Genomic DNA, 72,089 nt, shown 5'->3' on the forward strand with positions numbered 1-72,089 from the left:
CAAATGAAGAGAAGGTCATACTAAGGAGGGACTAACAAGCCTACTAAGGAATCTGAAGGCAACACAAACCAATGAAAATTATGGGCAAAGAGTGGGCGGGGTTTCTCTTCTATACACCACTACAGCTGTATCGCAGAGCAAGCTGTGCATGCGTGCTGCCACTAGGCTGGACCTAAAAAAGAGTGGTATATACTATATAAATATCCAATTATAGAAAGAAACTACGAAAATCTTAAAGGCTCACATAAAAAAAAATATGGACGTTACAATTAAGGAAATAAATTCACTGGAAAAAACACAAAGGTTACCGGGACGTTAAAGTTAGGAATTAGCTTTTAAAAAACCTTAGCAATTCACAGAAAAAAAACAAAGGTTAAAATTAGGCTGACATTTCACTCACACCAAACCACAGAAATTCGGCAGTTATAGTTAGCTGAGCTAACTGTAACCCGTGCCCCCGCAGCGCACTGCTTATGACCTAACATAATACATCACTCATGACATGGTCAGTGACATCAATCATGACATCTCATACTCACTCACCCACACCACTCCCATACCCATTCACAGACCCATACAAGTACTCACTGCCACTCAACCTCCATAGAGCTACTCGCACACCCACTTCCTCAGTCAATCACAAAACCAATCACTGACTCATACAGCTACACATACAACCAGTCACTTACCCATACAGCCACGTCTAAAGCCACACACTCACCCATACAGCTACTCACACACCCACTTATTCACCCATCCAAGCACTCACAAAATCACTCAACACATCCATTCACTCACTCATACAAGCACTCACAAAACCACTTCATACCCAATCACACATCCATACAGGCACTCTCACATCCGCTCACTATCCCATACAGCCATTCACACTCATTCTCCAAAACAGCCACTCACATAGCTACTAACACACCCACTCACCAATACAGCCTCTCACACCCACTTTTTCACCCATGGAACCACTCAGACACCAACTCACTCACAGACAGTCACACAGCGACTCACATATGTTAGAAGTAGGATCACTCTTTGGTAGTGAACCTAACATACAAATCTAACTTTTGTAGTTGGTTAATATATCTCTGGATGATTTCATGTGAGATGACATTAGTGTTGTCACTGACCAGGTCATGAATAATGCAGTATGAAGGGTTATAGGCAGTGCACTGTGGTGGCGTTAAATTATAGTTAGCTCAGCTAACTATAACAGCTGAATTTCACTGGTTTTGCACAAGTGAAATCTGAGCCTAACTATAATGTCCCTGTAACCTTTGGATATATATGTTCCTTTACCATGAAAATATAAAGTATTTTACAGGTAAATATATATTTATATTTACACACAAAAGATGCTGGAACTCTGCTTGGGCACACAGGCATTTTATTAGCATAAAAGGGAGCGGCGGCACCAAAGGCGTTTCAGCTACATTGAGCCTTGTTCATAGGTGTACAAACCATCTCAATTGACCCCAGCAAGATCCACGTTGTACAGTGGATTGAGGTCCATCAATGTCCAGAATGCACCATCTTCCAAATATGAAATATCTGAAATGGACTGCATTGCGTGCTGTTACAGTTCATCCTTTCCTTTCAGCACTGCAGCCACTAATGTATGTATGTATAATATATATATTCACTGAAAAAACCATAGTTTTCAGGGGCGTTATAGTTAGCTGGACTTTTCACTCGTACAAAACGATTGAAATTCCCCTGTTATAGTTAGTTCAGCTAACTCGAACTCGCACGCCCACAATGCACTGCTGATGATGTCACATATTACATCACTCATGACATCTCAAATGACATTGCATGGCAGTGCATTGCGGGCGCTCGAGTTATAGTTAGCTGTACTAACTATAACGGGGGAATTTCAATGGTTTTGTACGAGTGAAAAGTCCAGCTAACTATAACGCCCCTGAAACCTACGGTTTTTTCAGTGAATTTTTAAGGTTTTTTAGCTGCTAATTCCTAACTAGAACGTGCCTGAAACCTATGGTTTTTTCAGTGAATTTCAAAGGTTTTTTAAATGCTAATTTCTAACTATGCCAACAGAGATAGGACATGTGAAGAAAGAAGAAAAAACGCACAGAAAGAAAAAAAAGAAATAATGAAAGAAGCAACAGAAGTCCACAAAGACTAAGAAAAGTGCAGGAAGAAGGATAACGTGCAGAAAGAACAAACAGAAGAGCAGAAAGAAGCCTTGTTGCAAAATCATCCTGTACCCTCAACTTTTTCAGATGGATACTGCTGGTAACTGAGTCTGACTAACCAGTCCTACAGCCAGTGCTATGTTAAAAGAAGCTCAGAATACAGTGAAAACACACATACACTAAGGAACACTATGCGTTGGGGTTCCCCTGTGATTAGCATGACCTCCTCTGTAAGCTCCTATTATATAATAGGGCAGGGGATTAAAACTACCTCTTAAAACGCGCCACAGGGCGTTTGCACACGTCACCTCAGGCCCCGTCCCCTCCCTTCCCCACTGTGTAAACACGCTTTGTGTCCGTTTTAAGTTGGGAGATTAAGTCCCCTTGAATCCTGATGGTCCCTAGGGTCCAACTAGACCACTAGGTACCTCCACTAAGCGCCACAGAGCTGCATTGCAGAGAGGTGTAAAAAGGGGCACGGCCTGGACCACCTCTCTGCAACGCAGCTCAGTGGCGCTAACTGGAAGCACCTGGTGGGCTAGTTAGCCCCCAGGGGCCCTCAGGATTGAAGGGGAATTATTTCCCCAACTTAAAACGCGCCATATGGCGTGTTTGCACACGTCACCTCAGGCCCCGTCCCCTCCCTTCCTCACTGTGTAAACACGCCCTGTGGCCGTTTTAAGTTGGGAGATTAAGTCCCCTTGAATCATGAGGGTCCCTAGGGGCAAAATAGCCCACTAGGTACGTCCAGTAAGCACCATTGCAGAGGTGTAAAAAGGAGCACAGCCTGCACCACCTCTCTGCAAGGCAGAGCAGTGGCGCTTACTGGAAGCACCTGGTGGGCTAGTTGGTCCCCAGGGTCCCTCAGGATTGAAAGGGAATTATTTCCCCAACTTAAAACGCGCCACAGGGCGTGTTTGCACACTTCACCTCAGGCCCCGTCCCCTCCCTTCACCACTGTGTAAACGCGCCCTGTGGCCGTTCTAAGTTGAGAGATTAAGTCCCCTTGAATCCTAAGGGTCCCTAGGGTCAAACTAGCCCACTAGCTACCTCCAGTAAGCACCACAGATCTGCGTTGCATAGAGGTGTAAAAAGGGGCGTGGCCTCAGAACACCTGTTTGCAACGCAGCTCCCTGGCGCATACTGGAGATACCGGTTGGGCTAGTTGTTCCTCAGGGACCCTCAGTATTGAAGGGGAATTAATTCCCCAACTTACAACTGGCCAGGGGGCACGTTTGCAGAGTGCTGCAAGGAGGGGACGTGGCCTCCGGCACGATGCCGGTCTTTTATTTATTTTATTAAGAAGGAGTGCTGTGTGGCCCCACCTTCTTTTTCTAATTTATTGCTCTTACTGCCTGCCCCGCGCGGTCTGTTGTGAGGCCCCTTCCCCTGAACTCTCTTTTCTGTGCCCAGGTCCTGACCCTCCCTTCTATCCTCCATGGTCCTTTGTGCATGCCCCTGCACCCTCCTTCTTGCCCATCATAGCCATTGTGCTGCCACTAACTCTCCTGCTTGCCATGCATGGTCTTCTGTGGTGCCATGGCCCCTCCCACCTTCCCTGTGTGGTCAGCTAGCTGCCCCTGACCCACTCCCACCTTCCCTCCATGGACTGTGTGTATGCCATCATAGTATCACTGTTGCTCTCCATGGTGTCTTGTTTCTAGTGCCCATCCTGCTTGACCTCCATGGTCATCTTGCTGTTCCTGCCTTGCCCCCAGCCCTCTGTTTCCATGTGCAGACCCCTATTCCCTCCTTCCTGGCTTGTCTGTTCCATTGTAATGCCCCTGATCCGTCCCTCCTGCCCTTTATGGTCTGTTATGCTGCAGCTTTCTCTCCCGTCTGTCCAGTATGGTCAGCTAGCTACCTTTGCCTCTTTCCCCTCTGTTCTCTATTGTCCATGTGCATGGTCCTGTCCCCTCCCTATTGCTTTCTATGGATTGTTGTGCTGCACTCCAGTCCCGCTTGCCCTGTGTGGTGTATTGTGCTGCTGCAAACCCTGATGCCTGCCCTGTAGGGTCAGTTTGGTGCACCTCTCTATGTCCCTCCTGTCCTCCGTTATCAGAGTCCATGTCCCTACCCAAACTCCTCCTGCCTACCATGATCCAATGTACCATACTTGCGAACATTTTGAACTTGGTAAGAGGGAGATTTTGAAAAAAAAACTGGGGTATTGATTTTCCCCTTTGAGTTACATTGAAAAAGAGGAGATTGTAGACAGGAGACAGATCAAATAAAGCCCATTTGAGCTTAAAAACATTGGACGTTTCCTGGCTGAAACGGGTCTGTTGGCATGTATGGTTGTACTACCACTGCCTCTTCCTTCTGCCCACAATGGTCTATAATATTGCCACAGCCTCTCTTGCCAGTCCTGTATTGTTGGTTTGTTGCCCCTGCCCCCCTTTCCACTGCCCTCCATAGTCTCTTGTGCTGCCACTGCCCTTCCTGCCTACCCAGTGTGGTCAAAATTGTTGCCTCTGCACTCTCCTACCTGCCTTCAATTTTCAGAGTCCATGCCCCTTGCCTCTGAACAGTATCCCAATGAACAACTAGATTGCTAACATTCTAAATTTATTACAAAAGTGTGGAACGCCTGACGTCATCTTGATGTAATCAAAACTGTAATACCTAGAGCATTTCCTTTAGAAATTACATATATGAGAAGGTCTTATTTGCATCAAAATTATGGTTAGTGCTCTAAAAAACTAAAATGAGGACATATTTTCTGAGTTTTCAAATAGCGACAAAGAACTTTTAAATTATTTGTAATCTTTTTGTTTTTTTTATCCAGTTGGCCACTCAATTAAATGTTGCACTTAGGGGGGAGGATGTGGTGTTACTTCCAGAGCTGCAGACTTTGCAACTGGGGAACCAGGTTGGAGTTCCTGCTCCAGCTCAACATTCTGTGATTCTGGTCAAATCACTTAATCTCCCCATGTCTAGAACCAACATGAATTTGATCTTGTGTGATGTAACAAATGCTCATGTAAAGCACTCCAATACCTGATAATTCTGCACTATATAAAACTGCAAATACACAAAAAATACGTTTTTTGCACACTTCTGTCATTGGGCTACATCTGGGTGATATCTGTGCTGCATTTGGGCTCTTTTGTCTCTGGTGGCCATCTTGGGAGATTTATTTGTTATGAAGTTTCCTAATTTCCTCATTTACTGCAGTCTCCTCAGTAGGAAATACTTTCAGTTTTTTACTTTGGTTCCATCAAGAAGGCATTCAGATGTCACACATTTGCCATAAATTCTGAATGTTAGCAGTCTAGTTGCCCATTAGATCACTGTAGTACAGCTACTGCTCACCAGGGAAGTCTGCTGCCGGTTTTCAAAGTGCATGTTTCAGTCTGCATGTCAGAGTTGTTTTATGAAATATTAGAGTATTTGAGAAGTCAAAATGTGCCCTAATTTTTCTTTCTGCAGCACTAATCATAATTTCTATGGCAAAATGAACCTCCTCATTTTGTTCCTTTGTAAATTAAATGTTTTAAGTGTTACCATTTTATTCCAATCAAGATGGCTTCAGGTGTGCCATGCTTTTATCATAAGTAAGACTGTTAGCGCTCTAGTTGTTCGTTAGAACACTCTGGGACATTCTGTTATTGGGCTATACTTGGGCTACACCTGGGTGATATTTGTGCTACATTTGGGCTCTTTTGTCTCTGGTGGCCATTTTGGGAGACTTATTTGTTTTGAAGTTTCCTAATTTCCTCATTTACTACAGTCTCCTCAGCAGGAAATACTTTGTTTTTTACTTTGATTCCGTCAAGAAGGCATTCAGATGTGTCACACATTTGCTATAAATTCAGAATGTTAGCACTCTAGTTGCTTATTAGATCACTGTAGTAAAGCTACTACTCACCAGGGAAGTCTGCTGCTGGTATTGAAAGTGTATGTTTCAGTCTGCATGTCAGAATTTTTTTATGAAATAGAAGAGGATTTGAGAAGTCACTCAAAATGTGCCCTCATTTTTCTTTCTGCAGCACTAATCATACTTTCTATGGCAAAATGAACCCCCTCATTTTGTTCCTTTTTAAATTAAATGTTTTAAGAGTTACCACTTTATTCCAATCAAGATGGCTTCAGGTGTGCAATACGTTTGTCATAAGCAGGACTGTTAGCGCTCTAGTTGTTCTTTAGAACACTCTGGGAAGCTGCAGTAGAACACAAAGGAATCAACTGACAGTCTCTGCCCTTGTTGGATGTACGTGTTTTACTGAGAATGTCAGTCTTCATTCTCACATGACTGAGAAAGATAATGTGAATTTACAGAAAATATGCTCTCAGTTTAGCTTATAGATCACCTTCCAAACCTCTGTGGGAAAAGCATGAGAAAATAGTTCTCTCTCAAACATGATTCATGATATCACAGCAGAAGGCTTTTTCACATGGTAAAATCACCTTAGAACACACCACAATTCCTAAATTGAGTATGGTACCATCAACAAATGATTATTAAGTCTTAAAACCTTCTATTAACTGAAATGCTTTTTAATGAGGTGCTATCATGTATATTGGTCCCAAGATGGCTGCCAACACTTCTTGGATGAAGTACTGACAGCCAATCAGATCTCACGATGGGATGTGTGGTTAGGCTCCGCCCAGATATATCTACCTTTTTAACTCTACTTTTCTCAGGAACTACTGAACGTATTTACACCATTTAAGCAAAAGGCACGAGTCTGAACTGAGGAGTACACCTCTTTGCCAAATGTGGTGTAATTCCATTCAGCAGTTCGGGCTGAAGCTGCGTCAACAGGTCCTATGGGAAAATGCATGGAGAAAACGCGTTTTGGGACCCCCCTTTTTTCTCGGCCCCCGCTTGACGAATCACCGTGAAATTTTCAGGATAGGAGCTGACAGGAGCTGGCCAAAAGTTTGGAACATTTTGCGAAGATTCGTCAATCGGCGCCAACGTTATTCCAAATAGAATGTTGCGGATTTCCTATGGAAAATAGGTCCCAACTAGGATAGATAGATGGATGGATAGATAGATAGAGAGATAGAGGGATTTGTACTAACCTGTAAAATACTTAACTGTTTTTGGTAAAGGAATGCATGGTTAAGGCATATGCTTGGTAAAATGGATAGTCCAGTTGAAGGCAAAGGCCAAAACACGTTGGCCACTCTTTGTACTGGTCAACGGTAAATAAACACATAGGTGAAATTTACGTGACAGCTGCACAGTTTCATTTGGAATATATAATAAATTATACACACACACACAATACACTTACCTGTGAAACACTTACATTTTTGTTGTAAAGGCATATTAGTGGTATAAAAATGTGTGGGTTATGGGTTCATAGTAAAGGTAATGCGTGGTTCCAGATGGGTTTTAAAGACTGTTTCCCACACAAAAGTGATCATAAGAATAGTGGTTAATCCAATATCAGAGGAAAATGAGCTTGCAATGGAATGGTGAAGTACCGTGGGCTTTGTAGTTGTGGGTAACAAGATAAATTTGATGTTTGATTGAGTCACACGGTCTCTCTGTTTAAAACTAACAAAAACTGATATTATGCCAGATTTAAAAAACAAAGGGCCATATGTAGGTAGCCTCACATTTACCGATTCATAAATACCGAATTTTACCGATTCGGTAAAGTTTACCGAATCGGAAAAGTTCGGAAATTATGAATCGGTATTTACCGATTCGGTAATGAGGCATACCTTCCCATTGATTCCTATGGGCCTGGAGGCCCATAGGAATCAATGGGAAGGTATGCCTCATTACCGATTCGGTAATGGGGGGGGGGGGGGGGGGGTGAGCATATACAAGGGTGGCAGGGTGTCACATTGACACCCTGTTGCACCTCTGAATCTTGCATGTGTGCACATGTGGCGCACATACATGCCCTAAGGGCATGTATGTCTGCCACATGGCACTCTTAAATCAGCAAAATATTGCTTTTTGCAAGGTATTCGTTATTTATCACCAACCTGTATTTGGTGGTAAATAACGAATTCTTAATACTGATTTTCACTCTTTAGAGTGCTCCCTACATTGCATTTCTGGATTCGGTATTTACCGAACCGGTATTTTACCGATTTCTTAATTTCCGATTCGGTAAATACCGAATCCAGAAATCAGCCCCCTACATAGCAAATGCCTAAATATCGGTCGGTAACGGGATATTTACCGAATTTCGGCCGTTACCGACCGGTATTTGGCTTCCTACATGAGGCCCAAAGTGCTTGTATTTTTGAGAGGTACAGCTTTAATTCTAATAACAGTTGATTTTATAGCAACATACTTATTGCAATTGTGAAATTAGAAGGTTGATTTTTAAATAGAGTGTCTGTCTATTTTTCGGACATTCCATGACAAGCAATGAAATGTACACTGAGAAATATGGTTGTTTTAGTAATAATTTAAAAGATTCATACGGCTGCAATTGCTGTAACTAAGTTACGATAAGAACAAAACGGTTTGATAGTTCTAATAGTTGACGACTAATATTTTTTGAGTTATCATAATTAGGAGCCTATAGAGACCAGAGTGAACTCATTCGACAACAAACACAATAATGGTGAACCCACATTTGACCTCGATGGGGGAAGACGGGGTGCCCCCCACTTTCCAGGTAATGTCAAATGTCTTGAGGCGGACTCGAACTGAAGCAGAGGTAATGCCTGGTTTAGTCTAGGGGTCCTAAGGTAAGTAAGACTTGGGCGCACTAAGGGTAGAAGAGGAGAAATCAAGTCCCCTTGCCCTACTGCATGGGCAGCCCAGAAAGCTTATTCTTGAGATGCTTAAATCACCGAGTCTCCTATATATCATCTTTGGGCTCTCCTAAAAAGAGTGACAGTCTGCAAGCTATGTGACACAAACAAGTACATAATTCAATTTCTTCCAAGTACCTACAAAAACAGATAAGATATGGTGATAGAAGAGACGAAAAAAAGCCTATGTTCATTAAAAAAATATATATATGACAAATGGATGATTAAAATAAAAAACACAGATTGAGGGAAAAATAAGCGCACGCACCCCCTGCAGTCCCTCCACCACTCTCCATACCTGGGGTTTATGGAAAAGGCACCAGAACTGACTGACTGCGGCAAACAGTGGGACACAACAGCTTCTGGAGTCCTTATAGTAGCAGTGGCAATTTTCACTTCTTGCAGCTTTAGTTCGAGCACTTAATTTACTTGTCAAATGTACTTTACAATTTCTGGTTTGATTTAAATTTAGTGCATTAAATAAAACATTTTTTTTTTTTTTAAAGACTGAAAATGTTTCTATGGCAAGCATGGTTTCACATTGGAAATTTTGTGTTCCGAGATCCTTCACATGTTTCTGAATATCAAATGTTTTTGGATATCAGAGAATGAAAATGTGTTCCATCACAGGATTCAAAGCTAATCACTGGCTACATCTAATACAACACCTCCTTATAGTAGTTCTTGGTCTTCTTTCATATTTCAGCTGCGTTGTCTTGTGCAATTAGCACAGCATGCAAGATTGCTCCATTTCTTAGGAATCTAAAATAATATAGGTTAATGATAACCACTAATTTCTAGGCAGCCTTTGTTATCTTTCCATAGCACTATAATGCGGTGCTCTAAAAAAGATCAGCAAGAGTCAGACGTACTGGGATTCAAACCGGTGACTTGCAGGTCCCACAGATCTATGTTGGAGATGCTTGGCAAATCGAGCAATCTTTGTAGCTTGTGAAAAATGTGCATATCAAGTACCTGGGAATTACTATGAATAAATTCATCATGGAAAATAGATGAATGAAATATCCGACAAGAGATTTGCCAAATTAAGCTTTCCAAAATATGATCTGGTATTTGAGAAGGAGGAACCATTTCTCAGTAGTATGTAGAGAGTAGATATGAAGACCAAGACTGATGGCCACAACATCCTAAATTAAAATGACTTTTAAATCAAACTCTGTAGTATCTCACGAAGGACATCAAGGAGAAATTCAATATAAACTTATAACCAATTATCTTTTTGCCTCCAACCGTTAGATCCTGGTTGAACACACAGCAAGCTCTTTGAAGCAGCCCCTTGCAACCTGTGGCTCATAATGCCCTGTTACTAAAAAATGAAAAAATTGTTTAGACACATTTTTACAGGATGAGAAAACAACCAAACAGTGTAGGCTATGCAAAACAAAATTGTACAAGACCTGCTGGCACTTCAACCAGCTTTTTAATTGCACATGGTGATTTAATAATATCACTGTCCAAAGGCAGATATCACCAAGTGGAAAACTCAACATTTTCAGCACATCACTGCTACCAGCCACGGTACATGGCCATCAGCACACAAACAGGTTTATCAAAGCAGCTTAAAGCCAAAAACGGGACATATGACTCACAAGTATACAAGTGAAAGCTAATGGGTAATTTTCTGCTTAGGTGCATTACATTTATCTATGGGGTTTGACCGAACAGTCTGCTTTGGGATTTCAAGAGAGGCAAGTAAATGTAGATCTTTTAAGAATTATGTATTCTTTAATCAACATAAGGGCATCCATTTACTGTTACCCACATATTATTCTCCCACAGAGTGACTAAACAGGCAGGTGTTGTCGCTAACCAAGGCACTGGTGTTAATCTCAACTGACCAATTTTCCATCCTCATGAGAGGTATCTTTTGAAGATGGATTCGGGCGAATCAGTTTGTTGAGCTTCTAATAAAGAATGCAGACCACACCAAATTGATTTTTGTGGGCGCAGGCAGGTTTGGCATACCAGCAACCTCCCAAGTCCTTATTTTAAAAAAAGAGGAGCGTACAACGTCTTCAGCATATCCAAACATGGGATAAATTCTGTTTCCAATTTTTCCACAATCCGCCCACCCCCCTCCCCCTGCAATTTCACAGAGACTTTTGAAGTGGTGAAATCCGGTAATACTGAAAGACAATTTCAATACATGTCTATATCCAAGGACCTCACCATCTTAGGTGGATTTCCTGCTTTTAATTTCTACTAAACATTTTAGCTGTAGTGTAGAGGGCCAGGGGCAGAATAAGAATCGTGTTCAATAGATGGAATTCAAACATCAGTCTATCTGACCTATTGATACTTGGAGAGCAGGAGGCACACATGGAAGATTCAGGTGATCCACAGAGAGAAACATGTTTTGTTATCTTCAAATAACTATTTCCTGCTCCTACTGAAATCAAAGCTTTGTGCTTCTAATTCTTATGGCGAATCTAACCTCACCTTGTTTCAACTATTTTACTACCCTATTCTATGGCATCAAGACTAGGACAACTTTCAGTCCTTTAGTAAAAACATATTGCTTCTAACGAAGAGGGGAATGAAAGGAACGTACGATCACAGAGAAGGAGAAACTGGTGCCCAATCTGTACATGTTCTGTATCAACTCATGCAGCACACCCTACTAGACATTTGGAGCATAATTAAAGTCACCACAAATATACTGCCTGTTCATTCATTACTTTGGACAATCAAAATAACCACACTCTCCTGAGTTCAGTTATAGTCAGAATCCATCTCTGTTCTCTCGCTGCTTCCTTAGTCACCAGTGACCCATATTCCCTCAACAACATCCTTCTTGGGCTGCCATTAATCCACTATCCAATATGCAAGAGGCATTCCCAAACTTTCCTAGCATATACTGCCTTGTTCACCCGTTCTTATACAGTCAGGTTTTCACCTCATCTTCATAACCATGGTTCCTCACCATTCCATCTGGGGGCAGTAAACGTCCATTTAGTGCTCTCCTCACCCCCCTGTTACCATTTCCTTAAGATTGCTTCTGCAGCAAGTTGTATTCTCAACCTTCATGCTATACCAACTGTGGCCTGCAAACCAGCTTTCACATCCATCCATTTGCAGCAGCTTTCAGAAATCCTCTCCTTGGTAGGAATTTTGTTACTGGTACCTCGATTATAGGTGTTCTCCACAGCCCTGCCTCTGGCCAGCATTCTACACACCAATTTTCCCCAGTTATTGCTCCTTGCGATTCCTAAATTTCATTTTTGTTAAATATAGAAAGTTTACCAAGATCAGGGATATTTGCAACATTTTTTAAACAGGCCAGCACCATCTAAAATACTACATACAATTGTTCAGAGAGAAAGGGACCTCCATCTTGGTTTCATACAGTGCAGATGAATGGCCAATATTTTCACACCCCAATAGAATCTACAGCTGCACCATTCAAAACTTCATTCCTGACTTGTGCTTTTCCTCCACCATCTGGGGACTAGATAGACTTTAGTCTCTCTCTTTCCACTTTGAAGTACCCTCTCTCCAGGTATCCCTATGCCCTTTACTTAGGTGGCATGAACAGTGCTCATCACTCCTTAGGCAGGTCTCTCCCACGCGAGTCAGTACTCTCCACCTTTGCCTTGCTAACCCACCTCTAGTCAAAACAACACTTTCCTAAATTCCCTACATGGCATCTACTCCCCCTAGTAAGCCAGTACACTCCGTTCTTTTGCTGCAGTGAGCTCCATGCTTCCTTTTATAGGAAAAAAATCTTCCCTGCCAATGGCCAGCGATCTTCAGACTTGGTGCCTGGTAATTTCCAACCTTCTTTCACTTTCCATTCAGCTACATTGTTAATCACATCTCCATTGCCTATTGGTTTTTAAAAGTTGACATCATTCACATAGCACAATCTTTTACATTCTGGACATCTAGCGAAGGCTCTTTCCTGTAATGTTTCATTCTTATGTGGTTTCTCTCCCTTGCACTGTACTATTCTCTTGGCCACCTCTGCTTCTCTGTCGAAGAGCCATGCCTTGGCTCAGAGACTCTTAGCATTTCATCTGCACAGTAATTGGTGTGATTAGGGGTGAGGAATGCTGCACCTCGCAGCACACACATGAATACATGTTATCTGCGATACATGGTGAATGCCATAAAGCTGAAGAGGATGGTGACACCGGTCAGGCAGACTGTGGCCGTAGCAGTGAAGAACTGTCGGTACTGGATTTGGAAATACCACAGCAGCACCAACATCAGTACAAACATAGGCACCATCAGACTTCCAATGTTAAGAGCAGCATTGACCTGATCAACACGGGCACCTGCGGGCATCTGTGGAGTGGCATGCTGTGAAATGTGACAGTGGAGGACACAGTTATCTGTAAGGTGCAGAGAAGACATTGTCTGTGTGTCATCTCGAAGCAGCTGGCCCTGATAAATCAGACGAACTTGATGCTCCTGCCCAGGGAAGAATGTCCTAGAAAGAGCAGAAAAAAACAGAAGGATCAGTGTAACAAGAACCACAACTTGGTCTCTGCTTCAAATATAAACATGAGCATCTCTGATGTAAACATAGTTAGGAAGACAAATTGGGGGGGGGGGGGGGGGGGGAGGAGTAAAGTGAAAGGGAGAGCAAAAGACGACAGAAAAGCCATCATGAACAAGTTACTTTCGGTAACGCCTTACCTGTTAGACAATATAGCTAGCCACGGCTGGCGTTACAACTTCTGGAGGAAGGTTGAAGTCTGTCAACTGGTGCTCCTCAAACTCCAAGCAAAAAGGTGGAGAGAGGACAAGTTCGGGTGGAGGACTCTCCCCTGCTACTGTGACAGAAGAGCCTCCCACTGGAGGATCAATGGCCATACTCATTAGCTCAGATACCAGGCCTCTCTGTGTCCAATCCGGGGCCACAAGGATGACTTGGGCCCGGTTGTTCTTGATCTTCTTGAGCATTCTAGGCAGGAGTGGTATGGATGGGAAGGCGTATGGGGAGGCCTGTGTTCCACTCGAGGCAAAATGCATATCATGCGAGAGCCCCCTTATAAACCACAATTTGCAAAACTGCTGACATTGCGTGTTCTCGCTGGAGGCGAACAGATCTAACCAAGGCTCTCCACATGGTTGAAAGAGACATTGTGCCAAGTCCAGTTGGAGACGTCATTCGTGATCCGCTGGGCCTTGGCGTCGGAGTTTGTCCACTCAGGCCTTCAGAAAACCCACCAGGTGTCGAACCACCAGGCACATGCCCTGCTATTCCAGTCATGTCCAGAGACGCAGGGCCTCTTGACAAAGTGTCCATGACCTCATCCTGCCCAGTTTGTTGCAATACCACATGGAAGTGTTCTCAATGAATACCTGCACTAGCCTTCCATTGATGGAGGGCAAAAAGGCTTTCAATGCCAGTTGGATTGCATGGAGTTCTACCAGGTTGATGTGGAGTCTGGATTCCGCCAGAGACCTCTGAACTCCACCTTTCCCAGATGGCTACCCCAACCCAGAAGTGACACATCTGGTTGGGAAATGGAGAGGGGTCTGCCTCTGACCCAACTGTTGTTTGTGAGCCACCACAGCAGATCTTTCATAGTTCCCTCTGAGATCTGGACCATGTCTTAAAGGTTATCCTGATGCTCTGCCCATTGAAGCTTCAGGTTCCTTTGCAGAGCCCGCATATGCTATCGGGCATGAGTTACCAGTCGGAGGCCATGAGTCCCTATAGCACAGGGTCTGCATCACCGAAATCCAGGATAGAGGCTGAAACATCGTATCATAGCCCGAATATCCTGGACTTGTCCCTCGGGAGGATAAGCCCGAAACTGAACTGGGTCTAGAGACGCTCCAGTGAAAGGAAGCATCTGAGAGGGGGTCAGGAGTGACTTCAACATGTTGAATGTGAACTCCAGCGAGTGCAGGTGGTTTGCCGTAGTCAGATTATGGGAGCCTGTGGGGGAAGGGGGGACTTGTCTTTAACAGCCAGTCGTCAAGATAGAGGAAGAATGGCACCCCTGATCTTCACAGATGAGCTGCAACCACCGCCATCACCTTGCTGAACACCCGAGGGGCACTGGTAAGGCCAAAAGGGAGCACAGTGAACTGAAAGTGCTCATGGCCCACCGTGAACAGCACGTAAAGCTGGTGGGCAGGCAGGACGGGAATGTGGAACTCTGAATCCAGCAAATCCAAGGCAACCATCCAGTCTCTTGGGTGCACAGCAGACAGGACCCGAGCTAACTTGAGGATTTTGAATTTCTACTTCTTGAGGAAGTAGTTGAGGGCCCGCAAGTCTAGGATATGATGAAGGCCTAGGTCGTTCTTGGGGGCCAAAAAGTAGTGGAAACAGCAACCACAGCCCACTTCTGGCACCGGCACCCTCTCTATGGCTCCCTTGGCCAAGAGAGCCATGACTACTTTGCGGAGAAGGGATAGATGATCCTCAGTCAGCCAGTCGTGAGATGGTGGCATGGAGGGAGGGGTTGTCATGACAGGGAACAAGTAGCCCTTTCGGACAATTTGCAAAATCTACCTTGTAGATATTAGGGACTGCCAGTGGGGGCAGGTGGTGGCAAATCCTGCTGCCAACTGGATGCCCAAGATGGTAATGTGGCAAATTGGGAGGGTTTGGAGGCTGCAGCTCTCGTAGGGAGGGGAGGGCGAGAACTGACCAGACCGTTGACTGCCTGGCCCACAAGGTCCGTGGGTACTGCATCCTCAGCCACACAGAGGCTGGGAAGCATGCTTGGTCTGTGACTGGGAGGAAACTGGTGAGGCTGGAAGCCCCTACTTCTGTAGCTGAGAAAGGCAGATTGAGGGTGATGTGGAGCCATAGAAAGACCCAAGGACCTGGCTGCAGCCAGAGTGTCCTTGAAGCGCTCCAGCACCAAATCCGCCTTGCTTCCAAAGAGATGAATGCCATCAAAGGGCATGCTCGCAAGGGAGGATTGTACATCCTGTGAAAAGCCAGTTGTCCTCAAACCAACATGGTGCCTCAAGGCATAATAGGCTCACATTCATTACACCAAAGAGCGCACTGAGCTCAGAGGTATACAAAATCCTCAATAGACACCAGCATTTCCTACAAATGAACAACACCCTGAAAGGAGCGATCTCTGCCAAACCCAGTCTTACACATGGCAGAGGGAGGACTGTAAGGGAGTCATTGTGTCACAATTATCTGAAACCTCCCACATAGAGTACTTGGTTGCCTTCACCACCTAAAGGTTTCCACAAATGCGGGCTGTGCAGTGTCTGTCGATTCGCAAAAGAAGAGACTGTGACGTTCCAATAACACTAGCAGACAGCACAGAACACAACATTTATGAATTGCAACACCAGGTAAGTTTTTATATTGCATCATATGTGAATGTGGTTGTATTTATTTTTGGAGCACTATCATACCCCTGAAGGAACAAACTTGAGAGCACTTTAGGGGTATCAGGAACGATGTTAGCTATCCACTTGCACTACAACACAGACCACAAACAAGGTGACCTGGTCAACATTACGTTTCGTGGCATAGATACTATAGGTCCCATGCCCTGATGGGGGTTAAAAGAATGTTAGCACTTAGGCAGCTAGAGAGCAGATGGATCATTCAGATCAGTTGGCATGGGTTTGAATATGGACAAAGAATTACATGCGTTTCTGATGGATGGATTGTAATAATGAGTATGTATCTGCATATTTTAGTCATGTGTATACAAGTATATTGTATTCTAATTTACAAGATCTTGGTATTGGGTAATTTGCATATTGGATGTGAAGTTTGCATTGCTGTATCATGACAACGTGAATATGGTCTTTCGCGCTTTACTGTATGGTGTCATTCTATGGGCAACAGAACACGTAACCTTCTCGTTATCCTAATCTCACCTGCATAACTATGTTGTCTACCATACACTCTTTGCAACCGGAGCATGGTGCCACAAAACTGAATTTATCATCACAATAACTATCGGTGTGACAGGGTCCCGACACTCACTTTTAAGGATCGTGAGGACACTAGGTTAATACACTCTTCCGAGTCTTTACTCTCCGTGTAAGACTGTGTCCTGTGAGACAGTTACAGGACAGACAATATACACTTTTGTGGTCACTAGCGCTATTTCATAACTTGATAGATATGGTGACGAGTAATGGGGACGTTTCACTCCACTTTCAGATCCCCTCGAGATAACTTAAGCGGCATGCTGCTATTCAGGACGTAGTTTTATAACATCCATGAATACCAGCAGTTTCGGTTTACTTGACTGACAGAGACTGCAAAACTACAATACTGACTACACAGTAGTTATCTTTTTATGCCAATGCCTGCTGATTTGCCATGTGTTATTTAACCACATGCTGGTCTCGGCGTGCGCTCCTGACTGTACTTGGGGAAGGACACTGCGTTTTAGATACGACTGCTTTTGTATTTTGATGTTGGCACCATAGCGTATAGTGACTTTAGCAGTGAGAGGGAAAACGGGTGGTTTAAAATTTCGTATGACTATTTGTAGGCTTATCATGGCCTCCTGTGTTGACTGCTAAACTTTAAAGTATTCAGCGTTACCATGCTCAAGGTAGGACCGCCTCGGCATTTATAAATTACATTTGCTACGCAATATAGTGTTCACATAATATTTGTACTATGCTCAAACTGGACCTTGCATTAATGTATTTCAAACGCAACACGTCTGAAGGTTCCTATTGACAGGAACTGGAACTTCCAAATATTCGCCAGATATTGGGGTGGCGAAGAGTTTATTCTCAATCTTAATTTTTAAAAATCAGATGGAGTACTTACGACTGATGTGTCAATAAAATATTTTTTAATACTATGGGTGAGGGTCTGTTTTGAATGTTCTATTGCTGACAGCTTCGACATTCTTTAATGGACACTTGACATCACACCTACTTTGTCATGCCCTCTTGAGCACACCAAATTTGGTCACGCACAAGACCGTTTATAACTAGGATTGGCAGAACGGTCACTTTGATGAATGTAGTGGTTCTTTGTCCGCAGACTTTGGCTCCTTTACACTTGCAACTTAGTACTGTACGGAGTTATAGTTTTACAGGTATTCTATTGCTTCAGATATAACATACTATGGTTTGCGGTATCACAGGGAAAAACCTAGGTTTTCGGTTTCGATAATCACACATTGTACTTTAATTCTTGGGCTCCTCTCACAAATTTAGGAGTTATATCACAGGCACTGTGCGAATTCTTGGACATGGACACCTTGATGCAATCTCAATATCCAACATGTGTGAGCTTATGGTTGCATGCTTTCTTACACGGACAGCCCATTGAGAGGACTTCTTATTCCACACGTTTATTTTCTGTGTCTTTCACAGGTGAGCCACATCCCTTTGGATTTTCGACTTTATTACCCTTTTATCAAGGAAGTATTACTTCTATCCAGTTGTCATGTAAATTCATTGGCTGTACTGGTATCAGTGGTGGAGTTGGTATTGGTGGTGGTGGTTCTGGGGATCGGTGGTGGTATTGAATGGTATTGGTGGTGGTGGTGGTGGTATTAATGGTGGTGTGTGGTGGTATTGGAGTGGGGGTGGTATTGGATTGGTGGGGAGTGGTGGTGGTGGTGGTGGTGATGGTGTTAATGAAACAGGCTTTTGAAAACAACCTGTGGCTTTAGTACAGAAGACATGTAACACAGGTGTGCTGTTGTCAGCTTCAGACCATTAGCACAGGATTATGCACTACCTGGAATTCACATGAATAAATTTGCTGGTCATTTCTAAATCCATTTTACCGGGGGGGGGGGGGGGGGGGCTTGAAACCGACACAAGATGATGCTTGGTTTAAGTGACTGAAAGCGGGCGCTGCTGTTACCGGGGCCGGCATGCTGCTTAAAAAAACACAAGCGGTTTCAGCTGAAGCAGCGCATGTCCGGCCTGCAGTTAGAGAAACTCAATAAAGTAAATAGTGTTCACAAACTAAATAACAGGTCCTGTGTAACAACCGAAGTAAAAGGGCCAATCGCCATGGGAGGGTACAAATGAAGACAAGGAGGGACCGACAAGCCTAATAACGAATCCGAAGGCAGCATTTAAGAAAGACAATGACACACAAGCCAATGAAAAATATGGGAGGAGAGTGGGCGCAGCTTCTCTGCCATACTCTACTACAGCAGTCTTGCAGCGCAAGCAGCACATGTGCGCTGCCGCTAGCCTCGACCTAAAAAGGAGGACTACCTTAACCCTATGGCGGGTCTTCTGCGAAAAGAAAGATGAGCTGATTGAGGGGGGACTAAGTAAAAATTACTCCCACAGCACTGCCAAACTGGACACAATGTAGGGAACTACAGGTCCTTAAACTAAAAGGGATGTACATGGTACAATCGGATGAAGAACACATCACAGCAGTAGATTTCCACAACCCGGTAGTCACCACACCCTTTGGGTTCCCAGCAGAGTCTTTACACTCAGTCCAAATTAGCCCCCAACCTAGGAACACCAGTACCCCTAGAGACCTACAGGAAGAGATTGAAACTAAATGTGGGCAGGTGAACAAATTATTCACTTTCATCATGGACGATAAGCCCAGTGAACAGAAAGAAAGACAGACAATAATGACAATGACAGTAATAAGAAATTAAGAGACAGGGAAGATGAAGTTTCACTTATCTCCGCCTCTGGGTCCCAGAAAGAGCAGATGACTCCTGCAGAAACAGTAGGAGGCGTCCCGGGAACACGGTCAGACAAGGACAGAGGAATGGGTAAAGGGAAAGTGTGACTGACTAAGTGCCCACAAGGAGTGATAGGGAGAAAAAGTTGCACTAATAAGGTATGGCGGTGGGCAGCAGGACCATGCCTCAGTCTTGGAGACCAAGCTCCGCAGAAGGCAAATTGAACTAGACGATAGTAAAAACGAACAGGGGACATCTTAACTAGTGCAAAGAAACACCTTGAAAGGATACAAGTTATAACAGAACAAAGGAGTCACCTTTCAAAGTTGGAACAGACCACCCTCACGCAAAAAGGAACAGGAGAACTGAGGAAGACAATTTACAGTTTGACAGATATCCTGGTCGGCCCTACACACGGACGTTTGACATGGGAAGACCTGTGACATTACAAAGGGACACTCTGGGTCAGTATCCAGTGAGCCCCAGACTGCCAGAAACAAAATGACTCACTCCAAGTGAGATAGTGGCTGGGGAAGAAATGGCACCATGGCCACGAGAAGGTTCCTTCGAACCCAGAGTCATGGTAAATGCGGAGACGTGAATTCTTCAGGGCATAGGGGAAATCAAGACTGGGACTATCCCTATATGCAGAAGAGTCTGCATGTATAGCATTAAGATACCAGAAAATAGGATTCACGGCATCCTGAAGGCATAGTTGACACCGCTGTCCTAAATGCACCTAGTATATAAAGGACGGGGGAGTATGACTTTATGTACCATAGCCCCATAAGCACAAAAAAAACCTTAACCGACAATGGCCACCCATCATCGAAGGGGCTGGGAAGTGGATAGCAGTTCTTGAAAAAACATACTGCAGGGAGTACTCTTTCAATAGGTGATATCAAGAGTCTATTAGGTTCCCCCATAGGAGATGAGAAAGACACAGTATTAATGAAGGCAGGAGTGCAGGATGCAACACTAACTGACCCTAGATGTGATGGATCATCCCTTCAATAATTACAGAGGACTGGTTTGGAAACCACTGAGAAGAAGCACTGGCATAGCCAAAGGTCTCGCCTTTGGGACTTCATAAGTGTTTAGCCAGAGGGGTTGCCTTTGCCAATGTCTTTTAAGCTATATTGTAGAGCTATGTGGCTGCTGTGCAGCATGTTGAAAAGTTATCATAAAAAAGTGTTAAGAGAATTTTTGTCACCTTATATATAACCTAGAAGACATTATGTACAGCTGAACGGCCTTATTAAAAAAATTATTAACACAAAAAATTTGTTCTAGTTTTTTTGTTCTTGCAATGCTGGCAACTTTTCCCTTCCTATTCTAATGCTCTTTTGTTATAGCTTTTTCTTTGTTATTGAGGGGGGGGGGGGGGGGGGGGAGAAGGGGCATAAACAAAGGAAGGGTGTAGGTTGGGAAATAGTACCAGAATTACAACACGAGCAGCAGAGGGACACTAGGGGAGAATGAACAGATACCAGCTTCATAGGGCAGAATGAGGTGGTGCTGAGGTGGTGGTGTGCTGGTGCGGAGGTGATGCTCAGGTGATGCTGAGGTGCCGAGTCATGCTGAGAGGGTGTTGCATTGGTGCCGATTTGCTACTGAGGTGGGGCTGCGCTGGTGGTGGTGCACTGATGAGATGGTGCTGTGCTGATGCCGAGATGGTGCTGTGGCCGAAATGGTGCTGTATTGATACCAAGGTGGTGCTGTATTGATGCCAAGGTGGTGCTGTGGTGAGGTGGTGCTGTGGTGAGGTGATGCTGAATGATGCTGTGGTGGGGTTGAGTGATAGTGTGGTGGTGCTGAGTGATCCAGAGTTGGTGCTGTGCTGGTGCTCAAGTGGTGCTACAGTGATGCTGTGCAGGAGCAGAGGTGGTGCTGCGCTAACACAATGATGCACAGGTGGTGCTGTGCGGACGTAGTGCTGTAGTAGTATTGAGAGATGCTGAGGAGATGCTTTGCTGATGCCAAGTGATGCTGTGGTGGCGCTGAGTGATGCTGTGCTGAGTGATGCACTGATGCAGTGGTGATGTTGCGCTGATGCTGAAGTGGTGTTGGGTTTGTGCTGAGGTGGGGCTGCGCTGGTGCCGAGGTGGGGCTGAGTTGGTGGTGTTGCCATGCCGACGGGAGGTGGTGCTGCACGGAGGTGGTGCCGCGCTGATGCGGAGGGGTGCAGAGTGATGCTCAGGTGGTGCTGCGCTAATTCGGAAGTGGTGGTGCGATGATGCCGAGTGATGCTGTAGTGGCACAGAGTCATGCTGTTCTGGTGCTGAGCCATGATGAAGTGGTGGTGCTGCACTGGTGCTCAGGTGGGGGTGAGTGATGCCGAGTTGGTGCTGCACTGGTGCTGTGCTGATGCGGAGGTGGTGCTGCGCTGAAGCGGAGGTGGGGACGATGTGGTGTGGGCATTTTATTTCATGTAGGGACTGCATACCGCAAAAGACACAACTGATGGACGGAATGCAGAACAATTCAAAACATTCACCCCCAGTCAAGAGATCTGGCTTAAATCCATCATTCTTTTGCTCACCATGCCACTCTAGCTTAGACCTGGCCATATGCAAATCAGTCTTGATCCTGTGCCTCATGGGAACAGTCCAGACCAAACTGCCAAGCCAGGTTCTCCCTGGACCGAAAACAAGCATCCTAGAACCGGTTTCGGAGATTCCCCCTCATCAGCCAGGATAGCTTGACTCCAGTGGCACAGTGAGCCCAGGACCCACATCTGGGCATACCCGGTACACTTACGAAAGCAAAAGACACATAATTGATGGACGTAATGCGGAACAATTCAAAACATTCACCCCCAGTCAAGAGAGTTAAATCCATCCTTCTTTTGCTCACCATACCACACCAAGCTTAGACCTGACCTGCATACCGACCAGTGCAGCTCACATTGGTATTGCAGAGGGTGGGTGGGGGGGGGGGGGGGGGAGATATTGCATGTGTCTTTGTGGCAATAGCGACCTGGCAGAAACCTCCATCCAACATATCTAACCACAGCAAGTGTCCGCCCACACTGCACCAGCAAACCCCCCCCACCACCATTTACCTGCTCACCTCCAAAACACAAACGCTACAATCATTTAAAAGGGGACTACCAGCTTCAGTGCAGAACTAACTAGACAATATAGGTGACCTTAGACGCTAAACCATGGATAGCGAAACAAGCACACATAATACACTTCTGTAAGAAGAGGCAGGAAAAGAGCGAGAAACACAAAACAGAAAAAGCAGCAGCCAAATTGGTCAGCAGAAGTTGGCAAAGAAAACGGAGGGAGGAATCTCTACTGCTGCTAATCAGCCACAGTATCCGTGGGGGTGCCTCCTGCAAGCATGCCGATGCAACCCCAACCATATGCCTGGGAAGAAAGAACATGAATGGAAGAGGAGGGTGAGGAAGTTTTAGGGCAAACAGATTAAACACATTCCACAGTGAACAGATGTGCCACTATTGCAGGAAGTCAGACATTTCATTAGGGACTAGTAATCGGTTCCAAAAAGAGTGATAAACCTAATAACCAGGCAAGAGCAACATATGGTGAAAAAGCGGCACCACCTGGTGGCATTGTGGCTCAACCCACCATGAGTCCCCAAGTCAAAGATCTCCCTCAGCTCCAAGTGCAACCGCAACCTTAACAGCAGTTGCAGCTCAAGCAACTAGAGCAACTCGTGCCCCAAATTAGGTAAGGGCCACAACAGACACTGCAGCCCGCCTTAGAACAGCAGAACTCACAATGAGGGGTAACGGTCAGGGGAGGGAAACCCCTTACAGCAAATTTTCATGGATGAAAATGCCCAATGTGTCCAGTCTTACTGGTAATCCATAGGACAGACAAGGACCTCACTGTGATGGTAGCCATAAATGACAAGAAGTACAGCTTTCTCACTGCCACCAGATCATGTATCCGTGAGAAAGGACCCCCACTGTCAGATTCATCAATGGACACTCTGAGATTTTCAGTAGCTGTGATGAGGGTTTCATTCACTAAACCTGTGGAGCTGAAAATAGGGGGGGGGGTATGTTGACAGCAGTCTCTTATTCTCCAAGCTGCCCCTGCCAACCTGTTAGGACACAATCTTATGGCAAAATTAAACATGTTCACTTTGAAGAAGATGAGACTAGGATATGTTTAACACCAGAAATGTCTTGCACAGACATCATGACAAAGGTCACACAACTCTCAGTCGATGACTGGGTTAGGGCTAGAACTACAGAGATTTTAGCCTTCACTGGAACAGTGAATAGCAACATAGCACAAACACCCAAACTGACTGGGAGACTAGTTGAATTACCAAAGTATTCACTCTTCTGGTGCCAGGGCCCCTATTCGGAGGTGCCATCTGAGGTCTGAGCTATCTCCTGCCTATAGGACACTGATGGCAAGTGGCAATACCCATGTGATGTGGGTATGTGTCATCTTTCATAAACCCAACATGCAAATGATAGACATATCAGCTGACCAGTTGTTTACTGATGACCCTAAAAGAACAGTGTTTACCAAGACAATATACCCCTACGCACCACGCTAGAGACCAGGTCTGCAAAGTCAAGAACGGTCTCTGGTCCGATCAAGGACGATGACTTTACACAGGTACCCCCCCAGCTTGTGGACAAAGGATCCCCATGATGTAGGCATTGTCTGCACAGCAGTACCATTCAGAATAACTCTGAAAGAATGGGCAATGCTATCAAGAGTGAGACAATACCCTCTCTCTTTAAAGAAGCAGAGGAGGGGATTGCACCCATAATACAGGCATTGGTAGAGCAGGGAGTCATACACCCAGTTGTATCTCTCTGTAATACCCAGATTTACCCAGTTAAAACGTGCAAGGGCAATTTGTGGCGTATGATTCAAGGCTTGCGCCCCTTTAATGACACAGTGGTACCAGAATTGTATGCAGTGCCCGACTCTTGTGTCATCCTCACTAACATACCTCAAGATGCCAAATACTTTTCAGTCAGAAACAAAGAATGCATTTTTCAGCAGACAGCTACTATTTGACCTCATTTTCAGACCGCGTTGTCTGTATCTCCATTCTCGGTTACCTCAAGGACACTGCTTTAACAGGACAGTCGTGAATGACCTCACCAATTTTCAATGTAACAGTACAGTGTTGAGATAAGCCAACGATACATGACCATCCCATGAGCCATCCAACGTCCTTGTTGCATCGCCACCGGAAGAAAAGAGCTGTGAGATACTCTGGCACTGCGGTTTGGGAAAACGTCCTGCAGGAACAGAGACTATTTAATGACGCTCAGTTGTTTTTCAGAAGTCTCCTACCATTCGTTCAGGCAAAAGCAACAACCTGATTGTTAGAAATTAATAGGTGAGAGTTGATGAAGACCATCAATAAACCAGAAGATGGATTCAACGCTGTCAAAGAAGAAGTACGAGCCATTAGACGGATGGTAATGCAGCACAGATAAATGCTGGACTTTATGACGGCCAGGGGGGGAGGGGGTGGGGGCAAGAAGATTGGTTTGGCCTACTGCACGTGACAGAGGCCATTAAAACACTGCATGCCCTATAAAAAAAAAAAAAATGATCAGTGAGGGATGTCCCCTTGACGGGTGGTTCAAGGGTTGGTTCGTGTGAGTGCCGTCCTGGATGTCAGGGTTGTTCAAGGCATTGCTGCCTCTGGTGGTATTGTTGCTCTTGATATGTCTTATTTTTCAGATTGTAATGGCGTGCTGCAAGAGGATGGCAGCTAAAATGGGAGGTGCGTTTGTGGTTAGAAAACGCACTAAGGCATTGAAGGGACAATGTAGCGACTATGAGGTAATCCCTCTTTTAGATGAGAGGGTAGGAGAGAATAAACTACAGGAGGTAATGATAGACCGAGAAAGACCGAGAAACAACGTGTAGAGACTCACAGATCTAAGACCCCCATGTGGACTTTTCAGGTTAGAGATAGCTTCAAACCTATGTAATTAATTACAGGCACATACATGGAAACAATCTTCATGCTGAAAGGCAGCGGGTTAAGCAGTAACCAGCAGGTCACATGCAGAAAACAACAGAACATTTGGTTAGTTCAGCTGAGCTGTTGCAGAAAAATAGCTCGCACTTTCCTTCAGCTTCGGGAAACTTGATGGAACATTTGGTGGTTAGTGCAAATGAGCCATCATACTAAATAGGTCACCTTAATATTCATCTGCTAGAGGAACGGGGCGAGATGCACCAATCACAGAAGAGCTCACTTTTCCTCAGTGCTCTGGGGTTCCTCACAACCCTGTCTTAACACTTACAAAGGATAAGACAAGCCCGGCCTGAACACATACACCGGATGAGACACCACCTGCCCTAGAACATTTGCTGACGAGCATGTACAGGCTTCTGCAGAAACCACACGTAAAAGGTCAGACATTTTGACCTAGTTATCTTTTTATAGCACAAGGAAACAAAGTTCGGAGAGGCAACACAAAAGAAAAGATTAATATTATATAATTTGTGATTCCACAGACTGAGATCAGGAGTCTTCGGTGTCTTTGTTGCTTCTTTTTATTTTTCAAAATATTGAGGTATAAAACCAACTCATGCAGCCAACGCGTTTCATCCTGAATAGGGCTTCATCAGGGCAGTATTTGCATATATAGAGTGAAAGAGCATCGACTTCTAAGCAACGTTATGTTATAGCTTGCTCTAACTATAGGCACATAACATATCCAGAAATGATGTAATGAAAGCAGAAGCAACCTTGCGCAATAACGTGGAATTTCATTTTGATAGGAGAAAAGAGTGGCTGTGTTTGCCAAAATCAAGCTGACATGATTCCTAAAGACGCCGACTGAGGTGTACGCAGTCCGGACTGCGAACACCTCGGTTGGCATCTTTTGGAATAATGTCAGCTTCATTTTGGCAAACACAGCCACTGCTTCACCTATCAGAGTGAAATTCCACTTTATTGCGCACGGTTTCTTCTGCTAAGAGGCCGATGTATCAAAGCTTTTTGTGTTCGAAAACAGGCTGATTCGCAGGATCGGCCCGTTTGCGAACGCAAGAATGTCTATTTAAATGTATGAAACTTTTGGCAGTCGCAATATGGATAATCGCAATTTTTTGCGATTACCTAAATTGCAAATCCAGTTAAGGAATCACAATTTGCGATTCACTAAGTGCAATGCATGAAGCAATAGCTAAACGCAAATTTGCATTAAGGAATCGCAAATTACCATCAACTTCAAGTTGATGATACTTTGCGATTCCTTAGAAAAATTCGCTTTTGTGCATTTTTCAAAGTGCCATTTGGCGCATACACATGCCCTTAGGGCATGTGTGGGCGCCACAAGTGTTATGTATGTAAACATCAAAGTCTTTTTGATTCTTGTTTTGTGTCTTTTTCTTATATACAGGTAGTTTACACCTATAATTGGCCTTCACAGGCCAGCTATATATTCCCGACCATTTACAAAGTAAGGAGAAAACAACATATATATATATATATATATATATATATATATATATATATATATATATATATATATAGAGGGGTCGTATAGGATTCCCTGGTTGTCTAGCATTAAAACCCTGTTGTATGATCTCGGGATGCGTGACCTATGGGTTAACCCTGATACAGAAGTCTTCCCGGCAAAAAAGGTACTTAAGGATGCATACTGGAATTATATTAAGAACAGGAGATGTGCTTCCCTTATAGGTCCCACGATGACTGTTACCTTCCTAGTTTTTAAGGATGACTCTGTCTATGAAAGTTATTGGGATACTATCTTGAAGTTCCTTGATCGTAAGTTGTATCACCAGTTCAGAGTGGGCGCTCTACCACTGCGAGGACTCACCAAAAGTTGGAGTCCTCTTGGTAGTGATAAATGCCCCTTTTGTGTAGACAAGATAGAAACTATGGACCACTTCCTTTTTTGTTGCCCAACTTATCAACTTCCTAGACGTATCTGGCTTCGACCTGTATGTAGACTAATGAGTACTCGCTCTGCACAGGTCGCTAGTAGAATTTTGAAAACAGATACTTCCAATCCTATAGTAATTGGTGTTGCTAAATTTATTAGTTGGGCATGGATCCTTAGGGCTAAGAAATTGAAGCCGTAATCCTTGTTCTTTGCTGCCACACAATAGTATCTACTTTGGTCCTTGGGCTAAATGGCACGTCCCTATTTGCACTTTATTGTATTTAACATGATGTGTTTATTTTTAATCTACTATTTTAAAGGTTTTATAGTCTTTTTTGTATTGTATATGAATTGTATTGTAGTTGAATTGTCTAATATGTGTAGTATGTCTTTTATGATGCAAATCGAATAAAGACCTTTTGACTGACTGACTGATATATATTTATTTTTTTACATTATAGCTTGTTTTTGGTCACATACTGGGCTTTGGATTCTGGTTTTCCTTTGTTTGTTTCTTCTTATCATCTTTTCATCTTGTCACTATTTATCTTCTGTGTTCAGCTGCCTTATGTATTCACCATTTATAGGTATCCCTCAAATGGTAAGCACTAGTCATCAGTCTTCACCCTCTTTCTTTTTCCCTTTGTTTTCTTTCTTCTTTCTTCACATTGGATGATCATTTTTATTCTTGGGTCTCTTACGGCAGCACAAAATTACTAATATACGAGTATGTATTAGGGCACTCAGTGTTTTTAAAGAGTTGTTTATTCATGTGGATTATTTTTATATTAGGGGAAAAGAATTTGTGGCTCTCCTGATGAAGGCGCTTTGTAGCGTCGAAACGCGCGTTGAGAAGATCTCAGCTACAGCCACAGTCTTTGTTTCCGTTTATGTGTAATTACGTCTGTCATATCGTTTATTGATCTGTCACGTATATTTTTTGTTTCATGTATTGTAATTTTGCATTATAAATTGAGATTATACTTACATCATTGGTTTCTAATGAAGATACTTTTCCTGTAATTTATATAAAATAAAACATGTTTTTATAAATAATGTGCACACTGAGTCCCCTTTTGAATGTTATTGTTGTTATGATTATGTACATGTAATAATTTGACTGCCTAGGGTGTTTAGATTCATATTTGCCACTTGCCCTGCCCTAGGAGACTCTTCGTCTTAGCAGGGGGTCCCTTATATATGCATTGTGGGCGCCACATGTGCACACTTACCTTTTTTGGGGGTGCATCAGGGGGCCTTATGTCCCCTTGGCTCCCTTGCAATTGCATTTGCAATTACTAATTTGGTAATCGCAAATTGTGAATGCGCTCCCATTCATTCCTATGGGTCTCTAGGCTCATAGAAATTAATGGGAAGGTATTCCCTAATAGAGAATCGCAATTTACGATTCGCTAATAGGGAATGTTAAGAATTGGAAGACCACTAGGCAGGACTGCCATCATAAAGGTGCTGTGGAAGTCATCCCGCATTTTTAGAGTTAGCACACCAGGAAAGAGCGATAGAACACATGGAAATGCCCCTAAACAACATTAATTAATTAGCAATGCATCCATCATTCGTTTTCTACCAGATAAGGACAGTCTGAGCTGGATAAGATGTAGGACAGTATGCTCGACAACACTGGCTGTTTAACAATGAGAATGATTTGGCCAATTTTTTAAAAGTACAGGTATGGGGGCGTGGCCTGCAGCCGACTCGAATGGCCGCCGACTAGAGGAGCTCCGACGCAAAAGTAGATATCCCCCAATTATCCGGCACTTCATCCGATAAAATATCCTGCCCGGAGGCGGACACCAACTCTGGAAGCGACGGGGCTACGATCGCCCCTGTCTCTGATTGCGGACGCCGGTCGGCACCCGAGGCTGAGCGAACAGCGTAGAATGGCCTAGAGGTCTACGGGGGGGCCAGGGACTTGCCTAGAGTATGACCCCGAGAGGAGGCTCGCGGACAGCGCAGCGGAGAGGCGCCTCCACCTCCCGGAGAGCATTCGAGACCGAGAGAGAGAGCGGCGCCCTTGGTCCGGACGCTGCTCGGCGCTCACTGGATCTCCCTGCTAGGGAGTGCTTCGGGCGGACCGGGAGGGGCGCCGGTGAAGGCATAGTCGGCCCAGCTCGGGGGAACGGAGCGCCAGGGGAGAGCAGTTACCCAAGAAGGCCGAGTGGGAGCTGCAGCGAAGACTGAGAAAGTCGGAAGACGGCCCTGTGGCCATACACCGGCAGGCAATCATTCCTGCCCCCACGGGCGCCCAACAATTGCAGGGAGGCTCGCTCAACGGCGGTGATCACGGCCTGGGAGCAATGGGGCCTGCATTGTGGTTGGAAATAAAGCACCAAAAATAAAAATAAATAAAATAAATAAATAAAAATAAATAAAAAATAAAACAAAATAAGCATTGGCAACACGTCTCCCAGTGCAAACAGAGCTGCACCAAGAGAATAAGCCCCTACTGCGGCCAGCTGACGACGCGCAACTTATGGGATCACCCTCCATCATTCTTACCAGCAATGCAGCAGGGGGCAACAACCCCTTAAATTGCAGCAAGTTGAGCACTATATTGACTGCTTGGAGTACGTGAGGAGCACCCAGACACTAAATCGGGCACGAGCCGGCCTCCTGGGAACTCACTTGTTTATGTAGGCGCGCCACTTGGTTGGCTACGTCCAGGTATATACCCCATTGCACTCGCACTTTGTCACGGCGGGAAAACCGCAGCGGGGATAACCGTTGGACACGCGAGTGGCTGGTCCGCGATGGGGGGGGTAAGGGGCAACGCACGAACTCGCAGTTGAAACAGGATAAATTTGCATACGCTAAAGACGGTCCTGCGCAGTCGAGTCGCACTGCTGTCACAGACACAGCCCCCGCTGGAGACGGAACAAGTACAGTGACGCTGGATGACATTATGGAGGCTCTTAACAAGGTACAGTCGATGGTGGGTTCCATTTCTACTGATGTTTCACTCTTGAGAGCCGATTTCCAAAAAATGACCGCCAGGGTCACTGAGGTGGAACAGGCGACAAAATCCCTGTCTAAAGATTCGGCCATGCTAATCCAGAAGGTCAACAACCTGGAAACCGAAAATAGAATATTGGCGTCGAAGATGGACGACCAAGAAGGGCGCTCACGCCGCAACAATGTAAGAATCACGGGTGTTCCCGAGAGTGAAGGGGGTCCTGCTACGGACCTGTACATTGAAGACATGATTAAAACCATACTCCAACTCAAAGGTCTCTCTGCCTTTTTTTCCCGTGGAAAGAGCGCACAGGGTGCCGGGGGGGGGGGGGGTATGGCTGTGAACGACCCAAACCGGGGGCGCCCCCCAGACCAATATTGGCCCACCTTTTCAACTTCCGCGATAGGGACGCCTTCTTACAAGCAGCAAGAATGGCTCCACCGATACACATACAAAACTCGGTGATATCCTTCTTCCCAGACTTCACGCCGGCGGTCACCAAACGGCGAAGAAGCTTCTTTGAAATAAAGAAGGAACTCAGACGGAGGGAGCTGTCTTATTCCATGCTGTTTCCGGCCAAGCTGCGGGTGATAGCAGATGGAAAAGCCTGCTTTTTTGAAACACCTGAAGAGGCCCACGACTGGCTCGAGGGATGGCGGCAAGTGGAGGGATCCAGGCGCTTGGGGAGACGTCAGCAGCAACAACGGGAAGAAGGGAACCACAGTAATGAGCGGGACGAAGATACCACGCGGAGACTGGGGGTTGAGGACTAGGGGCAAAGGGGACTACAGGAACGGAACTCACCAACATTGGAAGCAGAGTCCATAATCTGGGCGAGGAGATGGAGCGAGTCTTAAATGGGGACGGGGAGTAAAGAACCAGATGCTCCCCCCCCCCCCCCCCATGCACTGGGAAGCACAGTAACATACGGCGGGGGCACGACCAAGAAGTTGAGACTGTATTTTGTGGTGAATTAGTCTGGGGCGGGAATAGACTGCGGCATGCCTCGCACTCCTCGCCCTCACACGCAAGTACTGTTCATGGGTCAGGGCATTAAGCACTCTGCACAGTTGGGGTGGCGGGTAGTTTGGAATCAGTCTAGCAGGGAGGAGGGTGGGGGATGGGGTTTGGCTGGAGGGTTATGTTTTTGTTTTATGGTTGAATGTTGTGTAAAGGCACACATGTTTGCGGCATTCCTAGACAGTGGTAGAGGGGGACATCGAGCACCTGAATCCGCCCTATTCCTTATACTATCATCTCGCCATGACGGAAGTAGACTCATTGGTAACGGACCGGCGGTCATGTCCCTTGACTCCGGTGGCTCCGTTGACCATACTCACGTGGAACGTGCACGGACTGGGGGACAAAATAAAGAGGCCTAGTTCTGCAATACTTAAAACGTAGCTCCCCAGGGGTGGCCCTACTCCAAGAGACACATTTGACAGGCACTGCTTGTAAGGCAATGGACAGGTGGGGGCTCAAAATGGTTGCACACTCTGAATTCTCCTCTGGCTCTAGGGGGGTGGGTATTTTGATCAGAAAGCAGATGCCATTAATTGCAAATAGGATAAAGACAGACGGTTGTTTTGCGGCAATCTCTGGACAATGGGAAGGGCGAGCACTAAATATAGTGTCAGTTTATGTCCCCCCGGCCCTGCATGCTGATACACTCCCGGCTCTAAGTGACTTTCTGCTTGACCTTCCGGAGGGAGAGCTGCTGATCGGGGGGGGGAGGGGGGGGGGCTTCAATGCGATGACTGATGGGTCTATATACCGATACCCTATACGGGATCACCACAAAAGCAGTCCGCCCCATGGGAGTTTTCTAGACACGCTGGGACTTACTGACATCTGGAGTAGTCACCACCCCCACAACACGACAGTTCACCTTCCATTCTGGGGTTCACGACAGCCTATCGAGAATAGATGATTTCTTTGCCACCGCGGATAGTTTAGAAAACGTAGATAAGGTAGAGATTCGGCCTAGAGGTATCTCGGACCATTCGCCAATGTTATTAACATACACATATCGCCATAGAATGAGGCAGCGCGTATACCCTATTTTCCCGGGCTATTTGCAGGTTCCCAAGATCCGAAAAGCTAGTGCTGAGTTGACAACACTTCTTCCAAGAAAATGCCCACTCGTTGGCTCTCCGACCACTCTGTGGGAGGCTTACTAAGCAGTTATAAGAGGGCAAGCAATTGCCTCTATCGCAGGGCATAAACGGGAAAAACAACGGGAATTGCAGAACATCTAGCAAGAAAGCACACCAATAACCCAACACCAGCGAATTCTCAGAAATTGCGTCTGGTGCAGCAACAATACAGGGAGTTTCTCAGGGAGACCACTAAGCTGAGATTGCGGGCTACACAACACAGGGTTTATGACATAGGTGATAAAGCCGGTAAGCTCTTGGCGTGGCTGGATAAAAGGGAGCGGGCGAAAAAATGGATAGCAAGACTCCGACTGCGGGAAGGGCAGGAGACGACCGACCAAGAAATTATAGTGGGCACCTTAGCGCAACATTATCAGCAGGTGTATGAGACGTCCTCAGTGATGACTGTGGATGAAGCAATGTCATACATAAAGGACATGCCCAAACTCACACCGGAGGCGGTTCGAGGGCTGGAGACCGATCTCACGGTAGAAGAACTGTTGGGGGCGATTGGCTCACTGCAGTCAGGGAAGGCGGTGGGCCCAAATGGTATACCAATAGAACTGTATAAGACGGTGGCTGGGACTGTGGCCCCACACCTGTTAAATATGTATAATGATAGTTTGCAGGCGGGTGAACTCTCGCTGGATCAGCGAACAGCCACTATAATAACAATTCCGAATCCTGGCAAGCCCCCCCACCCCCCCCCCCCGAGGAGTGTACTTCGTATCGCCCGATATCATTAATTAACGCAGAGGCTAAAATTCTTGTGAAGCTACTTGCGCTCAGACTGGCGCCACATTCGACGTCGCTAGTAGATCCGGACCAATCCTGTTTCATGCCAGGTAGAAGCACAGCGCTAAACCTACATGGGGTGATGGCCCGTATCCCGTACATTCAGGAGCCAGCGGTCATACTTTCGCTAGACGCCCAAATGGCATTTGAAATGGTTGAATGGACCTTCCTATTCGCAGTGCTTCTGCACTTGGGCTTTGGCCCTAAATTCTGTGCTTGGATCCGTCTCTTATATACTAAACCGGTAGCGCATGTGACGGCAAATGGTCATATATCCGGGAACTTTACGCTGACATGAGGCACGCGCCAAGGGTGCCCTCTGTCACCACTATTGTTCGCCCTTGTATTGGAACCGCTGGCGGCGTGGATTAGGTGGGAGCCGCTGATCCGAGGAATCCGATGGGCGGAAGGACTGCATCTCCCTATATGCGGATGATGTTCTACTGTATATGACCTCGCCCAGGCGTTCAATATCGGTACTACTAAATATTTGTGAAATCTTTGGTAGGGCTTCCGGATACACTATAAATTGGTCTAAATCGATCATGTTTGTCCTATATGGTCCATCGCCTCAGCTCCCAGAAGACTGCCCACTACAACTTGAAGTGGACACGTTTAAATACCTAGATATATATATTTTCACTGAAAAAACCGTAGGTTTCAGGGGCGTTATAGTTAGCTGGACTTTTCACTCGTACAAAACCATTGAAATTCCCCCGTTATAGTTAGTTCAGCTAACTATAACACGCGCGCCCGCAATGCACTGCTGATGACGTCACATATTACATCACTCATGACATGGTCAGTGACATCACTGATGACATCTCAAATGACATCACTGATGACATCATCCTTGTGATAGAGTGGCAGACCTCCTCTCCCCCTAATATAACCTTGGATACACTCATTCAAAAATAGAAACTAACATTTTCAAAACAATGGACATACCAATACCAGTTACAACAACCTATTCAGTAATTCTAAGAGCCACATACACATCCACTCATTCACCAACAGTCCTATAGTCACTCATACATGTACTCACTCATCATATGTACTCATACACCTATACATCCTGTTACACAACGCCACTCATCCATAGTTACTCACACACACTCATGCTAATAAAGAATCAAACAACCATTTACTTACATATCTCAATGTCCCTCCTGTCCTCTGTTATCCGAGTCCATGTCCCTACCCCAATTCCTCCTGCCTACCATGATCCAATGTACCATACTTGCGAACATTTTGAACTTGGTAAGAGGGAGATTTTGAAAAAAAACTGGGGTATTGATTTTCCCCTTTGAGTTACATTGAAAAAGAGGAGATTGTAGCAGGAGACAGGTCAAGTAAAGCCCATTTGAGCTTAAAAACATTGGACGTTTCCTGGCTGAAACGGATCTGTTGGCATGTATGGTTGTACTACCACTGCCTCTTCCTTCTGCCCACAATGGTCTATTATATTGCCACAGCCTCTCTTGCCAGTCCTGTATTGTTGGTTTGTTGCCCCGGCCCCCCTTTCCACTGCCCTCCATAGTCTGTTGTGCTGCCACTGCCCTTCCTGCCTGCCCAGTGTGGTCAAATTGTTGCCTCTCTCCTACCTGCCTTCAATTTTCAGAGTCCGTGCCCCTGGCCTCTGCCTCTCAACAGTATCCCAATGAACAACTAGATTGCTAACATTCTATATTTATTACAAAAGTGTGGAACGCCCGACGTCCTCTTGATGTAATCAAAACTGTAATACCTAGAGCATTTCCTTTAGAAATTAAATATATGAGAGGGTCTTATTTGCATCACAATTATGGCTAGTGCTCTAAAAAACTAAAATTAGGACATATTTTCTGAGTTTTCAAATAGCGACAAAGAACTTTTAAATTATTTGTAATCTTTATGTTTTTTTATCCAGTTGACCACTTGATTAAATGTTGCACCTAGAAGAGAGGATGTGGTGTTACTTCCAGAGCTGCAGACTTTGCAACTGGGGAACCAGGTTGGAGTTTCTGCTTCAGATCAACATTCTGTGATTCTGGTCAAATCAGTTAATCTCCCCATGTCTACAACCAAAATGAATCTGATCTTGTGTGATGTAACCAATGCTCATGTAAAGCACTCCAATACCTGACAAGTCTGCACTATATAAACTGCAAATACCAAGCAAATAACTGTTTTGCACACTTCTGTCATTGGGCTACATGTAGGCTACATCTGGGTGATATCTGTGCTGCATTTGGGCTCTTTTGAGAAGTCACTCAAAACGTGCCCTAATTTTTCTTTCTTCAGCACTAACCATAATTTCTATGGCAAAATGAACTCTTCTCATTGTGTCCCTTTTTAAATTAAATGTTTTAAGTGTTACCAGTTTATTCTAATCAAGATGGCTTCAGGTGTGGCATACTTTTGTCATAAGTAAGACAGTAAGCGCTCTAGTTGTTCTTAAGAACACTCTGGGACATTCTGTCATTGGGCTATACTTGGGCTACATCTGGGTGATATTTGGGCTTCATTTGGGCTCTTTTGTCTCTGGTGGCCATTTTGGGAGACTTATTTGTTATGAAGTTTCCTAATTTCCTCATTTACTACAGTCTCCTCAGTAGGAAATACTTTCAGTTTTTTACTTTGATTCCATGAAGAAGGCATTCAGATGTGTCACACAATTGCCATAAATTCAGAATGTTAGCACTCTAGTTGATAATTAGATCACTGTAGTAAAGCTACTGCTCACCAGGGAAGTCTGCTGCTGGTATTGAAAGTGCATGTTTCAGTCTGCATGTCAGAATGTTTTAATGAAATATAAGAGGATTTGAGAAGTCACTTAAAATGTGCCCTAATTTTTCTTTCTGCAGCACAAATCATACTTTCTATGGCAAAATGAACCCCCTCATTTTTTTCCTTTTTAAAATTAAATGTTTTAAGAGTTACCACTTTATTCCAATCAAGATGGCTTCAGGTGTGCAATACGTTTGTCATAAGTAGGACTGTTAGCGCTCTAGTTGTTCTTTAGAACACTCTGGGAAGCTGCAGTAGAGCACAAAGGAATCAACTGACAGTCTCTGCCCTTGTTGGATGTACATGGAGGATGTGTCACTTATCCCTGAGCCTAGGAGATGTTTATTAAATATTTGGGAGCCAAATGATCTCACCCGCACTGGGGATCAGGTTTGCAAACGTAATATTGCGCAAAAATGGGGAGCAGCAGTCTCGCCAACACTTAAAGCTTGGTGTGGAGATATGGACTCAGCTATGGTGGCCGAGAAAACAGTATACATCAGTCGTGGTTGTCCACAGAAATGGAACAGGGTATGGGGGAACTGGAATAAGTTCAGTGGGTACATATGTGCTCCGCCAAGAGTGATGGAAGACATGGGCGTAGATGGAGATGACTATGACCTTGAGGGGGGGGATGAACCACAGGGAGGTCAGTGAATTCTAAGTTGGGAGGTTTGATTTTGAGTCACTGTTAAAGGAATGACATATGTGATAATGTACTAAATGTATATGATGGCGATATATCGTGTGCTTTTGGTTCTAAGCTTTATAGTAAAAAACGATTTAAAAACAAAAAAGTACAGGTATGTTCTCTGAATGAGGGAAAAGTCAATCATGCCACGTTTCCTCAAATGAGGGGGAGTTGATTTTTATGATGTGGAGGTAGTAGTTAGTAGGTGCTTTTTAGGTCGTAGTAAGGACACATTAGGGACATGCTGAAAGATTCTCTAGGAATGGATTCTGCGTATTGCTCACCATTGGCTTTTAGTTTTGTAACGCACATTCGCTTGCTTTCTATTTGTTGACTTTATTTATTTATTTGAGCTGTCCAGCATAAAATATTCGGCGTTTGACATATTCTTTTACACCTTATTTATAGGGTTGTTTTCAAAAAGACACAAAGAAAGAGTCTTAATGTACATCAACCCCTGTACTTTGTTCAATGATCATAACAACTGTTTCTTTAAAAGCTCGAAAAAAAGTTTTATTTTTCAAATTTATATTTTTCAAAGCTAAAACTCAAAAATAAAAACTACTGTCTCACCTCGAATTGATAGCAAGTCAAGTTCAAACTTTATATTTGAGGATTGGTGAGTAAGAAATAAATAGACAGCGAGTCCCACTTGATGTGTAGGAAATTCAAAATATCTAAAATATCTAAAGAGTAAGGCAATGGAAACCAAAATAAATCAACCCGAACATATTAGCGAGATATTTCAAAAAATTGGGTTGAATACTACCATTTATCTCACCTTAGTCGGTCGCAGAAGGTTTAGATATGTCTGAAGAACCAATGGTTCAATTTAAAGATGAAAAGGCCCATTGTAATGGTGACTATCAGATTTTCTGATGAAAATCTAAAGCAGAAACAAAAACCAATACTGAATCAAAATATAATGGGTATAATAGAAGGAAAATCATTACATAGTAGTTTGGCATTTATGAAAGTCACAAAACTCCACAAGGCTCACCATTATCAAAAAGGAGTAGACCAAAACCGGAGAATTAAAATTTAAAAATCAGAACGAAAGACAGTGCGCAACCATAAACAATTTATTAGTTTGTAGATTGAACCTCTTTCAAGTATTAGCTAGGTTCTCACCTGTAGAGTAGCTTCAAAAAGTTTTGTAAGGCGGAAAATCCTAATTTGCATAGGTGGACGCTCAATTTATTAACAGCGAAATATCGATCAATCACCTAATAAAAAAAATATATATATATATATATATATATATATATATATATATATATGATTTTTTGATGAACACATTGCTGTTTGCCACGAAATTATATATCTGTATATACGTTCAAACAGAAACATATGAAACTTGAAAGATGACTCGTGTCTTAGAATTTCAATGAAGAAGATATGAAAATATTACACAAACATATTCCACCCATATTTCAGATAAATTAATATCGATACCTCTTGTAATCGCTAGGTACTTAAAAGAAGTTAGTCAATACCCAAACTCAAAATGGACAATAGTTTGGACAAGTGATCATAGATTTTATATTATAAAAAGCATTATTCGTTTTATATACATAGGATTTTCCGCCTTACAAAACTTTTTGAAGCTACTCTACAGGTGTGAACCTAGCTAATACTTGAAAGAGGTTCGATCGACTTTCATAAATGCCAAACTACTATGTAATGATTTTCCTTCTATTATACCCATTATATCTTGATTCAGTATTGGTTTTTGTTTCTGCTTTAGATTTTTATCAGAAAATCTGATAGTCACCATTACAATGGGCCTTTTCATCTTTAAATTGAACCATTGGTTCTTCAGACATATCTAAACCTTCTGCGACCGACTAAGGTGAGATAAATGGTAGTATTCAACCCAATTTTTTGAAATCTCTCGCTAATAAGTTCGGGTTGATTTATTTTGGTTTCCCTTGCCTTACTCTTTAGATATTTTGGATTTCCTACACATCAAGTGGGACTCGCTGTCTATTTATTTCTTACTCACCAATCATCAAATATAAAGTTCGAACTTGACTTGCTATCAATTCGAGGTGAGACAGTAGTTTTTATTTTTGAGTTTTAGCTTTGAAAAATATAAATTTGAAAAATAAAACATTTTTTCGAGCTTTTAAAGAAACAGTCGTTATGATCATTGAACAAAGTACAGTGATTGATGTACATTAAGACTCTTTCTTTGTGTCTTTTTGAAAAAAACCCTATAAATAAGGTGTAAAAGAATATGTCAAAGAACGCCGAATATTTTAGGGTATCTTGTGTATATAATGACTATTTTCTGTACAATTGTATAATCTAAAACAATTTTTTAAACGTTTGTAAATGTGTACGTCTGTCATTTTTAATGTGTTCTAAAAATGTTTTTTCTATTCTGTTGCAGCCCTGAAGAAGTTCCGTTAAAATTGTCTTTAAAGGAACGAAACGCGTTGGCTGTTGTTGTGTATTTATCAGCTATGAAATAAAAGTCAAAGAAAAAGAGAAATACTTTGGACTCTCTATTCTATGTTTAGTGCACCTCCATTTGTAGTGAATAAATTGTCAGATTTTTTCTGAGGCACCATTAGGTGAAGGGTGCTGAAGTTATTGTGCACTAACAGCCAGATAAGGCAGCAGCATTACAAAAAGTGAGGTGCTACCATTTAAGTCCGTCACCTTTTAGTAGTTTCTGATATCAAATATTTCAAAACATATCAGAATTAGGAAAGCAAGAATTGAGAATATTTTTTTTAGAATCCTGAAGTGTAGTGCAAACAAGTATTTAATACGATCAAATCAAATTCCCTAGGCGATTTTGATTTACACACTATTGTTTGTGCCCTGTATAATTTTAGTAGTCTGTACCAATGCAATCGTAATACGAATTGAAAATGTGTTGTTTGTATTGGCAGTGACCTACGTTTGCATGCTCCAATCAATGCCACTCCATGACATGCTACTGTACTCTGTAGCGCTCCACGATACAACTCTCTAGGATACAGCACTTCACTCCTTTCCACTACAGTGTATGACACCACACAAAACTATAGGACAATCCATTTAACTCCATTCTATGCCACTCCACGATACGTCACTCTCCTCTACGCCACTAACATTTACCCATGCTACGCTGGTGTACAACATGGCTAAAACACATTGTCAAAACCAATAGGTCTTGATTAAGTATAAGCCCGTTGTTTTTTATCAATGGTTGTTGAATTTGGGGATTGCTGCTGGTGGAAAATTTGCCTCGGTGTCTTCTTAGCCACAAGGAGGTATTTTTTTTAGGTTGAGTTGAATCTGATAATTAATTGGTTAGATTTGACTAGATGAACCAGTTTCATTTGGCAGCTCATCTAACGATTTCTGTGGAGGCACGGAGTTAGGATGCATGTTGCTGAATAAGGATACGGTTTGCCTTGGAGATGAGAATCAATTTCTGGAATTCTCTTCTTAGAGCATCTGGCCTGGTGTGTTAATACAAGTGATTTTCACATAGAGTTTTCAGAACTGCAAATTTCTTTTTTTTTTTTCATGAAAGAAAGATTTTACTGCTGTTTCAGCCAAAGGAGTATTCTCGCATGTCTATTGTCCATAGCAGAGACGATGATATAATATTCTTGTTCACTGTTGTTGTCTTGCGTTTTGTCCAGACAAGTCTAGAAAAACAAGCAAAGCAACTGGCAAAAGTTTCCTCAGAGGACGCATCCTAACTTACAGGCGGTGAGCATTTGAGTCTGGTAGAGAGCTGGTATTGATGCAGACAGGCTTTAGAAAGGGGAAGGAAACATTACTAGATCAATCCCTTTTGATGGCCTTAAGCCAAATATATTTTTAAGTTAGAAATGAGAACATCAAAAGAACAACTTCAGTTGTGTTTGAAAGATACAGTGCTGAAGTAGGTTGTGAACACCTAAAAAGAATTTCCAGTGTTAAGAAAGATTTGCATTTAAGAATACCCCAATCAATGCTGAAATCTGCTTTAATGTGCACACACCGCACTTAATTACTTCTATGTGTGGTGGTATTAAATTAGAACACAAAGCACCATGATGATGGTTACAGTTGTTTTCTGCTTTTCACAAATCCATTCGGTCTGACAAGGATTGCATAGTTTAGGGCCACGTTACATGGTTCAGTTATACGCCTCAAAGTTGAGGTGGATTAGATAAATACGTTCAAAAGGGGTTCAAGTTTGAAAGGACATCTAGAAAATGCCAAACTCAAAAATAAGGAGCCCTACGATCTATTAACTAACCCATACTAGGAAGAGTGCGAGGCTCTCTCTCGCCTGCCTAGATTTGTTAAGGAACTCAATGAAGAATTAATTGCAGTATATCAGTCATATTGTGACAATATCAAAATCTGCCGGTCATTTAAATTCAGGGCAATTTTCCATTGCACTAAAAAGGTTTACTTGTTCTGAAAAAGCAGGATGAACAGGTTCAACTAAAGAGAAGAAAAATTGATATAAAGATGACAACTGCCAGTTGAACAGGAGGTGAAAACTATAGCGTGGAGGGAAAGAAAATAGAGTTTCACAGTTTGTAGGCGCAGTAGAAATTTAAGAAGGGAAAAAAAAGGGGGAGGGCTTCAAGAATGGAGTTTAGTGCTGAAGAAGGAGCGAGATCCCCAACAATTTCAATTACCCATATTAGCTCATGTGAAGACAGAGTGAAGGGTTTTGTGCACCAAGTTGGTCGATTTTAGTCAAAATCTGCACCCAGTGGGAAGCCATTGAACAAAAATAATGGTGTGCTCCTGAAGACTAAACGAGGAGCAGCATTTAATACTGCCTTCAGAAGGAGCAGAATGTACTGATGTGATAACATCTATGAACATAAGATCCATATGCATACCCATTTCAGAAGCTTCACACAAATTATTTACTGTTGTCAGAGGTCACAAAGAGGATGCCTTTTTTACTACCAAAAAAATACAGGCTTTACAATGCCTAACCATTTTCCCTACAGAAAGTTTGAATGCATTTTGAAAACAGATTTGTTTTTAAATTATCTTCGCTAATATACAGATTGGTAGCTGCTTGTACCTTTATTTTGTAGCCGAGTTTCTTATGGCGCACATAAAATTACAACTGAATTTGAAATGTGGTGATATGCAGCCTAATAAAAACCGTACAACACAATGTAGTGAAAAAATGCAGGCTACTTCTAGGCCTGTACATTTTATTTCACAGCAGTCAAAAGACTGGTGAACTTGGTACAATAGTCTTCAGTAATCTCATAACTATTGCGTTTTCTTTACATTTCACCAGCAAGATGGCATAGTGACTTAACAATTAATGCAGCGATCTGCAGGTCAAAAGTTTGAAACCAGACATGGGCAATTGAACCTTAAATCCTATTGAGGTAGGTAAATGGAGTCCCACTAAATAAGGAAATGGTAACACTGCTTACTTTTAGTGCTGCGGGCAAGTTGGTTCTTTGTTGTCTATTAACTTTTCAGTGAACATTTTATTATGACTTTATTTTGTCCTTTATTAGGTCACATGACTATGTACATTTCATTGCTTTATTCGGATAAAACATATCCATTAAAAAAAAATTATATACATTATCTACTGGCGGTCGCCAGTAGATAGTTATAGTTAGGACCGTGTTTCCATAGGAAATCTGAAAATTCTATTTTGAATAACTTTGGCGGCGGTTGACGAATCCTCGCGAAATTTTCAAAACTAATGGGGCGCTCCGCTCAGCTCCTACTCTGAAAGTCTACGGGGTGATTCGTCAAGCGGGGGCTGAGAAAAAAGGGGGGTCCCAAAACACGTTTTCCCCATGCATTTTCCCATAGGACCTTTAGTCGAAGGTACAGCCCGAACGGCTGAACAGAATTACTTGAAATTTGGCAAAGAGGTAGTCCTCAGGTCAGGCATGTGCCTTTTGCATATATGGTGTCAATCTGTTCAGTAGTTCCTGAGAAAATTGCATTTAAAAGCACATAAATATCTATAAGCGCGCACGGTGCGCGCACCATAACGTGCGCGAGCGTAATTCTGATTGGTGGTTACATGTCAGTCAACATTCGAATCGGTCGAAATCAGGAAGTGTCGGCCGCCATTTTGTGTGTTTTGTGTGTGACAGTGAAAAAGAAAGGTGGAGAACGTGAAAAGGGGGCAGGGTAGAGAGTTCCTGACCCCCTAGCCTTTGTCAGGGGGTCCCTGAAGGACCCCCGAAGGGTGAAAAAACATTTTATTTTATTCAAAAAATCGCGGGGTGCACGCACGGTGAAAAACCTTAAAAAAAAACAACATTTTAAACGAACCATTCCATATTACAGGATACAGTCAATCTATAACTATATACATAGGTAGCTTATTGTAAAATAAATATATAAAAAATATAATAAAACATACATAACTTAGCATTTAAAAAACCTTACAAATTCACTTAAAAAACCATAGGTTTCACACATGTTCTAGTTAGCTGGACATTTCACTCGTAAAAAAAATTGAAATTCCCCCGTTATAGTTAGTTCAGATAACTATAACTCGCGCGACCGCCACTATCACAAGGATGAGGTCATCAGTGATGTCATGAGTGATGCCACTGACCATGTCATGAGTGATGTAATATGTGAAGTCATCAGCAGTGAATTGCGGGCGCGCGAGTTATAGTTATCTGAACTAACTATAACGGGGGAATTTCAATGGTTTTTTACGAGTGAAATGTCCAGCTAACTATAACATGTGTGAAACCTATGGTTTTTTAAGTGAATTTTATACCTATATATACTCACACATGACGTAACACACACACATCGATAAATCATACAAAATAGAAGTAAGTTTAAAAAGAAAAAGGCACATAACACTGGTGGTACCAAAACACTAATGGGCAAAATTCTACCATGCGTTAGTCATCAGTATGTGTGTGAAAACTCTTCTCCACTACACACATCTTACCTCTTCAAAAAGTGGACTGTATCTTCTGGCCGCACACGGGCTAGACGCTCTGTGTCATTAAGGAACTTCAGCCTTAGCACCATGGTTTGACCTACTGTGCTGCCTGTGGGCTCCTGGACGGAGTCTGTCTCTTCAAATAACTCAGTGGGACTGCTTCTAACATCCACTGAGGTGGACGCCGCTCTGTGCCTCAGACCTCTTATTGTATGATCCCCAGTGTCTGGTGGGGCTGTTTCAGCTGCAGCTGAGCTTACAGAGGGTGCACTTGTTTCATTCCCATCATTCTTCTGCTCGTGGAAGCATTCAGGCTGGACGACGGTCTCTACTGGTATCTCAGCGAGTCTTTGAGTGCCAACTGCTCCCACATCAGAGACCACAGACACAAACAGTTGTTCGGAGCGCTCATTTGTGTGAGTAGAAACCCATGACAGGACAAGCACCAAGAAGCAGAACACAATGCCAAAGAGGATGGTTACTTCATCACCAATACCCTCTATGAGAGCCATTTTGAAGTCCGGAAATCACCAGCAGATGGGGTCTGGAGAAACAAAGCTGGTAAAGAGGACATGAAAGAAGGAATGTAGGTAAGGTATTAATCATACAATAAACACAAGAGGACACAACATGCAGTATCACATATAATACCACGGAAGGAACAAGAAGCAACAGGCAATGCCACAGACAAAAGCATGTGTCCTCTCTGCAGGACCATCCCCGTTTGCCTTTTTGGTGAGCCCAATTTCTGCTGGTTGTACAACTCTGTCCACTTTACCCCTGCTGGCCAGTGGTAAAATGCCTGTGCTACTTTTTTCAACATGATGAAGTTGGCACACCCCAAACTGGCATTTTTACCGTAAGTATAAGCCCCTAGTAAATGGTACACAATGTACCCAGGGCCTGTAATTTAAATGTCACAAGTGAGCTGCAGCATCCAACAGGCCACCCACTGCAGTGACAGGGCAAACATAACTGCAGGGTGCCATGTGGAGCAAAGTTGTGCAGGTTACTTTCAACTACAAATCCGTCCTGACATTAATAATAATAATACTCAAGTTTATAAAGCGCCTGGTTACACTAGGCTAGTGTGTCCCCATGCTGCGGTACAAACATTAATAACCCTTATGAAAGGCCTAAACCTTCCTTTTAAATATGGTCACCTCCAAGTAGGCCTTGCTGTACATAAGACAGGTGCATGGTATTTGAGAGTAGGACACAAAGGTTAGATGTTAAACACACCCTTACAGTGAAAATGCCCTATAACCTATTTTCACTTTAGCTGGGTTGGCAGCTCCACAGGAAAGCACTGGGATACAATGTTACGTTTAACATATATTATCTCCAGCTAGGTGACGAGTACAAATTTTATTTTTGGACTTCTTGAAAAATGTATTACACAGCCAGTTCACTGGTGAAATTAGATTAGTGATTAATATTTTGGAAAGGGGACTTTTAAGAAAGTTAGCTTCACCCGGCCTTAAGTCCAAGGAAGCTAAATCTGCATTTTGCTCTCCCACTTCTGCCAGACAGTAATTAACATTTGAATGGGCGTGAATGACTTAACTTGGTTTCAGGAGCAAACAATAGGCTTAACTTAATAGGCAGAGATGACCCTATGAACCTGAAAGAATATGCAAAGTATAAAAGCGAGCATCCTTTGTGACATTGAAGTGTCACATCCTGTTCTCAGGTCTGCTGAGGTTTTTGATACGACACTTGGGGCGCACTTTAAAGACGCCTCCGCTGTGACAGGCAATTGTTAGCTGACACTTGGGCAGGGAGCTTCCTTTGCACCCCGTCCCCCAACCTGGAAGACCCTAATCACAGTGGGCCTCTTTTTGACATCACGGTGTCAAAGGCCGTTTGATAGGTCTGCTGGGTTCACATATAAGGCTAGGAAGTTTTGGCAGTAGGGGAAACCATGCGCAAGACAGTGAAATCCGTCTCTCAATACAAATTAGCAAGAACAAGAGTGCCCAAGGTTAATATACAACAACTGCCAATAGTTGTAAAACAGATAGACAAGGTCCCCCCTAAATACAAAATAACAATTAGAAACCTGAGTAACAGTTGTAAGCGTAAAACTTCATATAGATTCACAACTTTTCAATAAGTAAGATTTTTCGTTTCTTTTAATATTCCATTTTCATATATTCTTCAGTAATTAAAGTTCTTGTTGGATGCTCTTCAAACCACAGGGTAACCACAAGATTGCCAACACATGTTTCGTCAGGCAAATATGCTAATCGCCTTCATCAGGGCAAAAGGAGTATTCCAGAGTAAGATGGAAAAGATGTACTCCTATAACAAAAGTCCCCTCATCACTATCCGCATTCTGATAGGTCTATAGAAAACCAGTTCGATATCCCAAATCTCGGTCGTGATACACCGAGTCCAAACCTTATGTCGCTATGGCGACCTGCAGTATGTATTATCCATCGGCGTCCATCTTACTCTGGAATACTCATGATTAAGAATACGCAGCGTCTACGACATCGCTTATAGGAATTGAACTTGTTTGAACTTATGGTTTATGGGAAGAACTTTTCAGTGGCTCTTTTTCATTTGTACCCTTTGCCCTGATGAAGTCGATTGGCACGTGTTGGCAATCGACTTCATCAGGGCAAAGGGTACAAATGAAAGAGCCACTGAAAAGTTCTTCCCATAAACCATAAGTTCAAACAAGTTCAATTCCTATAAGCGATGTCGTAGACGCTGCGTATTCTTAATCATGAGTATTCCAGAGTAAGATGGACGCCGATGGATAATACATACTGCAGGTCGCCATAGCGACTTAAGGTTTGGACTCGGTGTATCACGACCGAGATTTGGGATATCGAACTGGTTTTCTATAGACCTATCAGAATGCGGATTGTGATGCGGGGACTTTTGTTATAGGAGTACATCTTTTCCATCTTACTCTGGAATACTCCTTTTGCCCTGATGAAGGCGATTAGCATATTTGCCTGACGAAACATGTGTTGGCAATCTTGTGGTTACCCTGTGGTTTGAAGAGCATCCAACAAGAACTTTAATTACTGAAGAATATATGAAAATGGAATATTAAAAGAAACGAAAAATCTTACTTATTGAAAAGTTGTGAATCTATATGAAGTTTTACGCTTACAACTGTTGCTCAGGTTTCTAATTGTTATTTTGGGTTCACATATAACATTTGCGGCACACTTCAAAGGAGGAAAACAGGATGCCAAAACAATTTGCAAGTATCCCATCTGCTGTCTGGTTGCTGAAAACACTGCTTTTGTTCTAACAGACTTCTGTCTTTGAGGTTGTTGTGGGTAGAGGACGTGTCTCAACCTGGATTTTAGTGATAAAATGTAGAAGGGCACTAAAATGTTCATGCTACACTCTACACTCACACACACAGACCTCAAAGCCAAAGTTTAGTAGAGCTGCAGACTTTGGCTATCTTGAAAATACCCAAAGTGGGTACGGTTAGTACCAGAAACCTTTATGCCATTGGTTAGGGAGTGCCCAGGGGTCATTCCCACCCACTACTGCGCACCAGGCATAAATGTGGCATCCCCGGGCACTCATTTCAGAATTTCTCCTGGACCTGAAGACAATCAGAAGAGGACTGAACCTGTTACCTGTGGAGAGCCTAGAAGACTGAACGTCCCTTGTTTACCCAGGACAAAGAATGGGCTCAAAATGTCATGGGGTTAACCTCCTGTTCAAGCTACAAAAGACCTTTCCTACAACTGCCCAGAGGCAACTGGACCTGGATACCCTCGGAGTCCCTAAGTGCTTCCCCTTCAGGTCCTAGGGAGTTCTAGAAGTGTACTCCCGTGGTGGATTGCGACTTAAATTACTAAAGTAAGCATGTAATTTTTTTTCCCCTCAAAACTCGTTATTGAATCAACAAATATAGTAATTTTAAATGTTACAAAGTAGTGAAAGCATTCATTCATCAGTATATCGGTTTCCAGGCTGGTGACTACTATATAGCATTTATAAAGCAAAGAAATAAACCATTTGGGTCGGTAAACGACAGTCCCTAACATACTTAATGTCTGTGTCGTATACCGCATAACAAGACACTAGCTTTGCCCATCAAGCCTATTTATGTAACATCAGATTGGTCGCACACTGCTACACCTACCAGTCGTGTACCCCCAATGAAAGTGGTCCCTGAAGGTCAGCGTCGGCGGATACACCTATGCTCAAGAGTGCGTGCAAGTATGCGTGGCGTGTGCCATCCCTGGACACGTGTTTCGAGGTAGTTGCCTCTCGTCAGCAGGGAGTAGGAAAATGAGAGTGGGGTTGCTGTGTAAGCTGCTAAAAACATAATCAGGTCTAGTACCTCTCTTAGCGCGCAGGTGCGTAACCATGAGTCCGTCGACTCCACCGGCTCAAGGGAGCCTGAATATAAAGTTACATCAGATTGGTCGCACACTGCTACACCTACCAGTCGTGTTCCCCCAATGAAAGTGGTCCCTGAAGGTCAGCGTCGGCGGATACACCTATGCTCAAGAGTGCGTGCAAGTATGCGTGGCGTGTGCCATCCCTGGACACGTGTTTCGAGGTAGTTGCCTCTCGTCAGCAGGGAGTAGGAAAATGAGAGTGGGGTTGCTGTGTAAGCTGCTAAAAACATAATCAGGTCTAGTACCTCTCTTAGCAGTGTGCGACCAATCTGGTTTAACTTTATATTCAGGCTCCCTTGAGCCGGTGGAGTCGACGGACTCATGGTTACGCACCTGCGCGCTACGAGAGGTACTAGACCTGATAACGATTTTAGCAGCTTACACAGCAACCCCACACATTTTCCTACTCCCTGCTGACGAGAGGCAACTACCTCGAAACACGTGTCCAGGGATGGCACACGCCACGCATACTTGCATTCACACTCGAGCATAGGTGTATCCGCCGACGCTGACCTTCAGGGACCATTTTCATTGGGGGAACACGACTGGTAGGTGTAGCAGTGTGCGACCAATCTGATGTAACTTTATATTCAGGCTCCCTTGAGCCGGTGGAGTCGACGGACTCATGGTTACGCACCTGCGCGCTACGAGAGGTACTAGACCTGATAACGATTTTAGCAGCTTACACAGCAACCCCACACATTTTCCTACTCCCTGCTGACGAGAGGCAACTACCTCGAAACACGTGTCCAGGGATGGCACACGCCACGCATACTTGCATTCACACTCGAGCATAGGTGTATCCGCCGACGCTGACCTTCAGGGACCATTTTCATTGGGGGAACACGACTGGTAGGTGTAGCAGTGTGCGACCAATCTGGTTTAACTTTATATTCAGGCTCCCTTGAGCCGGTGGAGTCGACGGACTCATGGTTACGCACCTGCGCGCTACGAGAGGTACTAGACCTGATAACGATTTTAGCAGCTTACACAGCAACCCCACACATTTTCCTACTCCCTGCTGACGAGAGGCAACTACCTCGAAACACGTGTCCAGGGATGGCACACGCCACGCATACTTGCATTCACACTCGAGCATAGGTGTATCCGCCGACGCTGACCTTCAGGGACCATTTTCATTGGGGGAACACGACTGGTAGGTGTAGCAGTGTGCGACCAATCTGGTTTAACTTTATATTCAGGCTCCCTTGAGCCGGTGGAGTCGACGGACTCATGGTTACGCACCTGCGCGCTACGAGAGGTACTAGACCTGATAACGATTTTAGCAGCTTACACAGCAACCCCACACATTTTCCTGCTCCCTGCTGACGAGAGGCAACTACCTCGAAACACGTGTCCAGGGATGGCACACGCCACGCATACTTGCATTCACACTCGAGCATAGGTGTATCCGCCGACGCTGACCTTCAGGGACCATTTTCATTGGGGGAACACGACTGGTAGGTGTAGCAGTGTGCGACCAATCTGGTTTAACTTTATATTCAGGCTCCCTTGAGCCGGTGGAGTCGACGGACTCATGGTTACGCACCTGCGCGCTACGAGAGGTACTAGACCTGATAACGATTTTAGCAGCTTACACAGCAACCCCACACATTTTCCTACTCCCTGCTGACGAGAGGCAACTACCTCGAAACACGTGTCCAGGGATGGCACACGCCACGCATACTTGCATTCACACTCGAGCATAGGTGTATCCGCCGACGCTGACCTTCAGGGACCATTTTCATTGGGGGAACACGACTGGTAGGTGTAGCAGTGTGCGACCAATCTGGTTTAACTTTATATTCAGGCTCCCTTGAGCCGGTGGAGTCGACGGACTCATGGTTACGCACCTGCGCGCTACGAGAGGTACTAGACCTGATAACGATTTTAGCAGCTTACACAGCAACCCCACACATTTTCCTACTCCCTGCTGACGAGAGGCAACTACCTCGAAACACGTGTCCAGGGATGGCACACGCCACGCATACTTGCATTCACACTCGAGCATAGGTGTATCCGCCGACGCTGACCTTCAGGGACCATTTTCATTGGGGGAACACGACTGGTAGGTGTAGCAGTGTGCGACCAATCTGGTTTAACTTTATATTCAGGCTCCCTTGAGCCGGTGGAGTCGACGGACTCATGGTTACGCACCTGCGCGCTACGAGAGGTACTAGACCTGATAACGATTTTAGCAGCTTACACAGCAACCCCACACATTTTCCTACTCCCTGCTGACGAGAGGCAACTACCTCGAAACACGTGTCCAGGGATGGCACACGCCAAGCATACTTGCATTCACACTCGAGCATAGGTGTATCCGCCGACGCTGACCTTCAGGGACCATTTTCATTGGGGGAACACGACTGGTAGGTGTAGCAGTGTGCGACCAATCTGGTTTAACTTTATATTCAGGCTCCCTTGAGCCGGTGGAGTCGACGGACTCACTCATGGTTACGCACCTGCGCGCTACGAGAGGTACTAGACCTGATAACGATTTTAGCAGCTTACACAGCAACCCCACACATTTTCCTACTCCCTGCTGACGAGAGGCAACTACCTCGAAACACTTGTCCAGGGATGGCACACGCCACGCATACTTGCATTCACACTCGAGCATAGGTGTATCCGCCGACGCTGACCTTCAGGGACCATTTTCATTGGGGGAACACGACTGGTAGGTGTAGCAGTGTGCGACCAATCTGGTTTAACTTTATATTCAGGCTCCCTTGAGCCGGTGGAGTCGACGGACTCATGGTTACGCACCTGCGCGCTACGAGAGGTACTAGACCTGATAACGATTTTAGCAGCTTACACAGCAACCCCACACATTTTCCTACTCCCTGCTGACGAGAGGCAACTACCTCGAAACACGTGTCCAGGGATGGCACACGCCACGCATACTTGCATTCACACTCGAGCATAGGTGTATCCGCCGACGCTGACCTTCAGGGACCATTTTCATTGGGGGAACACGACTGGTAGGTGTAGCAGTGTGCGACCAATCTGGTTTAACTTTATATTCAGGCTCCCTTGAGCCGGTGGAGTCGACGGACTCATGGTTACGCACCTGCGCGCTACGAGAGGTACTAGACCTGATAACGATTTTAGCAGCTTACACAGCAACCCCACACATTTTCCTACTCCCTGCTGACGAGAGGCAACTACCTCGAAACACGTGTCCAGGGATGGCACACGCCACGCATACTTGCATTCACACTCGAGCATAGGTGTATCCGCCGACGCTGACCTTCAGGGACCATTTTCATTGGGGGAACACGACTGGTAGGTGTAGCAGTGTGCGACCAATCTGGTTTAAGCCTATTTATGTACACCATATCTAATGTAACAACCTTACCGTCCCGTAATATTTATCTATATGGTTTCAACGTCCGCAGGTTGTGGTGGAGGTGGTTCCAATAAGAGACCCCTAACACTTTAAAAATGGGCTGCTCCTGACCCATACACCAGTCGAGGCCTGCCCTCCAAGCGCTCAATTTAGGTGGAGCCGGATCATTCCATGCCCCTGCAATGTCCCTTTTAGCTAGGGTAAAACCCAAGAACAGTAAATGTCTTTTGTAGATATTACCCCCAATTTCGTCAGTGAAATGCAGAACAACAAGCTTAGGAGAGAGAGGCATGTCCCAACCTAATACTTCAGATAAACAACGAATAACCCCCCTCCAAAACAGGCCCAGTACGGCACAGCTCCAAGTTGTATGTAGTAATGTACCTTCCTTGCTGCCACATGGTAGGCACATAGGTAGTCTATCAGCCCCGCCCTCCAAAGTCAATATCTAGTAAAATAGGCGCAGTGTAAATACTTGAATTGGATAAGCCTGAGACGGGATGCAATTGTGGCATATCTCGGGGACTCCAGGGCTTCTCTCCAATCATCGTTGTCCAAGGGACCTAAGTCCGTCTGCCATTTACCCCAGAGGGGATCTAAAGTCGTGGAGAGGTTTGTCACTAATGTTTGGTAAATCTTTGCGGTTTTACGATTGCCAAATCCCCCATGAAAACTTTTACCTCAATAGGGTTGAATTCAGGAAGGGATTCTAGATGCGTGATATATGGGGATAAGGCATGTCTCAATTGCAAGTATTTATAGCATTGTGTATGTGGCATGTCATATTCATGTCTGAGTTCCTGGAAGGATTTCATCGTGGTGCCATGCAGAACATTTCCCAGCATGGATATACCTATAGTGCCCCATTGTTTGAACCCTACTAATGCAGATACTTGTGGCATAAGACCGCTCTGCCAGAAAGGAGTCTCCCCAGTCAACCGCCTCCACCACCCCATCTTGCGCAGTGAATCCGTCCACACTCCAAAAATTACTCGTGTAGCAGGCGGCAGCTTACGGAGCTATCTGGGTGTATAGAGCAGTCTGTGTGGCAACATATTCCGCATCAGCCATTTCTCCACCTGATACGCCGGATCGTTGCCAATCCCATACCACCAGTAGTTCAAGAATGAGAGGTGTGATGCTACATGATACGATTGGATATCGGGGGCCGCTGTACCCCCACAGTAGGTTGATTGAAAGCATGTTTTAAGTTGTACCCTGGCAGTCTGAGCCTGCCACAGAAAGCGACTCAACCGGGAGTTTAGCAGTCTAAACCAGGAGATGGCTATCCGAAAGGGGTGGTTCTGCAGTTGATCCAGAAGGTGAGGGAGAGACACCATCTTAAATATTGCCGATCTTCCCAATATGGAAAGGGGCATTCGCAACCGGGACTCCAGCTCTGTCTGGGTACGCATTCAAATGGGGGCAACGTTCTCCTCCCACGACACCGATTGAGTGCCCGAGATGTACACTCAGAGATATTTCAGTCCAGTTGTGGCCAATGTTACTTCTGCTATCCAGGAGCCCATGTCCGATCCACTACGGATAGGCCAGAGAATAGATTTCTTAGCGTTCATAAATAAGCCAGTGTGCTGACTGAAAATATGCATGATGCGGAGAATACGCAGTCCCGTCCGATGTGGATCCATAAGAGAGAGAGAAAATAAATAAATCCTCCTCTGCATATAGAGCGATCCGATCCAAAAAAAACCCCAGCCATTCAAAGCCCCGTACCTGTGCGTCAATACGGACTCAAGAGGCTAGCGGTTCCATAGCTAAGGCAAATTGATATGGGGAGAGGGGGCACCCTTGCCGGGTACCACGTCCTATATAGAAGGGATCAGAAACCGCACTAGCTATTCTAACTGAGGCCGAAAAGTCGGTATACAACAGTCTAATATAAGGCAAGAGGCGTGGGCCGATGTTAAAGCGCTGTAGAAGTGCAAACAGATAGGTCCATCCCAACGAGTCAAATGCTCTGTCAATATCAGCTAATAGCAGAGCCGCCGGGCCCCCAAGATGATCAATTGCCTCAACCGCATTGTGCACTCGTCGGATATTGTGACGGGTAGCCCAGTGGGGCATAAAGTCAGCCTGATCCGGATGAACCAGTTCCGACATATGGGAGGCTTTGGCCAATAATTTGGCCTCCACATTCAGCAATGAAATCGGGAGATATGAAGAGTGTTGACCCGGGGGTGGGCCAGGTTTGGGGAAAAACGTTATTTCAGCATGTCCCCAATCTGGTGGGAGTTTCCCCTCTGCGAGGGCCGCATGTATAACTCCCAGATAATGAGGGAGGAATTGAGATTGGAACAATTTTTTTAATTCACACGGGAAGCCGTTCGGACCCGGTGGTTTACCAGATCGTAAGTCGACCAGAACGGCACTCAGCTCCTCGATTGTCAGCGGGACATCAAGGTCTGCCCTTGCGGCGTCCAAAAAAGACTTGGGAGGTAAATCGGCGAGTTATTGGAGAATCAGCGGTTGCGGGAGGGGGTCATTGGTAGCATAGAGCTCTGTATAATAGGCCGCAAAGCTCGCAGCAATTATGTAGGATCTGTGAGCGTTTGGCCGTCACTATCGAGAATACCCAGTATGCTTACCGGATGTAGAGCTCGCTGGCACAAGCGGTGCAGAAGAGAGCTTGATTTGTCGCCCCATTGATAAATTCTACTGCAGGACGCCTGCCAAGTCTGCCTGGCCTCATCGCGCAGCGTGTCAGCATAGGTTTGTTGGAGAAGAAGCAGTTCGCGGCGATTCTGCCCGCTGTGCTCACCCCTGCAACTCTGCTCTAATTGCAGTATCTGGGCCTCGGTCTGAATCTGTGCCTCCCGGCACTTCTTCCATTGAACGGCACAGTACGCTATATCCGCTCCCCTAATGGTGGGCTTCATAGCTTGCCAGAGCATGATTGGAGAATCCACAGTGCCCAGGTTATGGGCAAAATACGCCGTGAGTGCCTGATACATGTGTGATTTTTATTGCGAGTCTTGAAGATGCCACGGCGACAGGCGCCACCGAAAGGGGGGGGGGGTGATGAGCCACCTCTAGGCGCCGAGTCAGGGCTACTGGAGAGTGATCCGATAAGCCCCGGAGGTAATAGGTCTGTTGCAGAGATTCAAGAATATGAACTTGGTATAAATAAATAGTCTAGCCTGGAGAGTATTACGTATAACCATATGTAGTTGGGTGTAGGTGTCTCCATGTGTCTATCCATCCCATATCTCCCATTAGTGCGTGCAGACGTGCAACCCTCAATGTCTCAGGTGTAGTGCGCGACCACCACCTGTCCTACACCACATTTGCCACATCGTTCCAGTCCTCACCTGTAATAGAGAGGCCCATAGGTATATCTAGCAGCGTTGTTGTCAGGCGCTCTGCAAATGAGTCAGAGTAGGGGGTGCGTATATACTGCCCAGTGTAATAGTCTCCCCATGCAGTGACCCGTCACAATAATGTACCTACCCCGGTGGTCAGGCCACGTTTTAGAATGTATATATGGGACTCGGCGGTGAATGAGGACTGCCACCCCTTGGGAGCCCCTGGTGAACCCCGCATGAAAAATTTTAATATAGCTAAAGCGAGCAAGACAGCGCCTTGGTACCCATAAGATAGGTCTCTTGCAGTAAGAGAACATCAGCTGCAACGCGCTTGGCCTGCCGAAGGACCGCACCTCGTTTAATCTTATGGAGCACCCCCAGTTTGGTTCCAACTAATCACTTGTAGCCTACCAGCGGAGTCCATTACAGGGCAAGGCATCCAAGAGAAGAACAGAATTTTGGCTGGTCACAGGGCATATAGACCACAGAAATAAGCGAGTAGAACACAGTATTTTTAATAACATTTATCAAACCCAACCACTCCCCCACCCGCCCCACCCAATACCCCAAAACAGCTGAAGCATCTGTCGCGGTAAGTGTCGCACTTCTGCCCCAACGGGAGCAAGGCACAACCCCATACCAAAGGTCCCCAAAGAAACTGTCCCCGAACATAGATAAAAGTTCTCAGATACTGAGAAAAGAGTTCTGTGGGGTGGGCCTCACATAGGCCCGTGGAAAATGTCATCAGCTCTGCAACCATTGTAAAGAAAGTTCTCCAGACCCTTCGTGATTGACTCCAGCGAGGTCCCCCGTGCCTGGAAGGACACAGCTGTATCTTCCACGGTGGAAATGCGGGTTTCGGCTTCAGTGATTCTATCCACCGATTTGGGAAGATCCCGACGGATGAGAGCAACATCAGATCCCACTTCCCCAATCTTGGCTTCCAGCGCCTCGCAAGACTAGGTTATCGCCATCATCAAAGCAGCACTGTCCGGGCCGGTAGGGCTCTGGGTCGATGTCTCCGATGCGTGTGCCCCAGGCACCGCATAGCGATCTAGGGTGCTCTGCTTCGATAATTTGTTAATGTTCAATGAAGGAAATTAGATAATGACCCAGCGAAGGAGTATGGCACCACTAAGTATAGTCGGCCGCTGTCACTGTGCCCGCGGCACTCAAGCAGCAGGGAGTCCAAACCTTAGCTATGTTCGAAAGAGGTGGGAAGACCGGCCCAGAGGCAACCTGCACATAGGCCGCACCAGGCCTAACCCGGCTGCTTCCGCGCACCGGTGCCTCTGTGCCCCCCCCCCCCCCCGATGGGTGTCACCAATCCGCCCAATCGTCGCGGAATCCCAGCAGTGAGTAGCCACTGCTGGGTTCCAGGCAAACAAGCACGCCAATCTCCTTTGCAGTTCAGCCAGGGCCTGGGAGAATAGAATACAGCAGAGCGCAGCCCACCTCTCCATTAGTCAGTGGATATCAAAGGGCAATTCCCAGCGGGCCTTAATGTGTGGGAGCCACGCGTCGTCTCCAGTAAGGAGCTGAAGCCAAACAGTCCGGCACTCCCTCGTCACAATCCTGCGTCTCTTGGGGGGGGGGGGGGAGGGGGGTCCACAAGAAGGGCTCCACCAGGATCACAGGCAGCCAGTCTGCTGTAGCCCCCCACTGCAAACAAAGCGATGACTGTCCAGTGTAAGGGGGTGGGGCCACACAGGATAGCAGAAGGCCCAAGGGTAATTGGGGGGGTGAAGACCTCACCATCACAATTTTAAGCAGGTCTCCACATCACCCCACTCTCAACAAGTGATGATGGGGGACTCGCTGCACTCAACGCTCCACTATCCGACACAGGAGAAGGCCCGGGTGAGAGCAGAGGACCGCCGCTCCAGTCTTCACTGCCAGTAGACTTGAGCGCCTCCACAGAGATCCGCGTCTGGTCCTGCGCTGCACAGGAATCGTCTAATGCCCCACACAAAGCCAGCCGGGGCACGACAGCATTCCGGGCAAAGGGACCCAGTGCTGGCCTCAGCCAGACCCCAGCAATGCTTTGTCACCACCACAGGCTCCAGAGCGCTCAGTCTGCCCGCAAGATGCCTGCCAGCCCTGGAAGTCAATACAGCCTGCGCCAGGCTACGCAAAATACCACGATCGCGGGATCACGCAGACAGTAAATTGCGGGCTGCACTTAAGAAGGACTCACGGGGGCGCCCGTGGCACCACTCCACTCACTCTGGTCCTCAGAGGCAGCAGCCGGACTCCAGTGCGCGGTCCCGCCGATCCAGGTCCGGTGCAGCAGCAGCACAGCAACGGCACGAGTCTGATCACCGACCAGCCAGCTGCACCCGTCTCGGGGCGACACGCCAGCTGCTCCACAGAGTGTCTGGTATGTAAGGCGAGGGTTGGGGGTAGTCTAGAATTGCTGATAACCAGGATGCATGCAGGATATCGAACGAGCCCACGGAGCTCGTCTAAGGTGCGTCCGCCATGTCGGACCTCTTGGCCACACACCCCCAGAAGGTAACATTTTTAATAGTAACAAACCTGGTTACTGCATCTGACCAGCTCTCCACCACTCCCAAATTGCACCTAGATCCTGTTCTATCATGACCACTGACCATCATTGGCACTTTCTGCTTCTTGGTACTATTTCTACTTCAAGATTCACATTTACACTGTATCCTTTTTGAATTGTTGTCATTTTGTTTATTTAATGTTTCACTATTGTTGTAATTTGTTTGGAGATTTTTATTGTTTTACATTTCAAATGTACTGTTTTAGTACTACGTGCATACCTTACACTATGAATGTAAGTTAAGGCAGTCTGCTCTGTGCCATAACTACCAGGTGGTGGAGCTCATATTTATCTGGTTCCTTCCGGTCACCCTGACATGGACCCCTAGGTCCAAAATGGCTTTACTACTGATCCTCCCGCCTTGAACGGAGCACTTTGGCAGTTCTGACATGCAAGCTCTGGAAACTTATCCTCAAGTGAAAATATATAAATAAAAACAAAAATCATCATCATCCACTAACAATTTCGGAAAGCAAAAAGGACCTGTCAGACCCCCAAATCATAAATTAACTACCTAATTAGAAGTTCACTCTGGTTTGCATATGTAGTATGCAAAGCAATCCCATCTGCACCCATAGTGGACAGCTACTTACCCTCCGCCTTCTCCCTTCATACACACACTTTTGCAACCCCCCCACCACCGCCACTACTCCAGCCATACACATCAAAATTAGATAGTTGCTCAAACAAACGAAAATCACTAGGGGAGGCTTTGGGGACCTAAAGAACTATGGAAATGATACAACACAATACAATACAATATTGAGCGCCAAGACACCTTAGGGTATAAGTGCGCTATACAAGTCGTAATAACAGAAAATAACATAACAATATACAGACTAGTGAGTGGCATGGGGCTATGCAACCCCGTAAACTCCATACAGAAGACATCAGGACAGACTAGGCAAGGTCACAAACACATAATACAGATAGCACTGAAAGTCGGCGAGCAGTATTATAAACAATATACAGACAGGTAGATAGCACTGGAAGCATCAAAATACACAAAATCAAGAGAGACCAGCAATAACACAGAAACGTACAGAGGAGCAAGATGCATCAGACACTATATAAAAACAAAGCAGACGAGACTAGCATACTTCCGGTAGAAGACGCGCGAGTGATGCATCACCACAACATATAAAGTGAAAAAGATGCAACAGGAACACTGACGTGCTATAATACCGAAACAGAATCAGAAGAAACTACGTGTACTTTCCACGTGGCTCACGTTTTGTAGCTATACTGCAACGTCGGTTTCATACAGTCGGCATCTCCTCTTACAAATGTGCCTCGGCCCTGTCAAACCCCGTCCTGCAGTCTCATTTCTCACATTGACCGCTTACCCCACCTGATCCCACAACATTAACCATCGTCTACGTGTAGAAACCACGTATCTCCCCACAGCTGCTGCACCACATTCACCAGCAGAAATACTTCTCAGGCCGCGATCTTCACCTGTTCTAGTTTATCATCCTCGTCCCTCTCCAGAAACCGCAAATCACCAAGTCTTTTCTATGGTGACCACCTCTCTGCTACTTACACGGGTCGTCTGCTAATTCAGCTAAATATCTGCCGTCCGTTGTTGATTTTAACGAAGGTTATTCGTCTGTCATTTTACACTTCCGGGTCATAGAAGACCTAATTTCACGACTGAACTATTCTGGAAGTGGGATGTGCTGCGAACGTGTAAGGTGACGGAAAATGTGGGCGGGGGCACTTGAACCAATCCTAGTGCGTCACACATAATTCCGTACTGCTGGTTGGCTGTGGACTCCGCATGTGCTTTTTTTGAGCCGACCTTCTACGTGGTCGGCGGGTGACGCCCAGTTTAAAGGAAACGGACTGTATGTTTCTGAACGACGCTCCATTTTGGCAGCGTTATTGATCGCATGGAATTCTTGGAGAGGCACATAAATACTGCTTCTGGCTATACGGTTAAATCTGAATGCTCCTCCGTTTCCCAAAATCAACGTTATGATATTTGAATTCTTTGCATAGAAATATTGTTGTAAGCTATGTTGTAACGCAAGTAGGATGTGGCTTTAAGGGTTTCTGGGTAGATCACTTAATTTCCCAATGCCTAGAAATGTGTCCGTCTGTAACGCAACTGATGCTCGAGTAAAGCGCTCTGATTCCTACACGTTCACGCTATAGAAAACCGCAAAAAAGGACACCAGAAACAGAACTGTGAGTGCATCTTTTCATCAGTGGAAATGTGGCATTTGCCGCAGTGAACAACAAGCATTGGCATAGCCAATAGGTCTCGCCTTTGGGACCTTATAAGTGTTGCAAAACTTGATGTTGTTGCACCAAGGATATTGTGCTGGATAACTAAACACGTATAAGGTCCCAAAGGCGATGCACAGGGGGTGGTGAGATGGAGCTCATAGTGTACACATTACAGCACACTGGCAGTGCATAGTTTAGAACATGAAAGCACACTAGCAGTTCCATGAGCTATCACTTGCTACAGTTCAACACGCAGATGGTCACTGTGAATGGAACACTGACTCACAACCAAACACACTAGGTTTAAAAAACAAATGGGTAGAAGACAAAAACAACATAAGCATACCAGAGCCCTCACTCTGCTCGCTATTGACAATGCAGTGGTAAAGGAACTGGGCGAGTTTTGTCCTTTGTAGAGGCGTTAAAATATACAGAACAAGAAAGACCATCTGTGCAAAATAAGTACTGAAAAACTAGAGTACGGCTAACTATTTTCTGCTAAAAGGCAGCTTAGTGCAGCCATGGACAAACAATAACCGATTTACACCTCTAATGACAGATCAGCCAAACAGACTAAGAAGAAGGGGCTACTCCTGGGGAGGCCCTCGTGGGGGAGGGGCTCCCATCCCATTCAATGGCTGCTCTTGTGCAACATACAACAAGTTAGTTAGAAGGAACCCTGCAAGTCTGGCGGCTGGATAATCACCATCTACACACCACAAGGAGACAAACGGCAGGCGGCCATCAAGCCCGAACGGAACGGGAAGGTTTCTCAGAAAGAGAGGGACCATGCTCTGCAACCTGGGCCTGTTCGGATCAGGAAAGGGATCTAAAAATGCTAACACGATACAAGTGTGTAGCATGCAATGCCCAGGAGCACACGGAGCAGCATGCATTGTAAACAAAAATATCTCTTCGCATTTGCGCACCCCTGGTGTTGGCAAAGTCATGTGTAAAGGACTTGGTCTCCCCAAAGTGTGGCTAAGCCTTCCTCTTCCTGTGCCGCCACGCGACCTTTAAAATGGGTCTTTTAGAATGTTAATCTCTCCAGCACTCTGTTTTGTTCCCACGCATTCTCCAATTGGCAGATTCTATTCGCTCTCGGCCTATCCAGCTGTTAACACGCAACCGTGGTGGCCCCGATGGCTACGAGCTGTTCTACATAGACCGCCCTCGGTAAGATGGGGCCTCCTCACACGGCCGACGGCACGTCAGTGGACGAGGGTGGCACGACTGCAGCGTCCAGATGCACCTGCCTATCGAGGCCACTGAACTGCACCAACATCTACAACAAAACTTCAAGTACGGTAAACAAAGTGGACTCCACTCATACCTACACGTGGGCAGGGTGCACGCGCAATGAGACCTGGTTCTTGGTTCATCAGAAAATAGACATTGCTGCTCCCGGTCTCATTTTCTCATAAACTTAACAGTAAATGTATTGCATGAAAGGAGGTGAACTCAAACTCTGCACTGGGCGGTGCAAAGCAGGCGGGCAGCCTTCAGTAATCCCTGCAATGTGCCGCACGTCTTACTGCAAACCACGGGTGACTTATGGCATTGGGAGTCATCCATGTCTAGGACAAATGGTGCCGACACAATCTTGGAATACAGGCTATTGGTATGTGTTTCCTGCTAATATGCCTTACATAAGCTGGGAAGTCGTGTCGTTACCCTTCCCTCCCAAGTAAACCCGCTGTACGTCACTTCTGTCTGTCCAACTGCGTTAACAGTGCACTGTCAGTTCAATTACGACGAACCGAATTACTTGAATGTTCACGAAATGTCACACAGTCAATACCCAGGACGGCCGTCTTGTAAGCGAGACTAGGCTGTGTTTTGGCGTCTGTTTGAGCTCAAACACGCACCGGGAGCAGCTTTCTCACCCCGCTAAGCAACAGCGTAATAAACTATCATGTAAACAATACATGCCCCCTTACCTATGGCAGGTCTAGAAAGATTAGAGCAAAGAGTTAAAGACAAACTGACTGCTGGACAGAAGTGTGACAAAATATTAAAAGAAAGTAAAATAAACTAACTGGGGAACGAGTGTGTGTGTGTGTGTGTGTGTGTGTGTGTGTATACCGCAACTTACGATCCAGTGTGCGCCTCGCAAGAGGAATGGAGCAGGGTTCAAACTTCTTTTGAGTCCTGATAAGTTTGGGTTCCTCTCTAGAGGTTGGAAGTCCTCGGCTTGACATGTCGGAGCACGCCGCCTCCACAGGCTGCCCGCTCTGCCCTCCGGCTGCCTGTCCTAGCACAACAATTACAGTGAGAACCGAAACTGCCCGTTCTGCCCTCCGGCTGCCTGTCCTACCACAACAATTACAGCGAGAGCCGACATTTAACAGCAGCAACTGGTAATGGGGAGCAGGCCACCCACTCCAGAGGGCGCGCTCAGCTTTCACTATTGGTGACGAGCAGTGGTTATTTTCAGAAAGAGGATTCCGTGCTCAGAAATGACCGCTTTAACTTAACACGAGCATGGTCATACGGTGCACAATATTCCCATGTAAACAAGCAGCAGCTGTTTTGAAGCACACTCGTGCTTGAGCAGCTGTTTTGAAGCACACTCTTGCTATGGCACCATCTGCCTTGCGGGAGCGAGCAACATCCAATTAGCATGTGCGACGCTGCTCGCTCCCGCAAGGTGGATGCCGCCACAAGCACGAGTATGTGCTTCCAAAAACAGCAGAGCGACGGCTAAAGGTCCTCCTATGCAGCGCATGCGCGCTGCGTAGGCAAGACCTAAAAAGGGTGTTTTTTTTTTAATTTAAACTTTGATACATGAAGCATTGTGTTTTTTTCTGTGATTAAAAATAAGTAAGGCAACTCTGGAAGAATTGTACACTTGCAAATGAAATACACCTTGACCTGCTGACAAATAAAACAAAAAAAATTCCAACTAACGCATCAAGAATTTTGAATTCTATTAAGGGCACGGAGGCGAGGATTATTCTTCTCTTTCTTTACTAGTAATTCACAGCAGCCAATCAAACTTTAAACTACATAACCCATGAGCCCTCACAGCTCCTTCTCCCACCAATCAAAGGGCATCATCACTGTTTATAAATGTCCATCAGAGTGTAGTCCTCCCTCTTTCTTTGTGCAAAAAAACAACATAAGTTCATAAAACCTTTAAGCAATCTTGACTGAAACCGAACATCCACCTGACCACTTCACGGGCCAGCTCCAACAGGCGAAGATGAACATCCTTGCAATGAAGATGCACTGTCAACCGAACCTCAGGCTGCTTCAAGTCACCTTGGCATCAACGCCTGAAAAGAAAAACCAAAGCCATAATACCCCATCTCAAGAACTTTCTGTCATAACATGGGGGAGAGTCACATCAGTCACAGTAAAACATACTGATATGACATCACAGATGCATATGAAAGCAAACTATTGCAATAATTCAATAGGCAATCTCCAAGGGCAGACAATCCTCGACTTCTTGCCCTTAATAGAATAGAAAATTCTCGACACATTAGCTAGAATATTTTTTATTCTATGTCGGGAACAGAAGCTTCAGATTATGCTAGTTTAAAGTTGAGCCACCATATTAAATGCAATATCTAAAATTGGCTTACGATAAAATACTTTAAAAGTTGAATCAGAAGACCAATCCGCCACTAACATAATGTCCTTTAGACGAGAAATAGTGGAAGAGGCTTTAGAGTCCATAGCCCCTCTCACCGAAAGAGCTCCAAAAACGGAGACATCAATTCCAGCTTTGGACAACAACCATTTAACCCAACAGGCCATGGTAGCCGAAGAAACAGGCTGGAAAGGTTTCTGCAAAGAGCTTAACAATTGTCCTGTAAAATCATTGCGCAACTCAAGCGTACAGTCTTCGTAACACTTTAGACACTTGACAACTGTTAGAAATGGGGGTCTGTAGTTGGCAGAGGTACGTGCCTTTGTCCAAGTAGGGACCCTTCTTCCTAGTCAGGGTAAGGGAGTTACACTCCTAAAATAACACCTGCTCGCACCCTTGGTAGCTTGGCACGAGCAGTCAGAACGATGGATTTAACCCAGATCTCTTGACTGGGGGAGAATGTCTGCATTGTCAGCATTCCGTCCATCATTTGTTTGTTGTAACGCTTTTCGCCCTAAGTGGGATGGGTATGCCCAGACGTGGGTCCCGTGCTCACTACGCCACTGGAGTCAAGCTATCCTGACTGATGACGGCTGATAGCCAGAAACCGGTCCTAGGATGCTTGATTCCGGTCCAGGAAAGGCATGGCTTGGCAGTTCGGGCTGGACTGTTCCCATGAGGCACAGGGTCAAGACTGATTTGCATATGGCCATGTCTGAACTGGGGTGGCGTAGTGGGCAAAAGAACAATGGATTTAACCCAGATCTCTTGACTGGGGGAGAATGTCTGCATTGTCAGCATTCCGTCCATCATTTGTTTGTTGTAACGCTTTTCGCCCTAAGTGGGATGGGTATGCCCAGACGTGGGTCCCGTGCTCACTACGCCACTGGAGTCAAGCTATCCTGGCTGATGACGGCTGATAGCCAGAAACCGGTCCTAGGATGCTTGATTCCGGTCCAGGAAAGGCATGGCTTGGCAGTTCGGGCTGGACTGTTCCCATGAGGCACAGGGTCAAGACTGATTTGCATATGGCCATGTCTGAACTGGGGTGGCGTAGTGGGCAAAAGAACGATGGATTTAACCCAGATCTCTTGACTGGGGGAGAATGTCTGCATTGTCAGCATTCCGTCCATCATTTGTTTGTTGTAACGCTTGGCACGAGCAGTCAGGCTTATCTCAGGCAATGAGTAAAGCATTTACACATAGCGAACAGTAATACAGTGAAAGCACCACAAAAGGACACCATACCAGTTTAGAAAAATATCCAATATTTTTATATATCCAAATCAAAACCAAAAAGGTAAGAATCCAACATACGGTACTTAAAAATATATACTTTGCCAGATATCCTTAAAATTGCAGAAATACCTCAAAAACACAGTCAGTATGAGTCGGTAGCTCCGTCCTGGGATACCTCGATGCTGAAAACAACAGAATCTAACAGTTCCAGCCGACCGCGTCGGTATGGGCCAGCAAAAGCATGGACAGACTCGGTAACAGTACCTTACTCATGTTGGTGCGAGCCGGTCGTGGCAACCGTCGCAGTTGCGTTGCAAAATGGAAGCGGTGCAAGGTGCGTTGTCCTCTCGCTGCGGTGCAGGCAGCGCCTCGGTGACGATCGTCCAGACATTGGTGAGACCAAGGCTTACAGTGCAGGGTGAGGCTGTGTTTGATGTGGTGCTGGCAGGTTGTGGTGCAAGCAACAGAGCCAGTTAGTGGGAGCTGGCGTCCGTCGGCCCAGACTGCAATGTGGGACGAGACGGTGCATTGTGAGACTTACGAGTGGTGCCCCTAGCCACGATGCCGTCACGGGTGTCGAAGTCAGCAGCAGCGACGGCGTTGGTGAGACTAAGAGGGCAAAGTGAAGTGTGGCGGTGCAGAGTGCGGTGCCCACAGTTCACAGTGCAAGTAGCGGATCGGTGGTGGCTGTGGCGGTCGTCGTCTGTGAGACCAGGGTTGCGGTGCAAGATGCGGATGGTGCCTTCTGCGGTGCCGTCAGGACACAGAGCCAGTGACGGAGTTGGTTGCGTTTCCCTTCTCTGCGGCAACTGAAACAGCGGTTCCAGAAGCGGTACCCAGAGGTTGGTGAAGTCTTTGCAGAACCTGAGACTTCAGAACAGGAGGCAAGCTCTACTTCAAACCCTTGGAGATACTCAGCACAAGTAAAGAAAGTTCAGTCCAGTCCTTTCACTGCCCAAGGCAGAAGCAGTAACTACAGGCCAACCCAACAAAGCAATAACACAGCAAAGGGGCCGTACTCCTCCTGGCAGCTCTTCTTCTTGGCAGGTTCCTTAATTCCAGCGAGTTGTTCAGTTCTGGGGTCTAGGCCCCAATATTTATACTCACACTCCCTTAGTTCTCTAAGACAGAGAGTGTCTGTGCTTAGTCCAAACAAGTTCTCTCCTCTCTGGCCCAGCTTCCTGGCAGGAGGTGGAGACATCATTGTTCAAGGAAGACCAGGCCCATTCAGGTGCAAGGAAATCTCCTCCCACTACTCTAAATGCAGCCCAGGTCTATTCAGCCCAGCCCTGACTCATCCAGACTATCTGGAACCACTGCACATCTCCAACCCCTGTCACTCCAAAGCCAGACAGTCAATCCACAAACCCAGCAGAGGCACACAGTATGGCTAAGCAAGAAAATACCTACTTTCTGAAAGTTGTATTTTCCATCACAGGGCATAAAAATCATCTTTACTGAAAGATGCATTTTTACATTCTGAGTCCAGATATACTAAACTCCATTTCCCTATTTTGTCTCAATGGGAAGTTGGGCTTATAAGATGTTATAAGTAAAACTCCCATTCTTTCCTATGGGACAGATAGCCTTGCAGTGGTGAAAAACGAATACCCTGTAATTCACCACCAGGACATGTTACTCACACCAGTACATGTCCTACCTTTAACATACACAGCCTCCCGGCCACAGGGGTACCTTGGGTCTACCTTAGGGGTGACTACAAAAGGGAAGGTTGGAGTTGACATGGCAGTTACAAACTGTGCACAGACTCTGCAGTGACAGGTCTGAGTTACCTTTGCAGGGCTACTTTTGTGGGTAGCACGATCAGTGCTGCAGGCCCACTAGTAGCATTTGATTTACAGGCCCTGGCACACTTAGTGCACTTTACTAGGGACTTACCAGTAAATCAAATATGCCAATCATGGAAACACCAATTCATAATAACAAGTTACAGCAGGCGCACTTGTACTTTTATACTGAACAGCAGTGAGAAAGTGCACAGAGACTCTAAACCAGCAAAAACAGAGTCAAAACTGGGAGGTCAGAAAGCAAAAAGACAGGGGAAACACAGCAAAAGATTCCAAGTCTAACAGCAACACACAATTTCTAATGATGTGGAAAAGCAGGATAACTAACAATATCTGGAACCTGTTTTGGTACGTCTAGAGATAGTAAAGGACACCCCCAAAGGAGTAAATGCTCTAGCTGCTAAATGCAAGGCTCCACATCCAAGATCCATCAACAAGAAATCAGGCACAAGAGGAGAGTGAGTTTCGCTGACAACTGTTTACTCGAAAGACCCTCGTTCACCACATTCACATCCCACACCATGGAATACTTATGTTGAGGTGGTCATACCATCCGAATACCTCTGAACAGTTTGTAAACTAATGGATGCTCACCTACCGGTTTACCATCCAGATGAGAATGGCCTGCTGAAATGGCTGAACAGAAATTTTTCAAAGTCCAACAAGTCAGGCCCTGACTAGCAATATCCGACAGAAAACTTACAAGCACAGGAATTCCGCACTCCAAGGGATCCACACATCGCTCACTACACCAACTAACCCATCTACGCCAGATTGTTTCATAAAGTTAGTGTGTAGCAGGAGCTCAAGATTGTGAAAGGAACAACAAAGCATCCTGCGAAACTCTGGCACTTGCCAGCGTTGCCTGAAGGTCTCCAGTCCATGAGGCACAATTGCCCGTGAGTCAGCAGTGGATGTGGTAGGACAATCAGATCCTAGAGAAGATCCAGGAAGGAGAGAAGACGTACCGGAGGTGCCCAAGACACAAACATGGCCACTAAAATTCAAGATTGTGCTTTCCAACAAGGAGTGATCAGAACCAACACCCCCATTTGTCAACTCACCTGTAAAAGGACTCTCTGTATCATGGCGAACGGAGGAAATGCATAAAGCGGGCCCGTCGACCAGTACTGGAGAAAGGCATGCAAATTGATCGTTTGCGGATCCGGTTGCCAACTGTAAAAGAGGGGAAGATGCGTATTCAGACAGGAGGCAAACAGGTCGATTGTGCAAGGACCCAAACGTAAATTCAGAAGGCGGAATATCTCGGGGTGAAGCCTCCAGTCGCTGGAGTCACGTAGAAATCGAGAGTTCCAATCCACGACTACATTGGACTTACCTGGAATGTATTCTGCTGTCACCGGTATACGATGTTGAAGACAATAATGCCAAAAGTCCTTGGCAATCCCCACTAGGAGGCAAGATCTCATACCTCCCAAATGATTAATAGACTTGACCGCCAATACGTTGTCTATCCTCAATAAGATGCAATAATTTGGTCTGTTCGGGGATAGAGTACGAACTGCAAAGGAGCCCACCAGAAGCTCCAGACAGTTGATATGAAGATCCAGTACTTCCGGGGACCAGCTGCCCCTTGTTTCTACCGAGCTGCGACAGACTCCCCAGCCCCACCACCTGGCATCAGATTCTGTTATCACTTCTGGAATTGAAACAGATATGCATTGCCGTTCCAGGCATGCATATGCTCCAACCATCAGGACATCTCCGTCCTGGTTTCTTCCGAAAGAACAATCTGCTCCAGTAATCCAAACCCTTGCAAAGATGCATTATCTTCAAGCGCTGCAGGGCCGGTTGATGGAGGGGACTCAGAAGAATCATCTGAATGGGGGACGCCAACAGTCCTACCCGGCGAGCCTGAATCCTCAACGATATAGTCAGAGAGGCAAGAGCTCTCCTTAACTCCTTCTTGATGCAAATCTGCTTTTTCAAGGGCGGCAAGAGTTGGAATCCACCTGAAACCCCAGAAACTCCATTGTCTGAGAGGGAACCAGTACCTACTTCTCTGCATTGATGACAAACCCCAGATCCTGAAGGGGCTGGGTCATCCAAGAGAGATAAAGAAGGACTAATTCCTCGCCCTGATCAGGATGTTGTCTAAATATATGATCAGCCAAACCCTCCAGTTCTCCGAGGTATTGAACCACTGGCTGAAGAAGGTTGGTGAAACACCAAGAAGCTGAAGACAGGCCGAATGGCATGGTGATAAATTCAAACCACTGATTGTACCACTGAAACTGCAGGAATCTGCGATGGAGGCGAATATAGGGACGGCTAAATAAGCATCTTTGAGGTTGAGATAAACCATCTGATCTTCCTCTTGTAAAAGATTGCATAACAGTTGTATGCCCTCCATCTTGAAATGGCGATACACAATCTGTTAGGTTTACAGATCTCCTCAGGATCCGGGCGACGCAATGCACCTCCTGATATCCCCGGACTCCAACCAAAGGTTACGGAGCCCAAAGGTGATCAGGCGAGGGAAAGGATGAGGAGAGGAATCTGAAAAGACAAAAGAAGAAACATTCACACACAGTTCACATTGTACAGTCTACTCTCTTGTAGGTCTCACTAGAACATAGAATTACCATTTGTTCCTGTATTTTCCGGCAATACCAATCCCTGAGATTCCGCTCTCAGGATAAACAAATAATGACCAAAGTACACAGGCACTCCCTGCGTTTCCAAAAGAACTAGCCCCTTTTTCTGTCAGTACAAAACCTTTAAAGGAGGAGCTACAGTCTTCTCTCAGACCATGACTCCATTCCGTAATACCACCGCCTCAAAAGTATTCAAAACAACTAAGGATGGCTTTCACGGTGAGTACACCACCGCCGGAGACCTCAAACGATGTAGCGCTCCTTCACCCACGTGAGGATCAACACGCTAATTATCCTAGAACAAGTGGTTCGCTTTAGGTAGTCTGTCTGTGCCTTTCCCAACACAGTTCCCCGGCGCCCCTGCCTCCGTCTACCTTCAAGCCAGATGCTCGTCCGAGCCTTTCCCTCTTTGAGTACTTAGTCTAGCTAGGGAATCCCAATAGCCACCCGCGTTCGTGCCGGGTTGGTGTTACAGCTCCTCCTAGCCGTGCAAAGTCTCGTGCTCCTCCGAGCACTGTATCCAAGAAGCGGCACCTGTGCGGGTGCCGTGTGTGAGCAACAGTTCCTCCGAGCCAAGCGAAGTCTTGTGCTCCGGTTTTGTGCTCCTCCGAGCACGGAGTCCAAGATGCGGCACCGGTGCGGGTGCCGGGTGTGAGCGACAGCTCCTCCGAGCCGTGCGAAGTCTTGTGCTCCTCCGAGCACTGAGTCCAAGTGGCGAGCCGGTGAGTGACCGGGTGTGGGTCGCGGCTCCTCTAAGCCGTGCGAAGGTTCGTGCTCCGCCGAGCACTGAAGGGAATCTCTCACCTTCGGTCTGTCTAGGGCTCATCTTCCGGGGTACATCTCCGATGCTACAACACAGCCTAGTCCGGCTGCTGTATCCTCCGATCTTCTGTTTGCTTCAGAATAACGCACGCCTCCTGCCTGGCGTGGTGTCGTTAAATAGACGCCTACTTCCTGTTTCCAGGGCTGATGGGATTTGTAGTTTCTAAGCGCTGGGTAGGCGCTTCGGACCCCGATTCCTTACAGTAGGCCCTCTCCCCAAGCGCCTCCTAGCGCCTGGTTTCCCCGGATGCCGGCCGTAGAACCGACTCACCACCGCCGGCGCGTGCACCGCCTCGGAGGGTTCCCATGAATCATCCTCCGCGGTGTACCCTTTCCAGGAGACCAGGAACCATAACTTGCCCCTGCGATATTGGGCGTCGAGAATGCTCCTCACCTCGTATTCCAAACCCCCGTCCCCCCACACCGGTGGAGGGGCTCTCCTTCTGGCCTCTCCCGCGGGTTTCAGCAGACTGCAATGGAAAACCGGGTGGATTCTGAGAGAGCCAGGTAGCTTGAGTTTATATGCCACAGGATTAACCTGCTGCACCACCTCATATGGACCGATGTACTTGGGATGGAAGACGCTGCGTAACTTGAATCGTATGTTTTTGGTGGATAGCCAGACTCTATCTCCTACGGCATATGTAGGACCATCGATTCTTTTCTTGTCTTCCCACCTCTTGTACGTCTGTTTGGCCGCCCGTAGTACCCGTTGTGTTTTCTGGTGAAGAACTTGTAGCGCCCTGTTAGACCTGTCAGCCCTTTGGGTGGTCCCTCCTCATCATTATTTATTTTGTCCCACTTTTGCCTCAAACCCTGTTAGTATTTTTCCTTTATGGGAACCACCAGACTTTTTAGTGTTGATGCAGGGTCAGGGAGCCATTTTCCCTACCCCTGGAACTTCTGTCTGAGGGCCTGAAACACAAAATGGTGGCCACCCATTGTCACCTGAGACATAGCTGGAACCTACTAGTACCTTCCAGAACATTCTAGAACCCTGTGACAGTGTGAGGCAGGTTTAGAATGTTGGGAAGCCAGCTCAGAGTTGGCAGTTGGAGTTGGCAGTTGGCACCTGACTGGTGAAGGGAGAGCAGCACAAGACTGAAGGAGGAAGGAGTGAGGCAGCAGGGGTGGAAACTTGTGCCTGGAGTGGGGTCCAGAAATCCACCCTTGATACTAGTCCCTACTGACTGAGCCCAGCCTGGAGCCCTGTGTGGGATAAAGTCAAGAAGAACCAACTCAAGGACCTGAACAGCCGGAACAGGCCTTGAAAGTAAAGAACAGCAAGTTCCTGACCTGTCTATTGGTATCTTCCTGGAGTCCGACGCCGAGAAGCCTAGAGACCTGGGGCCGGAGGTGAGGAAGCGGCGCTGACTGGAAAGCAGACGTCGTACCCGGAGCCGCCAGAGGTCGAGAGAGGGCGCCGACGGAGGTCGTGGAGACACCAGAGGTCGAGGAGGAAGTCACCTGAGGTCGAGTGTGCGGCGTCGACGGGGGAGTGAAGTCTGCCCTCCGGAGTCGCCGGAGACCGAGGTGAATCGTGCCGGAGGTCGGGAGTGGAGATCGCACTCTGGAGTCGCCGGAACCTGAGGAAAGGAGCACCGGAGGTCGGGAGTGGAGATCGCACTCCGGAGTCGCCGGAACCTGAAGGGAAGAGCACCGGAGGTCGGGAGTGGAGGTCGCACTCCGGAGACACCCGGAAGTAGGGAGATCGTGTCCCTGTGACGCCGGAGACCGACATCGAATCGAGGCTGCCCAGCGACATCGAGCCGAGGCCGCCCGCCGACATCGATCCGGAACCCCCTCACGGCGTCAACAGGAACTGACATCGAGCCGAGGCCGTCCGCCGACATCGATCCGGAACCGCCTCACAGCGTCGACAAGAACTGACATCGAGCCGAGGCCGGCTAGCGACATCGAACCGGAACCGCCTCACGGCGTCGACACGACTCCGGTGGAGTCAGAAGTTCATAAAGAGGGCAGTAAGTGGAATAGAGGGCGCCTAAGGCCCCGTGGAGCCCTAAGAGACCAACCTAGGGGCTGGAGAGGTGTTAGGACCAGCCTGGGAGTGCCAGGGGTGGACTGAGACTGATACAGTGACCTGTGTGAGGGGTTGTGTAGTTTGGGAGAACCAGATTCCTAGATTACCCTTGATCTACCTCAGTTTTAGCCTCAGCCTTATCCAAGTTAGGTGAGACACCCTCAGGCCATCCACATAACCACAAGCTGTGATTGGGCCAAATCAACCCATAGTACCTCACAAATGTGACCTGATTTGAAAGTGTACTGATGGCTTATATTTATTGAGAGTATTGTATTCTTAGTATTTATCCTATTTATTGTCTCACAGTATTTATTGTCTCACAGTATTTATTCCCTCACAGTATTTATTTGCCTATGTATTTTATGCACATCTATTTATTCATTGATTATTTATGATCTGAGCTTATTTATTTTACCTA

The 72,089-nt window shown here is 45.7% G+C and overlaps 1 protein-coding gene across 3 annotated transcripts; it reads right to left on the minus strand.

The window, feature by feature from the left end:
* Positions 1-10,300: 10,300 nt before the first annotated feature.
* On the minus strand, positions 10,301-58,984 carry TMUB1 (transmembrane and ubiquitin like domain containing 1). Of its 3 annotated transcripts, none has more exons than XM_085628257.1 (3): positions 58,854-58,984; positions 43,685-44,236; positions 10,301-13,356 (listed from the first exon to the last, which is right to left on the minus strand). In XM_085628257.1, the coding sequence occupies exons 2-3, from the start codon at positions 44,188-44,190 to the stop codon at positions 13,008-13,010; spliced, it is 855 nt and encodes a 284-aa protein (XP_085484383.1). In that variant the 5' UTR covers positions 44,191-44,236; positions 58,854-58,984; the 3' UTR covers positions 10,301-13,007. The 3 variants fall into 3 exon arrangements, with proteins under 3 accessions (XP_085484383.1, XP_085484382.1, XP_085484385.1); XM_085628256.1 differs by having other exon boundaries at positions 58,769-58,981; XM_085628259.1 differs by having other exon boundaries at positions 58,542-58,864.
* Positions 58,985-72,089: the final 13,105 nt, after the last annotated feature.

Source organism: Triturus cristatus, chromosome 10 (genome assembly GCF_964204655.1).
Source record: "Triturus cristatus chromosome 10, aTriCri1.1, whole genome shotgun sequence".
Lineage (NCBI taxonomy): Eukaryota > Metazoa > Chordata > Amphibia > Caudata > Salamandridae > Triturus > Triturus cristatus.

What these genes read in the sequence shown, in the direction of transcription:
- TMUB1 (XM_085628257.1), bottom strand. Translation starts at nt 44,190, where the DNA reads ATGGCTCTCATAGAGGGTATTGGTGATGAAGTAACCATCCTCTTTGGC. An exon ending in ACAGTCCACTTTTTGAAGAG is followed by an intron (nt 13,357 to 43,684) that starts GTAAGATGTGTG and finishes TGCTCTTTCTAG; the next exon opens with GACATTCTTCCCTGGGCAGG.